The sequence below is a fragment of the Macrotis lagotis genome, chromosome 2 (assembly GCF_037893015.1).
Source record: "Macrotis lagotis isolate mMagLag1 chromosome 2, bilby.v1.9.chrom.fasta, whole genome shotgun sequence".
Taxonomy (NCBI): Eukaryota; Metazoa; Chordata; class Mammalia; order Peramelemorphia; family Peramelidae; genus Macrotis; species Macrotis lagotis.
This window is the reverse complement of record NC_133659.1, coordinates 30,540,215-30,601,162: the sequence shown is the minus strand read 5'-3', so window position 1 is coordinate 30,601,162 and position 60,948 is coordinate 30,540,215. Positions and strand designations below refer to the sequence as shown.

Sequence of the window (60,948 nt, the reverse complement as noted above, 5' to 3'; positions counted from 1 at the left end):
GGCAGGTCTGGGGGGTCGGCGAGGCTGGGCCCCGAGAGGCAGGAAGCGGAGCCCCCAGGGCTGGGGGGCAGGAGGCTGGCCCTGCCCGGGTGGCACTCCGTCACGTGACGGCCGGATCCCGCCGGTGACACGGTGCCCGCGGAGGGGGGGGCTGTGTCAGGAGGATGAGGCTGGCAGCTGGGGGGGGCCTGGAGTGGGGGCCCCCCAGGGAGGGGGTGCAGGGGTCCGGCCAGGAGGGGAGGGGCTGACAGGTGAGGGGGCGTGGGGGGGCGCCCGGGACCCCGCCGAGGCCCGAGGGCGCAGTGGCCCCCGGGCTCCGCGCCCCGCCCCGCCCCGGCCCCGCCCCTCGCCGAGGCCCCGCCCCGCCCCGCCCCGCCTCTCCTGGGCGGCCGGAGGCTCAGTCCTCGGCAGCGGCGGCGCGGCGCATGCTGAGCGGCTGCCTCCGCCTCCGCCTCTCCGCGCCGGGCCTCGCGCTCCCGCCGCCCTTCCTGCCGCTGCCTCCCCCGGCCCGGGGCCCGAGCGTCCGCCGCCCGCTCCGCGCGACCTTCGGCCGCCGCCCGCCTCGCCTCATGAAGCCGCTCGTGGTGTTTGTGCTGGGCGGGCCCGGCGCCGGCAAGGGCACGCAGTGCTCCCGGATCGTGCAGGTGAGCGCCGGGCCTGCGGCCTCGGGGACCCGCGGACTACGGCTCCCGGCGAGCCCCGCGGCGCCGCCCCGTGGCCCGCGCCCCCGGGAGCTCGCGGGGCATGCCGGGATGTGTGGTCCGCCGAGGGCGGGAGAGGGGAGGCCGGGGTCCCTGCGAGCCAAGCCGCCCCCGGGGCATGCCGGGACTCGTAGTCCTAGGGCGGAAGCGGGGAGCCCGGGACCCCTCCGAGGGTGCGCGGGGGCGACCGCGGGGCCCCGGCCCGGCCTCTCCGGCCTCCCTTTCCCCTCGGCTCCGACGGGCCCCGGGCGCCTCCCGCCCCCTCCTCTCCCAGGAGCCCCCCGAGGTGTGCCTGCCGCGGTGGGGGCGGGGCGGGCGAGCCCCGGGGCTGCCCCCTCTGCCTCCCGAAGGGCCCCGCAGCCGCCTCCTCTCTTTGTGGCTGAACCCCCTCCCAGTCACCGTTTTAACTTGAATTTTTCAAATTATTTGTTTTTCTAATTCACGCGCAGAGAGTTTTCAGGGGTCATTTGGGGTGAGATTTTGCCTTTCACGCGCTTCTCCCCTTCCCCCCCCACTCCCCGAACCGCTCCAACGTGGGTCCCACAGGTGCAGCCCGGGTGCGGGGCCGGGGCCCCCGGGGTCTGGCCCCAAATACGCCGAGGCCCAGAGGCCCGGTTGGGTGGAAATCTGAGCCCATCGGGGCCTCGGGGGCCACGCCGGGACCCCCGTGAGACGGGTCTGAGGGGGCGGGGAGGGGCTCTCATCCTCAGCCGAAATCTACCTGGGCCACTGAGGACGGGACAGGAATGAATGGGGTGGGCGAATACCTGTGGGCACGCGGCCTTCGGGGGGGCATCCGAAAGAGGGGACCCCCGATGGGGAGCCGCAGCTTCTCAAGATCATCCTCACCTGCTTTGAGGCTTCTACTTGGCAATGCCACGGGCCTGAGTTTCCTCTCAGATTGGTTTGGGACCGGGGAACAGCCTTGCTTTATTGTGTGTGTGTGTGTGTGTGTGTGTGTGTGTGTCTCTCTCTGTGTCTCTGTCAGTGTGTCTGTGTCTGTGTGTGTGTTTTGCACAGATGTGCCCCTTGGGGTCAGGATCAGACAGCTTGGGAGCTCCCCAGCTGGGTTTTGTAGCCACAGCCTCTCCTTTTTTCCTCCTTCACTTCTTTCATTTTCTTCATTTTTTCTTCCTGTGTTGACAAGGGAAATAATATATGCATGTCATTTTCTAGTTTTTCAATTATTTTTGTCTTTCTTTTTCTCTCGACTTTTTTAAAAGGCAGTTGATAAAGGGGAGGATTGGAAAAACCATGTCAAAGAATTTTAAATGACTATTAGCTCACCAACATGTAGATTTTAAATGATTTCCATGGTTCTTTAAGGCTGGAGGCAGTATTTTCCCGAGGAAGGACTCCAAGTTCATATCAGATGACCGAAGTTCCAATTCCAGATCTGTTATTCAGGCCCTTTGCCAAGTATCACGGATGTGAGTTTCAGTTTCTTTTTCTGAAAAAAAAAATTAACCCAAAACCAAAACCAGAGGGTTGGACTAGATGAGGAATTCTTAGCCTAGGGCTCACAGACCACCCCGATTTCAGGGGGGTCTGTGATTGGATGGAAAAAAAAATGACATCTTTATTTTCACTAACTTCTAACTGAAATTGAGCATTTCCTTCGATATGAATTAAAACCAAACCCAAAGCATGATTGCGGCCAGGGACCCCCTGCTCAGGCTGCCCCAGCTGGTGTGCCAGCATGCACTCAGAGGTGCAGAGCTCTTGGTCTTAGGTATCCCAAAGGGCCTTTTAAGTGGTCAAAATCCTTCAAGTTCATTAGTCAGTCACCCCCATTAACTCCCCTTTTTTGCAGATAATTTGAAATTGAGACTAAGGGAGAGGAGATCCTTGCCCAGAGTCTCTGAGCTGATAAAGGTCATTAACTTTGAATTCTCTCTCTCTCTTTCTCTCTCTCTGTCCTAGTAAACCCAGTCCCCTTGCCTGCCATCCCTTATTTATTTACTTTTATTTTATTTTATTTTATTTTATTTTTAGGTTTTTGCAAGGCAAATGGGGTTAAGCAACTTGGCCAAGGCCACACAGCTAGATAATTATTAAGTGTCTGAGGTCACATTTGAACTCAGGTATTCCTGACTCTAGGGCTGGTGTGCTATCCACTGTGCCACCTAGCTGCCCCCATCCCTTTAAAAAAAATTTTTTTTTAAATTTTAATGATGTTTTATTTTAACATAAACAAGCAAGGGTGCTCCCAAAGTTGGGATTGAGTTGTCCAGGACAGGAGCATTTGCTACAGTAAAATCCCTTTTCGTTGGTGGGCTTGAGCTGTCTTGGTTGAAGCCTATGGATTATTGTGAGCAATGCTCAGTGAATTAGGGTTGAGGCCTGTGATTCTGAGACAGGAATCACACATCTTTACCCTTCTACTTTACCAAATTAAAAATAGCCTCTGGAGTTGGGGCTTTTCTCATTGCCCAGCAGGTCACACCAGTAGCTTGTTAACATCATCAGCCTTTGAGTGTTCCTGATTTCCTGAGATCCCTTCCAAGGATTCAGAGCTCCTGCTGTGTCTGCTGCCTGCCTGCCTGCCTTGGGTCACTTCTGCCCTCCCTCTGCCCCTGCAGTTTCTCTCGATCAGAAGTATCAAACACTCAGGGTCACTTGCAGCCCAGGACCCACCTCTGATCTTCGAGAGTCCTGCCTCAATCAGATTAAAATATAGAACAGAACAAATCAAAATACAGTAAACCATAGGTAATATCAACATGAGGTTTTCTAAGTAAGCCCCAGGGATCCTTACTTTTGGGGTAGTTAGCCTGTTTTCTGTTTGAGTTGGATACCTCTGATCTAGATTCCTTCCACTTTTGTCTGTCTGTCATCCTCCAGGGTCGCTTCCACTTTCCTCACTGACTTTCTCCCCAGCAGTGTGCCCTCTAACCCCCGTTTGTCATCCTTAGATTTAGACTGCTGTTTCATAGTGGGGAAAGTATTATCTCTAAAGCAACATAGAAATGAATTTTTATTATAGAATGGTCAGGAAAAGGGTGAAGAGTCACTTTATTGAAAAAAAACCCAACCTAATTCTCCCTCTTTAAATTGTAGAATTGTTTTTTACATAGGACAGTTACACCAGACCGAATTCTATTCCCCCACAGGGATATCCTTGCCAGGCTATTACTGCATGTTTCTTAAAATACCAAGAAAGCTTCTCTCTTCCTGTGGCCCTTAGGCCAGTCCACCTTCTCCTGGAGTGCCTCCTTGCAGGTAGATTCCTTGGAAGGCAGGGCCCGAGGCATTTCTCCTTTGCCACATTTGGTGACCTGACCCCAGGCTGGAGCTGGACCGCCCAGTTGTGGAGTTATACGGCTCTCAGGGCATGTCCAGGTTGTGATCATCTTGGGAACCCGTTGGAGTGCTCAGCGATCAGAGCCGGGAGACAGTAGGAAAAAGGAAAAACTGGGATTGAGGAAGATGGAGGGGGAGAGAACCAGAGAGGGGGCTGGAGATGAGGGGCTGAGGGCCTGAGTTGGGAGATGTGAGTGGAGGGAGAACAGAGGATGTGGTAGTGGAGGAGAGGCAGGGGTCCAAGAGGGCTCCGGTGTTTCCAGCTTGGGGGAATGGAGAATGTGGTTCATCCAGAAGAACTAGGGATGTTTGGAGGAGACCTGGGTTGAGAGAGGGGAATAACTAACAGCAACAACAGTAATAGCATTTCTGTAACAGTTTAAGGATTGCAAAGGACTTGGCTTTATGTATGATATCACATTTCATCGTGGTATGTGCCATTCTTTTCCATTTTACAGATGAGGAAATTGGGGGGAAAAAAAGGTGAAGTAACTTGTCTAGGTCTCTTGCCTAGTATCCCAAGCAGAATTTGAACTCAGGCCTTTGAGTCCCAAGTCTCACAGTTTAGCCATTCTGCCACCTAGTTGCCCCACAAATAAGAAACTAAAAAAAAAAGACCTTGCTGGGAACACCCCCAAATAGAGGTGTGGCTAGAGAGTAGCACTTGGATCCAATAGTTAGAGGGCTAGGGAGTAGAGGGGAGGACAGAGACATGTCCTATTCAGAAATAAGGGCAGACTTTATTTGTTAGGAGTTCTAGAAAATGGGGGACTGGTGGAGGGAAAGGGAAGGCCCGGGGGGGGGCATTTGGTAGTTTGAGGGGTGTTTCTTGTACCTCTTTAAGTAGGAGCCGAAAAGAAACCAGGGAGGGCAACAAAGTGTGGTGACTGAGTCCACTCTGGAGTTGTGCTTCAGGAAGGGGACCCATACTGAAATTGAGGTGAGGCAAAGTGAAGCCGGGAGCCACAGGAGTTCAGCAAAAACAGCAGGCCTTGATTTGGGCTGACCACATGGGTCGTGCTTCAGACCAGCCCCAGTACTAGTGGGCAGGAGGAAGAGGTGGAGGATCCCAGTGGCCATCAGCATTATGACAGAGGCACTCACCTTGCAGGTGGATGGCGAAGGAGAAGCACTCTGTGGACCCCAGGGGTGCCTTTGTCATAGGAGGGAGCTGGGTCTTAAAATGTGATTACCAGTCTCAGGTTATTTTTAAGCCACATTGTGTACAGGAAGTGAAGTGGGGAGTGGAATTGACTTAGAGCAACATTTTTGTTACCAGAAAAAGGGGTTCAGAGTGATTCTTGTCTCTCCCCAAATCACTGCAAAGTGCTGTGCAAGCGCTCCCTTGTGGTCCAGGTGGGGGGGATGCCGAGGGGCCCACACCCTACTATGCTGAACCTTGGGCAGGCTGCTTATCTCTGGCCTTCCCTGCCTCTTGGTAAAAGTGTGTCCAGTCCTGATGCCTCCAGCTCAGTTGTAGGACTTGGATGATCTCCTCTTCAACTCCCTTCCCAAAGTGGAAACCTGGCCTTCAGGATTTACTGGTTTCTGTCCCCTCCCCCAGTTCTGCCTGGTGATTGATTGGAGCCATGTATGCAGATCAGTCTAATGCCAATAATCATTTCCATGAAATAATTGCAAAATGCTATGACATCAGTTGAGGCAGAGCTGGCTTCTGCAGGAGGGGGCAGCTTCCAGAGAGGGGGGAGGGCCTCAGTCCTTGGAGAGTAGTGGTGGCCAACATTTGTGAATGGAAAGCTTTCAGGGTTCACCTGCCCTGGTCCATTTCATCTCCATAGCCTCCATTGGAGGAGCAGAGGGGCCAGGAAGGCCATGATTGGGGGTGGGCAGTTCTCTGTAGCCCCATTGTGGAATCATCCTTGAAGAGGGAGCTGAGAGCAAAGGTTGGAGGAGGCTGGGTCCTTGGGGGACCCTCCAGGAGTCTTTGGAGGACCAGGCCTCTGGCAGCCTGCCCTAAAGCAGTGGTTCCCCAGGCTGAGAGCTCTTGCTGATGGCGATATACTGAATCTCCCCACTAGAATGTAAGGTCCTAGAGAGTGCTTTCTTTTGTCTTTTTCTTCCTAGCTATTCACAATATCTGTAGAATCTATTTGGACCTGGAACAGATAATAAGGGCCAGGGGAGGGGGTTTGTAGAGGCAATGCTGAGGGAAAAAGACTGAGTTAAAACTTGCCTAGGTCTGATGAGCTTGTGGGGCTCCCTCTCTTTTGTATGTTTGCTGTCTCTCCCTTTAGGCCCCTCTCCTGAACTGTCCCTAGCTAATCTGATAAACCAAACTGGGCTAATGAGTGAAAATGAGAGGTCCCAGGCCCCCTAGGGCACACATGGCTGTTTTAAGGGTTGGCCACCTAACCAGAATTCTTGACTAGGGGCTGGGAGGAGGGAAGATGTGCTGGAAATTTTAGTCCAGGTGGTAATAGAAGCAAAGGGGGATGGGGGGGGGGGGTGACCAGGTGGGGAGGGATGAAGGAACAGCTTTGGCCTCTCTTATACTCACCTGATAGAGGGTTAACTTCTCCCTCATCATATCCATTCTGGGGAGGGTGGGTTAATTGGACTGTAAGCTGTACTTCTAGTGTAATTACCATATGAAAACATATTTGCCCTAACATTCCAGCAGCTTTAACCTGACAGATTTGGAACATTTTCCTAGACTAAACATTTGATAAGACCATTTAGAACTTAATAGGGAGCAGGTGTGATTGACATCATGCTAGCAAGACTGTCTTAAGCTCAGGGATCAGATTCTAGTTAATCCAACTTCACTGGAGGAAAGTATCAATTGTTCCCGCCTGCTCTGAGAGCCTCCCCTCTGGGGTTGGAATCTTGGTGGTCCGGGGCTGCAACAGCTAGGAGAGATGGAGAGGCCTGGAGAGACAAGCAGGGCTCTGGCCTTGGCTCCCGCTTCTTCTAAAGGGAGAGAACAACATTGGGTTTATTTAAAATTAATTTAAAATCACCTCTTGGTCTCTCTTATTTTTGCATCACCTTAATTTCCCAAACTATCTTTTTTTTTTTTTTTTGGAAGGCGATGGGGTTGCCCAAGGCCACACAGCTAGGTAATTTTTAAGTGTCTGAGGCCAGATTTGAACTCAGGTACTCCTGACTCCAGGGCTGGTGCTCTGTCCACTGAGCCACCTAGCCACCCCCCAAACTATCTTTTTCCCTTTCCTACTTTTAGAGGCAACCCTTAGAACAAAGAATAAAAAAAATATAGAAAAAACCCTTTGATCATTCTGGGTTGTTGTGAGGCTTCAATGAAACGGTGGCTCTTTTGGGATCCAGAAAGTGATATAGCAGTATCCCCTCCCTCCACCCTGACTTGGGGGGGGTGGCATTTTGATGAGAAATAACATGATAACCATGATATTCAGGAATATATGAGAAGAATGTTAGAAAGATAGAAAATCAGTGCTTTGCAAGGTCCAGCCAAGACTTCCTGGAGGGAGGTGGCTTTTGAATTGGACTTTGAGGTGCTCTGGGTGAGGGGAATTCTAGGGTAGGGGCCAAGAGGCTACCTCCCTGGCCATGTCACCTTTAGGATAGCATTTGACTGGACAAATCACAAAACTTGTGGGTCTTTTGGTCCTTTGGCACCTCTGACTCACTCCCTGCTGGACCAGGCTGGAGATCCATTTGCGCAGATTTCTGATATGACTCCTTTACCTCTTGTTCTCTCCATGTCATTACTCAAAGCTGTCTCCTGCTTAAAACATAGATCTCCCTCCTCTCTCCCCTCATCATGGTGCTGAGTCTGTCCTGCCTTGTGGCCCCTCAATTCCATTTCCTACCAGACTAAAGCCTTGGCTATCCCCTGAGTTGTTCCATTTCTTAACTTCTATCTATCTTGAATCATTTTGTGAAAAATAAGTGTCCTTTTATATCACATACATTTCCCCATGGATTCCTTTCCTCTCCTGGCTTCTAGAGTTACCCCTCACAACAAAGAATAAAAAAAAGTTTTTCAGCAAAACTAACCTCCTTATTGAAAGCTCTGACCTTATCAATGCAGTAACATAGCTCTGGGCCCCCCAGCTCTGCAGAGAAGGCAGGGAGGCACCATCTTCCACTTTTCCTTTGAAGTCATGTTCTTTTCATTTCCATTCACAATGTGGTTTCTGGGTGGTTCTGCTTATTTCCCATTGCATCAATTCATATCTGTCTGTTCTTCATTTTCTTTGTTCCTTAGCGCTCCATTGTATCTGTGTACCACAACTTGTTGAGCCTCATTGCTGGATACTTACTTTTGTTTCAGTTCTTGGCTATCTTCAAATATGCTGAATCCTCTTCAAGGCCCAGTTCAAATACTGTCTCCATGAAGTCTTCCTTGATTCCTTTCCCCATTCCCCTCCTTCAGATCAGGGGGTTTCATACTCTGTCCTCGCTTCCTTTCCTGATACCTCACCCTAGGACCTCCCTAAGCTTCACTTCCATATGTAAAACAAAAGGAAAATGGATTAGAGCAGGGTGTCTTCACCATTTTTGTGAACCCCTTTAGAAGGTAGATTGGTGATTCCTCAGGTTGGACCCCTTCTTAGGATGATGTTCTTTTTTTTTTTAGTTTTTTTTGCAAGGCAAATGGGGTTAAGTGGCTTGCCCAAGGCCACACAGCTAGGTAATTATTAAGTGTCTGAGACCGGATTTGAACCCAGGTACTCCTGACTCCAGGGCTGGTGCTTTATCCACTACGCCACCTAGCTACCCTTAGGATGATGTTCTTAATTGCATAAAATATAATATATAGAATTACAGATAATTACCCAAATATGGAAAATAAAACCAAACATAACTTCCTGTTTCCTTGGTCATGAAAAAGAAACCCTGACTTGGATATTCTCCAAAGGGAGGCAGCCTAGAACAGAAAGAGATGGGATTAGGAATCAGGGGAGCTGGTTCAAGTCCCTTCTCCCTGGGCCTCAGTTTCCGATTTTGAAGATGAGGGGATTGGAGTAGATATATGGTGTCACACTCAAATGGAAATGGGGACCCAACTCATCCATACAAAGGGGTTCCTTCAGGCTGCATATTGATTTAGACTTAAAATATAACTTTATTTTTTAATGATGTTCAATATTTTCCAATCTAATCTAAGCTCAGGAATGTTGTGGGCCACACGAGTGCCTTCTATCTGATACCTCTGCATTGGATCATCTCTAATGTATCTCTCGTCCTATGCACTACTAATCACTCTGGTAATATAGTCTTCCCTTTGGTCAAAACTTCAAATGCTATCTTCTTTCCAATTTTCCTATATTGTGAATTCATTTTTCTGATTGTTACTTTGGTAGCTGCAGTCCCCTTGTCCCCACTGACCCATTGGCCAAGGTCAAGACTGTCTCTGGGATTCAAGAGCATTAAAAAAATGAAGTTTTCTGTCTGTATCTTAAGAGCCATAGAGGGGCTGCATGCCCCCAAGCCAGCGTATTCATTACTCTTTTACCTAAAGAGTTAGATGCCATTTCTAGTCCCATAAGTTTTTTACAACAGCAAGTCCATTTTTTTCCATGTATAGGATTTTATTTTTCTAATTGAACCTCTTGGACTTCTCATACTGAGATCATCTATCATATTTAAAAGTCTCTGGGATCAGATTCCAAGCCAGTGTGGTTATTATCCCCCCCACCAAACTAAATAAGAGCCTCTCTGGACTGATCTGGTTAAGCATTTTCAGGGCTGTATTAGAAAACAGGGATAGTAAATAGTTCTCTACCCTCTGTTTTCACCCAGTCTGACTTTTTTTTTAATTTATTTTTATTAAAGATGTTATTTGAGTTTTACAATTTTCCCCCAATCTTGCTTCTCCCCCCGCCAGATAGCACTCTGTCCCAGTCTGACTTTTTTTTTTTTTTTTTTTTTTGCAAGGCGCAAACGGGGTTAAGTGGCTTGCCCAAGACCACACAGTTAGGTAATTACTAAGTGTCTGAGACCGGATTTGAACCCAGGTACTCCTGACTCCAGGGCCGGTGCTTTATCCACTATGCCACCTAGCTGCCCCCCAGTCTGACTTTTAACCTCTTTTCATTGCCTGTGACATAAGAGAGGTGGCCCCCATAGGCTGGCCAACATTCTGCTCCTGAAACCAGAGGTTCTAGAGCCCAAGACTGCCTGGAAATCTCAGAAGATGAGTCCTTTTAGGACCTCCTCATCTCTTTACCTGGAAAGGAAAGCACTGCCCAGAAACCAGAGACAAGGAAAGGCTGAATCAATCCCATCTTTGTTCCAGCTATAGGTAGGAGGAAAAGTAAATAGGAATTTCCTGATTGGGGGCCGGTGGAAGCCTTCCTCTTCCACTGAAATTAGGTAATTTGTTCCTCCCACATCCCTTCACCTTCTCCTATTGGTCTGTACCTCACCCTGTGGCTAACCTGATAGCTCAGATTCCTGCCTCTGAAGACTGAGATGCCGATTTGCATCTCAGAGATTGCCTGAAATAATTCAATCCCGTAATTCTCTACTAAGCACCTACCATGAGCAAAGATCTGGGAGCGGGGGGATGGAGGATGAAAACAAGCCATGTCTCTGCCTTCCAGAAGCCCTTCAGGCTTCTGGGACAAGATCAACTGCAGATAATAAGGTTTTAAATGTGCCCAGGGGAAGCTGAGGAAAAGTTGCTTCAGAAATAAAGCTAGAAGGGCTCATTTCTAGCTGGAAGGTTGAATTGCATTGTTTATCTTGGATCCCAGACTCTGACCTATCCTACATCATGTCTCTAGAAATACCCATTGGGCAGTGTGATTGTATTGCTAAAAGAATAGCAATAATAATGATGAAAGTGAACAAAGCAAAATCGGGAAGTTATAATATAAACAAACTTCAAATGCTTCTTAACTTCCTCCAGAGCCAAACTGGGAATGATTGGACATCAGTCTTCCTTTCCATAATTGAGAATTGACCAAGGGGGAGGATTAATCATTCTCCAGCTTGTTTGAAAAATTCATCTCCTCAGATGTCAGGGAACAGCATTTTTGGCATTCCAGGGTGTTTTGAGTTTTCTAAAAATGCCCGAGGGATTCACATGACAGTCTTGAAATAGGGAGCCCTCTGTTGTCAGTAGTATTTCTTTTATTTTTATTTTTTTGTTTTTGCAAGGCAATGGGGTTAAGTGACTTGCCCAAGGTTACACAGCTAAGTAAGTGTTAAGTATCTGAGTCTGGATTTGAACTCAGGACCTCCTGACTCATGGGCCGGTGCTCTATCCACTGCACCACCTAGCTACCCTAGCAATAATATTTCTAGGCTGACATCATCCTCATCATTTTTAACCTTTGGTAGCAGATGTCAGAGCATGTAGTTGCTACAATGGTTAGAGCACCGGCCCTATAGTCAGGAGGACCTGTGTTCAAATATGGCCTCAGATACTTAACTAGCTGTGTGATCTTGGGCAAGTCACTTAACCCCAGTTTCCTCAATAAAGAAATAGGAGATATTTTCCCTTTCAGGGTTAACTCTTGACCTTCTGGCCTTCTGCTGCCCCTCACAGGTGATGTGCATGGATGGCCATGTCCTCATCAGCTTCTAGACTGTAGTCCTGCCCTGTTTGTTTCAGTCACTCAAAGAGTTTCTGGACTGGCATATTATTCTCTTATTTCTCTTTGTTTGGATGGAGAACTGGTCAGAAAAATTTTTCTACAAATTTAGAAAGTTAATCGGGGTTTTAGAAAGTCATTTGGGGTTTTAGAGCAACCCACCAAAGCCTGCTTCCAAGCCACATGATCTCAAGTAGATTTTGATTTCTATCTCTTTTTATTTTTATGGGGTTGATACCTTTGTTTTTCACATAGCTTTATCTCATTTTAGTACTTTTGACTTAATTGTATTCATATGACTTTAGGCTTTGCAGAGTGCTTTGAATGTGGTGACTTATTTGGTCCTTAAAACAATCCTAGGAATTATTATCCCCAATTTTCAGTTGAGGAAATGGAGGGGGACAAAGGAGAAGGGACTTGCTCATGGTCACACAACTAGTAAGTATCTGAAGCAGTTTCCAAATTCAAGTTTTCTGATTCCTGAATCCCATACTCTATCCCCTTTACTCATCTCAAAGTTAGTTTTTGCTTTGCTGCCATGATCCACTGTTGATAAAAGGCTGAGTGAGGCTGATCTGCTTTCTGTCATTTTCAGAAATATGGGTCTGGATATACATGGATTTTTCTGGTTCTTTAAAAAGATATATGTGGGGCAGCTAGGTGGTTCAGTGGTTAGAGCACCAGCCCTGGAGTCAGGAGGACCTCAGACACTTAATAATTGCCTAGCTGGGTGGCCTTGGGCAAGCCACTTAATCCCATTGCCTTGCAAAAACAAAAACAAAAAATGTATGTTCCCTGTGGTAGCATTCCCTGGAACTAATATGAAACTGAAGAAACTTTGAGGGTTCCCATCTTTACTGTTGGTCACCTGTAGACAAGACTTCTTCTACCTTCTACCCTTTAGAACCTTCTCCAGTAGACAAGGTTTCTCTGTTTCTGCTCAGGGTCCTAGATCTGTTTCAGTACCTGCTCATTATAAGATCTGTTTCCCGAGGCCTCAAAGGACATTGGCATCTGCCATTAAGGGAGGACCTCAAAGTTTAATCATGTTCCTCTCTCACACAGACTGTCTCCCCCTGATTCTCTTTTTGAATTCACTTCTCAGTGGTTCACATAATCTCATCTCCTTATACTCATCCCATCTCAGGGAATCTGAATCCTCAGCTATTGATATATGGACCTCATTCTCCATTGCCAACTGATCAACATTTATTCCTAACCACCTCAACCTTACTCATAAAACATCCTAGCTATACCTGATGAACCTACCAACTATAGCTTCTAAAAGGCTTACTCTGGAATGAAGAAGGGTCTTTTCATCTTAAACCCATAATCCTTCTCCTTCCATCCTGCTGCAGTCATTGAGACAAGACTCTTTCCTGATAACATGGCCTCCCTGGCCAACCTTTTCCATAACAGGTGATGCTTTTTCTCACTTTGTTCCATTCACTGGTTGTAGTGTGGGGGTGGGTGAGAATACTTCTTGCTTCCTGTTGATGCTTCCAGACTTCTCTTTTATCACTGTTACTCAACAGTCTCTCTTCCTCAATCTACTCAACTCCTTCGCTCTATCTGTCCAGTGGTCATACCCTTGACTTTGCCATCATCCACATATGTTCTCCTGTGTTCAAGAACTCTGAAATTTCAAAGTATAATAATGTTTTATCATTCTACTTTTTCCTGTTACATGCAACCCCTTACCCTATTCTTTGTTCTTATTGTGATCTCCATCATCATCTTATTGTGCTCTCCATCATACCAGCTAAAATCTCCTCCCTTAATAATGATAACTGTCATTATATATTAGTTTTCTTCCCTACCTCATTCCCTTGGTGAACCAACTCAACTCTCCATATGAATCTTTTGCTAATTACAATTTGCCAAGCTCCAGCCTTGAATTACTGTCACCATCCATTGCCTTTGTTCCTATCCAAGATAAAGAAAACTCGCAAAATTTAGTTAACTAGACCCACTGCAGATTTGTTACATGGTCTTGGGTTCTCAGAGCAGCAAGGCAATTCTTTTTTTATACTTCCCTAATTGATTCACTATTCCACTTTCTACTTTCTGAACCCTCTCATCCCTCAAACTTTCCATACTTTCCTCCCCCTTTATCTTCTCAGCTGAGAACCTTGCCTCATATTTCATTGAAAAAATTGAGTATGTTTACCAGGAGCTTCCTTTTCTTTCTTCCCTTTTCATATCATTCAGATGATTACTTCTACTTTCTCTTCTTTCATCCCTATCTCACTTGAAGATAGATCCTTCTCCTGACCAAGGCAAACCCTTCTACATTACAAATGATCCCATTCCATCCTTGCTCCTTCAGCAGATTGCCCCCCTTCTACCATCCCTTCACTGTCACTTATATTCAGTCTCTCTCTGCCTATTGACTTCTTCCCTTTTACCTATAAACACACTCATTTCCCTCACTTGATCCAGCCACCCTGGTTAGCACTGTTAGCTCTTCTCCCTTTTGTGGTTAAATTCCTAAAAAAAGTTATTTATGTTTATTTCTTCTACTCTGTCCCTTCTAAGCCCTCTGATTTCCAAATTCATCTTTCAGCTGAACCAGCTCTCTCCAATGTTATCAATGATCTCTAAAATATCAGATTGAATGGCCTTTCTCCAGCCTTGTTAGCTCTGGCCTTCTCTCCTCTCGATGTTTGTGATATTATGTTCTTCCTGGTTGTCTTCTTCCCTGACCCACTATTCTTCAGTCTCTTTTGTTGGATTTTTGTCCAGGTCATTCACGCTACAAGTGTCTCATTCCTTTCTAGTTTGTTAGTTCACTCAAACTTGGGGATTCTTTTAGCTATATTTCTGTGATTCCCAGATGACCTTTGTCTTTCTCCTGAATAAACCATATCTTCAACTGCCTTCTGGTCATCTTGAACTGGGTATCTTATATCTCAAATACAACATTCAACTTACTCTCTTTCTCCAACAAACCTACCCTTCTTCCCAGCTTCCCTTTGATTGTCAGAGGCCTCCCTATCCACCCAGTCCCCCACAATCACAATCTTGTCTTTTTTTTTTTTTTTTTTTTTAGATTTTTCAAGGCATTGGGGTTAAGTGGCTTGCCCAAGGCCACACGGCTAGGTAATTATTAAGTGTCTGAGGTCGGATTTGAACCCAGGTCCTCCTGACTCCAAGGCCAGTGCTCTATTCACTGCACCACCTAGCCGTCCTCTTGTTGTCATTCTTGATCCCTCACCTGCATTCACCCTATACACCCAGTCTTGCCAGATCTGGCAAGATTGCCTTTGCAGTGTCTGCGCTGTACGTCCCCATCTCTCTACTCACCTCACAGAGTAGGCAATGCATCGATGGTAGCCATCATTTCCCACGGGCTGCTTCCTAGTCACTCAGTGCTCTGCCTCCTCACCTCCATCTCCTAATATTCTTGACTCCCTTGAAGATGCTGCTGAAATCCACCATCTGCAGGAGACAGTCCCTCCTGTGGGCATATAGTCCCTGCTTATTTCCCAGTTGTCTCCCTTGTTAGTGTGGGAGCTTTTTTTTTTGAGGGAAGGGACTGTTTCTGCCCTTTTTGTCTCCCCAGTAAAGTTGGCACAGTCTATACTCCTGAATCTGCTTGCTCTGGGATTAGAATTTTTGAATATGAGCCCTCTTGTTGCTATCTTTCCCTCTCTTCAACTCATAAGCAGATGCAGGAAGTATCCATGGTAGTTCTGTTTGTTATTAATTTGCAGTTTGTGGTTATGTGTGTGAGGTTGTGCTTTTGTCCCTCTCATTTCAGACCTAGCTGTCTATGTACATGCTTGCATGGAATGCCTTGAGTAGAATTTGTTTGACCTTCTAGTTCTCCAGGCTCTTGTGGGCATCAGGGATAGTGCCACTGGAACCCGGGGTTGGGAGGTCTAGGCTTCCGGAACACGTGGTCCCTGCTTAATTGTGGTTGGCACGTCCTTTCTGGTTGTGTGTGGTCTGATATTAGTGACACACCAAAGGGTGTGGGCACCTCTGCATACTTTCCTATAGTACATCAGCCAATCTGCTTCCAGAATGGCTCATGGCTGCATTTCCCAGATGAATTTGGCCACAGAGCTCTTTTTTTGAGTGGAAATATATTGATAGAACCAATCAGGGTGTTTGGCTGTGTGGAATATCCTGAGATGAAATAGAGTTTAGTACATTTGGGAGCAAAAGAGAAAAAGAATTAGACTGATTTTCCTATTGAAATGTTGACTCATGTAACATTCACATTTTATATTTTAGAATAAAAATATTGTTGACATTGGGATTTTCTCATGAATCCACATTTATGTTAGGTGGAACTAAACATATAAAACAAACAGAATTTGGGAAACACTGGTATATGCCCATCCCTTCCCGGTTTTACAGGTATTCAGATAGCCTTTGGTTTAATCTGAGCCAGGAGCTGCTGAATGATCTCTGCTCAAGAAGCATCCATATAGCCCCATTTCCTCTGTGATAAAATACAAACTCCTCCAGACCTCAGAGCTCCTCTGAGCATTAAGATTCACATCATGTTACCTCTTCTCCCCCATCCTTTTCCTACCCTTCCCTCCTGGGCATATTTCAGCCAAACTGCTGCTCCACAATATCCCATCTCCAGCCTCCATACCTTTATACAGTTTCCTATGCCTAAATCTTCCAGGCTTGGCTCTAGAATCACTCCCTCCTGAGATCTTTCCCAATCTGCCCAATTGCTAGTCGTCTTCCCCACCCCACTCAAGTTGCTTTTTATTTGCTTCCCATTTTTGCATTCCTATTAATGAAGGCCTTAGGAATGCTGGTTGATGACTTGACCATCTGGCTAAGATTCCAGTATTAGAGGGAAATACATTGGGTCCCAACTCTGTCACTAACCAGGGCAAAGGTATCCAAAGACCAACATAGGCTTGATGCCAGCAAATCTTTCCTCCAGTTATAACACAAGTGACCTGGCTTGCCTGGAAAGGAGCCAGGCTCCTTCTCCTGGGAGGTGCAAGGCTAGATGAACCTTGGCCAGTAGGTCCAGGTGATTGATTCTGGGTCTGTTTCTGAAGAAGTGGCCTTCTTTTCCTGTAAGCAGACTCTCCATAGTTTTAGGCAAAAAGTGCTCTATAAATGGAGAGCATTGAAGTGGTCTCCTTAGCAGGGGCTCGTCAGCTGATCTTCCCCTGACCCTGCCACAAACTTGATCTAATACTTTATAAATTTCAACTTTTCTCAAAAGACATTTTTTTCCCTTCCTCTTCAGAGACTCAACCACTTCCGTTTTACCTTGTAAGGAAAATTTTAAGGATTGCAGGAATTCAACATTTTTCTTGCATGAAGAACAAAACATTGCAGGGAAATAAACTGTAATCCCTCCAAGCTGGAGGGAGGGGGGGAAACTGAAATGTCCCCTTTCCCCTCTTTCGTAGGATGTGAGTTTTAAAAGTCCTCTTTCATCCTTTAATTGGAGTGGAAGCTCCTTGTTGATCTGGAAATGACTTGTACAAGCTTCCTTATGAAAAGGGCAAGTGGCTTTACAGCTTCTAAGGTTTATAGTTCTATGTAACTTTCCAATTAAACTGGCCTGGCCCAGCACATTTGCAAGCTCTGGGCGGGAAGGGTGGAGGTAAACCTTCAGTTCTCCCATTTGGAGGCTGCCAGTTTTGAAACAATAACTTTCCTTAAATGGTTGGTATGGGGGAAGGGGGTGACTTTTTCCAACTCTCTGTGGGTGGAATTGGAAAGAAACCTGAAAAGTTGGCCAGTTTGAAGCATCTGGGAATTGTGAAGTAGTCATACTCAGCCTCAAAGAGAAGTTCTCTGTTGTTATTTAGTCATTTCAGTTGTGTCAGACTCTTTGGATCCCCTTTGGGGTTTTCTTGAAGAGCCTGGAGTAGTTTTTTATTTCCTTCTCCAACTCATTTTACACATAAGGAAACTTAGGCAATCAGGGTAAAGTGACTTGTCTAGGTCACATAGCTAGTAAGGGTCTAAGGCCAGGTTTGAACTCAGCTTGGTGCTCTATCTACTGCACACCCAACTGCCTCCCTGATATTGGGGGAGAGGGAGGTTGGAGGTATCATTAATCAGCCATTTTGATCAATATACCTTGGGAAAAGCTCTACAGGAAAATTGAAAGGAAGATGAAATGAATGGATGGGTTGTTATAAGGTGTGCTGGCCCTTATGAGTTCAGATCCCACACTCAGCTCTGTTTTGGAAGAAGGGATGGATCATAACATCATCTTCAAACTAGAAAGATAGTCTCAGAATGGTGCTCATGAGTAGATTTTAGTGATAACCGAGATGCAGTGTACATTTATCTGGATGTCTCTGTAAGATCTCTGAGCTGTGAGTTGAACTCAGCAGAGCTGGCAGGTTTTCCACACCAGGTATTTTTGAGGTATGTGTGCATCTGACAACCTCCTCTGTTTTCCCACTGTGCCTTCGCTGCTGCCTGCCCAACATCCAGGGTGAGCGTGGGGCCTAGAACACCAGTCACTCATAGTCTACATGAGTGAAAGGCTCAAGGTGGCACCTGCCACCCAGAGACTAGAGCAAGGAAGTGGGAAAAGAGAAGAGACCCAGGGAAAGTGCCCAAGAAAGAAACAGATCCAGACTCTCTGAGGCAGCTGTTGTCATGACATCATCAACATGGGAACTGCTTGTAATAATAGTCATGAAATAAAAAGCATCTTGTGCTTTTTTTTAAACCTCAGATGATGAGAGCAATATATAAAACAATTATTAAGTTGTGTTGTAATTTAATGGCAAGGTATCAGAAAGTGAAGATTGAGGAAACCTTTTGAGTTGATACCTTTCCCACTGGAGGTTGAAGAGAAAGGTTAGAATTTTCATTCCTGTAGTTTATAACCTGTTGTGGTTTTGTATCCTTATACTGAGGCTGCAATTAGGCCTCATTTTCAATTGCTAGGAGCTTTTGGGGAATGGGTAAATGTTGGGTTAAGGCTCCATAATTTCCTTCCTTGCTTTTCTCAAAATTTGCTTTGGCTATCCCTTGATTATGATGGAAAGCTTTTGAAAGCATTAAATGCCGTTTATTATGATAAAATACTCTAATCACTACTGTACCAGTGATTGATTGAAAAACAAACAACCCACAACTTTGGAATGGGGAGAGTTCAGCAAAGACTTCAGTCCCTGGAGAGGTAAGACATGAAAAATAAATTGCAAAATGTAATTGCTAGTGGGTAACTCTAGAATTGGAATTCAGAAAGAAATTTTCATTGGGTAGAAAGCCCATTGTGTGGGTTTGACCCATGTGCAATAAATATTGTAGGTCATCCTCATGTTGAGTGAAATTCTAGGCTTTGTCGAAGAAGCTTATTTTTGCTTCCTAAATGATGCTACTATTTTTAGAAACCATTTTGTACCTCATAACTCATTGCTCTTTTTTTCCCTAAAGAAAATCCCAATCAAACCAGAATGTAATTACTAAAACCCACTTTCATGCAGGCCTCGTTTTGGCAATCTCAACTCTCCGATGTCAGGAAGCACACCACAGATGGACTAATTTCTAAATTACTAACTGGGATTCATAATGCCTCTGTGGCAGGCAGAGCCTTATGGAGTGGGTCTTCTGGGGGCGGGGGAGGGCGCCATGCAAGCATGCACTCTGATGCCTGCTTGCTAATGTGTGTGTCTTCACTTGGGCACTACTTATCCCAGACTGGCATCACCAGGCCCAGCAGCAGGCCAGCAGGGACCCAGCAAAGACAAACAATGGAGCTCCTGGGAAATTGTGTGGACACTAGATGCTTATGGTTGTAAAATGTGTCCTGAGAGGGAAAGCAGATGAGCCTCAACCTGGGGAGAAGCTTCCAGGGGATCTGGGACCCAAGAGACCAGAAAGCCTTTTCCAAAGGCCGAGTGGGCAGGGCTGCAAAGATGCTGCCAGAGTTCAGGACCTCCTGGCCTAGAAGCAGGAAGGAACTGGAGTGGGAAGAGGCCTGCTCAGAGGAGGTGCCTAAACAAGGCTTCCTGACTGACCCTTAAGGTTTGGAAAGCCCTTACTTGAGCTCATTGCTTTTGATCTTCCCAATAGCACCTCTAGGGAAATACTATAGGGATTGCTATCCTCCTTTTACAAATGAGAAAACAGAGTTCTATTGTCACAAAGAACATGGGGTGTCAGCTGAAAAAAACTGCTTTGAAGTCCAGGTCTAGTCCAATCCTCTCATTTTATAGAAGGAGAAACTGCCACACAGGCCTAACCTGTCCAAGGTCACACAGTTTCTATTCTACCAAAGCTATTCCTGAGTTCTAGTCTGACCTTTGGTCCTTTCCTGCATCTCACTTATTTGCAGAAGCGGTTAGGCATTGAAGTGAGTCACTGAAGGATCCTTAGAAACCATCCAGGCAGGCCACATGCTTCCTTTTAGAGACCAGAGTATCGAATTTGGGATTGTGGAGGCCTAGGGGTGAATTCTGGTCCCAGGACTTCCCTGGCTGGAAGACCCTTTGGAAATCACTGGCTCTTGCTGATACTCTCTCCCTAGCAATAGAGTCCAGGCATTTCAGGGGCATTGTGTTGTGATGGCTAAGCCCTGGAGCCCCCACTGTCCTGAGCTAATAGTTGTATGACCTGGAGCGAGGTTTCTGTTTCCTCTTCATCCATGGAGTGTTTGAAAGGGGTCTGCAAACCTTGGAGAGAGACTTCAGTACCAGCTATCATAATATACTGGCACTGCCTGCTTCATAAGGGGTTTGGAGGGAGGACGTATGCGTGTGCGTGTGTGTGTGTGTGTGCGTGCATGCAAACGGAAACCCATAAACAATAAGAAAAGAGCCAGGACTCCCAGATAATCCTTTTTTCCTTGGAATCCAGAAGTTCTGTCTCTTGGAGAAGGAGTGACTGAATATTTGCAGTCCGTAAGAATGAAAGGTCCGTGCTCTTTAGAGATGGCTAGTTGTGGATCACTGGAGCCCTGAGGAAACTTAATGGAGGACTGTTCTGTTAGAAGAACCTCCCTCAGCCATCCCTCTCTTCTCCAGCCTGTGAGCCACACAGCTGCCAGGACGATATGCCCAAAGCACATGACTGACCAGGTCAGGCTCTTGGTCAAGACACGTCAGTGGTTCACTGTTAGCTCCAACCGTGTGCAAACTCTTCTGGGGCACTTAAAACCCCTGACCATCTAAGCAGTCTCCTTGTGGATATTTCACAGTCCCAGCGTACATGCTGCATTTCAGCCCAGCTGGCCTACTTTCTATTTCTTGTCTGAAATATAAACTACTTTGTTTGGTATTTAAAGCCCTTCACAGCCAGGCCCCTTCCCACTCTTCCAGTCTTTATTTTTTTTTAAGGTTTTTGCAAGGCAATGGGGCTAAGTGGCTTGCCCAAGGCCACACAGCCAGGTCATTATTGTCTGAGACCAAATTTGAACTCGGGTACTCGTGACTCCAGGGCCGGTGCTCTATTTACTGCATCACTTAGCTGCCCCGCTTCCACTCTTCTTAAAGTCTACCCTTGCAGTTCACTCTGTCCCAGTGGACCTGACTTTTGTTCATTTTTGCACACAGCACTCCATCTCAAATCTGTGCCTTTCTAAAAAAAAAATTCAGTTTTATTGTATTTTCAATTCCATATTCTCTCCTGCCCTCAACATTAGAAAGGCAGGAGTTACAATTATGTAGAGTCAAGCAAAAAAAAAAAAATTCTTGTACTAGTCATATCCCCCAAAAAGAAAACAGGCTTTGGTTTGCCCTATGAGCCCATAGCTAGCTGTCTTGGAGGTGGGAAACCTGTTTCATCTGGGAAAGGTCACTGAGCTGATTGAGTTTGGAAATCTTTGGCAGAGGAATGAGAGAGGTGGGTCTTGAGAGAAGAGAGGATCATGGAGGAGAAAGTGACCAACAGTGTCAAAGGCCACTGGATTTGGTGTCAAAGAGAATCATTGGTAACTTTGGAGGGAGCAGCTTCAGTGGAAGCTTGAGTCCAGTCCTGGCTTAGTCTTAAACAACAGTTGGTTGTTAAATAAATACTCAAGTTGGCTTATTACATGTTTGATTGAAGTGGTGACAGTTACCTGGTGGCTGAGAGGCCCTCATTCTGTTAGGGCATGACTTGTTTCTGTTTGCAAAGGCTGTTTCCTTGTTCTGCTCAGTGTGGGGCCAAGGGGCTGAGAGTAGGTGTTTGTGTGTCTGTGTAGGGGGTGTTTTGGGAGTCTTCAGTGGGGGATTGGAGGAAGATGTTTGTGAGCTGCTAGATTAGGTTGTTCCTCCTTCTTCCTATGGCAGATTTATTTATTTATTTATTAATAGGCATTAAAGTCTTGTTGGAAAGCTTTGTTCTTGGTGCTGAAGATGCAGAGTACAAGGGCAGGGTCCTCACTCCTAGGGAGGTCACGTTGAATTAGGAAGATAGAATTCCCCATCTGCAGCCCTTTACACAAGGTAATGAATGGGAGGGGTACCCAACAGGGGCATATTAAGGTTAGAAAACGGAAAGAAGCTAGGGGACAGGACTAAAAAGGAAGGACTCACCCTGGACTGGAGGGGGAGGAGTGAGCAGAACTTCAGAAAGGAAACCCCGAGGCAGAACTCAGCTACTGTGACTTCTTCAAATGGAAAGGGCACTAGTACTACTCTTCCAGGCTAGGCTAGCCTCCTCATTGTACAGTCTCTCTCAAGAACTAACTTTCTCTTTCTTCCTCTCCTTCTGTCTTCCCGCTCTCTTCCTTTCCTCCCTCTTCCCATAGATAATGTACATGTTAATAATTTTAGCTCTGTAATAATGTATATTATTATTATCATTACCATTATTTAGGTTTTTGCAAGGCAAATGGGGTTAAGTGACTTGCCCAAGGCCATATAGCTAGGTAACTATTAAGTGTCTGAGGCCATATTTGAACCCAGGTACTCCTGACTTTATCCACTGTGCCACCTAGCCACCCCAATAATGTGTATTAATCCTAACATTTTTACCCTTTAGAGTATGGTATATGACCATAGCATCTCTATATAAAGTAAAGACCCTGCTTAAGACTGGATTTTTTTTCCTCCCCAGAAATTTGGCTATAAACACCTTTCTGCCGGAGATCTTCTTCGTGATGAGAGGAAGAAGCCAGATTCTCAGTACGGTGAACTCATTGAGAAGTACATAAAAGAAGGAGAGATTGTGCCAGTTGAGATAACCATCAGCTTGCTAAAAAGGGTAAGGAGTGTGAATGATGACTAATTCATTCCAACAAACAAGCAAGAAATTAAATCCATCTTCCACTTGAACAACCTAAAAGAAAACATCAGGGTATTGTATTTCTGTCATATGGGCAGTGACCACACTGTGAAAGAGCTTGTGGCAGTAGAGAATGAAAGAGGAAGGAATATTCTATTAAATTAAGGATTGATTACATTAGGTCCTTACATGTGACCAGTTCTCTCTCTCTCTCTCTCTCTCTCTCTCTCTCTCTCTTCTCTCTCTCTCTCTCTCTCTGTGTATGTGTGTGTGTGTGTGTGTGTGTGTGTGTGTGTGTGTGTGTGTGTGTAGGAAATAAAAGTAATAAAAATATAGGAAAGAAGGAAAAAATTACCTAAGGAAAGGCAAGAGTACAAGAAAGAAGAGAATATATGAGGGGAATGAATGGTAAGATAGGGACAATTGTTCCAACTATTGCTCAGCAAGAGGCCCCTTAGTTACAGAAAAGTCAGAAACCCTGGTTACTGTGTAGTGACAGATACATTCAGGCTTTACTAATACATATATAAGGTATATCACAATAATATGTATATAATGTATCATAGAGATGTAGCCACTAATCTGTACATAAGAATCCTTGTGGCTACATTTTTATTTTGTTTTAAAATATAATATTATCTATGATTTATTATATTTATTTTGTTAAATATTCCCAGTTAGAGTTTAATCTCCTTTTGGCTTATTTGGGAACTTTGTGGCCAAGTGTTTGATACTTTTAGCAGAAACCTTTTGGACAGAATCTAATAAGATGAAAATTAGTAGCTATAAATGGAAAGTCTTTCCTTTGAGTTCAAAAAATTAACTTCAAATCCAGACTGGAGGAGGGCAGTGTTTGGTAGCAGAGTGCCTAAAGGGAGGGTCTGTGAGCAGTCAACAATGCTGTGGCTGTCAGAAAAGCTAATTGATATCGAGATACATTAATAGCATTGAGTTTCCAAAATAAGGAGCTATGCTGAGATCACATCCACCAGAGTATTGTGTTGGCTTTTGGGAGCTACCATTTAAGAAGAAGCTTGATAAGACAGTTCCAAAGGACCTATGATGACAATTGCTATCCATCTCCAGAGAGATAGCTGATGAATTCAGACTCCAGATTGAAGCAGACTTCTTGTTTTCTTGTTTTGGTTTTTTTTTTTAAGTTTTTGCAAGGCAAATGGGGTTACGTGGCTTGCCCAAGGCCACACAGCTAGGTAATTATTAAGTGTCTGAGACTGGATTTGAACCCAGGTACTCCTGACTCCAGGGCCAGTGCTTTATCCACTACGCCATCTAGCCGCCCCTCAGACTTCTTTACTTTCTTTATTTTTCTTGTTTTTTTTTTTTTTGTTCTGTATTTTCTTTCGCAACATGATGAATATGAAATTATATTGTATAATCATTATCAAATTGCTTGCCTTCAAGTTTTGAGTTCCAAATTCTATCCTTCTCACTTCTCTGTGCTCCTCGAGATAAGTGATTTGATATAGATTATACATGTGAAATCATGTAAAACATTTCTAAATTAGTCATTTTGTACAAGGAACTCCAACATAACAAAAAGGAAGAAAGTAAGAAGGAAGTGAAAAAGAGTATACTTCAGTCTGTATTTAGATAGAATTTCTTTTTCTGGAGGCAGATGGCATTTTTCATCCTGAGCCTTTTGGGATTGTCTTGAATCATTGTATTGCTGAGAATAACTAGGTCATTCACGGTTCTTCATCATACAATATTGCTATTACATCATATAATATTAGTATTCATATATGCATGATTCTGCTCACTTCACTCAGCATTAGTATGTCCATCCACCTGCTCATGGTTTCTTACAGAATAATAATATTCCATCACAATCGTCTATCACAGCATGTTCAACCATTCCTTGATTGATGGGCATCCCCCTCAGTTAGCAATTCTTAACCACCACAAAAAGAGCTGCTATAAATATTATTGTGTTTTCCCTTTTTTCCCCTCTTCTTAAAAATCCCTTTGGGATGTACATCTAGGAGTGGTATTGCTGGATCCAAGGATAAACAGTTTTCTGGCCTTTTGGACATGGTTTCAGATTGCTCTCCAGAATAGTTGGGTCAGTTCACAACTCCACCAACAACAGTGCTTTATGGACTAGAGATCTTTAATGTCTCTTTCAGCTCTCAAATCCTGTAATTCTGTGTTAATGCCATAATAGACTGGAGTTCTACCTTGGGAATCCATAAAGAGAACAGGCAGATAGATCTACCTGAGAAGAAAGAACCTGAGCTGAGTTGGAGACCCTTCTGAGGATCCTGTAAAAGCTCCTGGAGTCTTCACATCCCAGGATGATGAGGTTGCTGCAGCTTGGATCCTAGACTATCTCAGAGAGAAAGGAATGACCCTTGGGCCTCTAATGGCTAGGGGACTTCACCTGAAACACTCAGGGCTCCAGGCCAGTTGACATCAGTGAAGGGAATTTTGTTCATCAGGAATTCCCTCTACCAATGAAGTTCTAGGTCTGGCTCCCAAAAAGACAGGGAGTTCAAGAGAGACAAAGAATTCCTAGACTATACTAAGACTTGAATCAGACTCCTGGAGAGGGCTCCAGTAGCTGGAGGTCCATTGAGGGACAGTCACAGGTTGAGGAACAGCTTGGACCATTTTCCTCCAATGCTAGTGGGAGCTGTTTGGACTGGGCAGGTCAGTGCTTAAGCTCCCTCACGAGTACTCCAGTTAACAGTATCCATCAGATACAGGACAATCTTTATATTCAGAAAGAATTAAAAAAAATAAAGCACAGGGCCACAGAGGACTCAACTCAAAGGACTCCACATCACCATTCAAAACTGTTCTCCCTCTACCCATCTTCTAGACAGACCTGCACAGTCCTCCAGGCTAGTAGTGCCACCTTGTGGTGGAGACTCCTGTTATGGAAACACTTGGGGCCAGTCCATCCCCTTCTATTAAAAAGAGTCCTTTGGCAGTCAGGCCATGTATCTCTCTGAGTTTAACGAATCTTGTCCTTGGGCAGCAGACAAGCCTGGTGGGACCTGCCAGAGCTGGGACTCTGCCTCAGAAGTGACCAGCCCCCCCCCAGGATCTGGCCTCCAGATGAGGCTTCAGAAGAGGGTATTAGTGGAAGGTTAAAGGACCGGGTGAAGGGTTAGTCATTGTAATCCTTTACTTTTATTTGTGCCTTTTAGAAAACTCCAAGGGACCAAACAGAAATGATTTTGTCTACCTTCTTTGTTTTTCTATTTGAAGGGCCCAGGACCCCAAGGGGAAATTGATGTGGTCGTGAGCAGACTTGTGCTAAGTGGCAGAGTTAGGGCTGGAACCAGAGTATTCTGACTCAAGATTCAGTGTCTTTCCACTCTACTCCCTTCTTTCTGAGGGGTTTTGCATACATTATAGATAGTTATATTGCCTGGTCCCCTCTGGGTGGGGTTTATACCAAAGGAGGAGAAAAATAAAGCATAAATTTTAATTTGGCAAAAGTGAGAAACAGATCTTGGAGTGATGATGGCCTCAGGACTTGTCTTAATTTGGGGAGAAAAGGAGTGGGTTTCCTGTAGGGTTTCCCTTGGATTCAGGGAAAATGTTGGTGGATACTCCCTTTTCCTAAACAGTTCTTTTGCCTTTCTCCTTGCTGTCACTTTTTTTAAATGAACTCTGGAACTCACAATTTTCTTTTTGACCCCTAGGAAATGGATCAAACAATGGCAGTCAATGCTCAGAAGAATAAATTCCTGATTGATGGATTTCCACGCAATCAGGACAACCTTCAGGGCTGGAACAAGACCATGGATGGGAAAGCAGATGTAGCATTCATTCTGTTTTTTGACTGTGATAATGAGGTAATGATCATCTTAACCCTCTCATATTTAACTTCCCTTGGCCATCAGCAGCAGAAGCCCACAAATGACTTTCCCTCAGGCTTTCAATAGGGCCTGCCAAAAGCAGTGAATTCAGCCTGAAAGGACAGTATCCCATGAAACACTTGGCCATTGGTAATGGGGCTGTTGGCCTTGCAGAACTAGAGTTCCCTTTCTTTAATTGGGGCCTACTTATTTTTTAATGGGAATTGACCCAGACTGCTAGCTGGATCACCCCTATCTTAGAGCCACTTTATGTGAGAAAGGGGAGAAATGGACATTCCTGGGACACCAGAGGGCCTTTCCTAACTCGCCAGAGCATCCAGGATGTTTTGATGCTGTTCTCCAAAGGTGATGCCATCTGTAGAGATGGGAGACAAACAGCTTATTTCTCCCTTCCCAAGTGTTTTGGAAACATACATGTGGGGGGGTGGGGGGTGTGTGTGTGTCTGTGTTTTTAATTTGGAATTGAAATGCTTGAATTTCCAGGAATCATTTAACTAAGATACTAAGTTTCCTTTGATAATTGCTCTAATATGAAATTTGTAAAGCTCATATCAATAGCTGGACAAGTTAAGGATTGGAAATGGTCCCTTGAAGACTCTGAGATGTGTGCTTGGGCACAAGGACAAGTGTGCCCTTGTTTGTGGTAACAGAGGATCTCTGGAGACTTTGCATTATTTGAAAATGCACCCCCTTCTTCTAACCCCAAACCAATCTGTTTTCACTTATTCTTCAAAGTCAGCACTTAGAATGTGATCACAGCTTCATGATGAAAGAATGTTCATTTGTCATTAACAAGAGATGCTGTATTTAAGGGCAGACGTGTTGGTGATTAAATATTGGGGTATATCTGGTATTGACAAGGAAGCCAACGTGGAACCCAAACGGAGGCAGAGAATTCATACCTAATAGGTTGATGTCCTGAAGGAGCCACATTCTTACAGATCTCCTTTTATTGCGGTTTGTAAAAGAATATCCAGGAAAAACTGAGTCATGAATGGATTCTTAGGGTGCTCTGGACTTGTTTAACCTCATTTATATAAATTAAACCACATGCTTCAACGTCAAAGGCTTTGCTTGTTGATTAATGAATCAGACACTTGGAGCTCTGTGCAGGGAATCTTGTGTGTTTTGTATTTTTTTTTTCTTTTTTCCCCTCTGCTTCCTTTAAGCTATTCAAATTAGAGAATGACAGGTTTGGGCTCAGCATCTCCATCTTGTAATTGTCCCCACCTTCTTTTTGAACAGATCTGCATTGAACGATGTCTTGAGAGGGGCAAGAGCAGCGGCAGGAGCGATGACAACCGGGAAAGCCTAGGAAAGAGGTATAGTTTGTCTAACCCTTACCCTTGACCCCCTCAACGGGATGCCTTCAGCCATCATCCCAAGGATACTCTTGACCACTGGGGCCCAGGGAGAGGACTTGCCTGACCAAGAAATCTTGGATGCCTTGCCGGAGAATCCTTGAATCCAGTGGCAGAATTATTAGCCCACTGAGCCTCACTTGAAGCATTTCTGGTGAAAGGGGAGATGGCTTTTCAGCATCAAATCTGGTCATGTTTTCTCTGTTACAGAATTCAGACCTATTTGCAGTGCACAAAGCCTATTATTGACCTCTATGAGGAAATGGGGAAAGTCAGGAAGGTGGATGCCTCTAAATCTGTTGATGAGGTAGGTATCCCACACCACTCCCACTCCCCTTGGAAGATCTGCAGTGTGGTCCATGTGGGCAGGAGAGGAAGGATTGGAAAGATTAGTATGTTTTAAATCATTGGCAATTGGGTAAAAATAGAACTCTCTGTCTAGAATGGGTTTTATAACTGCAGACTTGCTGTTTATGAGAAGTATGTGATTTATTATTCATTTTAACCTTTTTTTCCTAAGCTTAGAAAAATGAATATTTTAGAAACTGTGAGTTTTCATGGGCTCATGAAAAGACTTGTAGCTTGGTTGGGTTAGCCAAAAAGATCAGATGCTCGAAGCCAGTCCTCTCTCTTCCCTGGCCCCACTTACTCCAGAGGTACCATATTTTCATGATTCTTCACTTCCCTCCTTCTCCTCTTACTCTTTTTTCTTAAATCTCCTGACTAGTTGGAGGCCCTTAGAGCCCCAAAAGAGGCTTTTGTTGATGCTTGCTGTGCCTACTTCCCTGCCCTTAGACCCCCTCCAAACTCTTCTCTTCTTTGGGGCTGTCTGCTTACTTTGGAGAGAGGCCAGGTCAGCAAGACAAGGCCAAAGGGGAGGAGCAGAGAAGATGAGAATCAAGAAAAGACCATAACCTAATTGCAAAGTTTCAAGAGATTTCTAGTCCTTCATCTTTGTAGAGAGATATAAATTGTTTACGGTACAACAGAGTAAATCACAGGCAAATCTATTGGTAGCTTCTCTAATTCACAGCAACCTTCACCATAAACATTTAATAAACAGGCCTGGGAAAAGCTCAATTGCCCATATTGCTACTATCACTAACTGTGGAATTCTTAGGGGAAAGTTAGACTGGTTCACTGTATCCCTGCACAGGCCAACCTCTAAATAATAAGGCTGCTGATTTTTATGACCTTGAGCCATATGGCAACCCCCTTTGGCAGCTAATATACATATTAGCATCCTGATACACACATGAGGAAACTGAGGCAAGGCTACAGCTAATAAATAAAAAAAAGAAAAAGACTCAGAATTAGATCTCTGACACCCCCTCCAGCCCTCCATTCTCCCCATGGTGCCATAATTACCTCTATCATAAAGCATTTGTGGGGTTTGGCTCTCAGCTCAGCCTCTGACTTAATGTGAAAGTTTCTTCCTGTCTTAAGCCTCTTGTCTTCAGGATGGGGATAATAATATTGACTCTCTAAACCTAAGGGCACATTGGTGTCTGTCAGAGAGTGCCCCATTAAGACAGAAATAAGGGTCCTGCAAGTGCTGGAAACATGTCTAGGGTTACTGTTGTCCCTCCTATAGTTTTGAGCTAACCTAGGTGCCCTAGTGATATTGCAGGTCCTGTTTTATAAATGAGGACAATGTGCTTATTTACTCCATTGTTTAACTCTATTGTTTAATGTTCTTCTATTTGATCTAGTTTTTACTGTCCTTATTTTACCCTAAGCACAGGCCTAAGATGAAACAGTGGTGCTCCGGTGGATCCCCATCTGTGGCTGGTGTGACCTGCCACACAGCACTTTCATCCTCCCATAAAATACACATAGAAATATTCGCTTCAACTTGGGTTTTGTCATCATCACAATAGGCTATTAGACCAATAGAAGAGGCTGATAAAGTCCTCTAGGAAACCAAAGCAAAAATATGCTCTTGGAGTCTGAAGGGGTCCCAGGATCCCAGATTCTGAGAGCTGGGTGGGGAGCTCTGAGTGTAATGCACCCCAAGTACTCCCAGCTGGGCCCTCCAGCTCTGAGGCTGAGAAACTGCCCCAGTCTGCCTGTACACTGCTTCCCCTCTGCCTTCAGAGCCGGCAGGATGGGCCTTGTTGATCTTGTTCTAGTCTTAAAAGATGACAGACTGAAAGAACCACAGGTAATTATGTAGGCCCTCCTCTGCTTACAAATCCTCCAGGGACATGGGCTCTTTTTCTCTTCCTTCTTTCAGGTGTTTGAAGACGTCTTGAAGATTTTTGACAAAGAAGGCTAATTTCGCTCCATAAATCATGCTTGACCCTTGCTTCAATAGCTGCTACCTATGTTTAAAGTTTTAATCTTTGTCATTTGTCTTGCTGGATGACTGGAAAATAGATAGTAATTAAGTGAAAAAAATTTTTTTTACATAACTAGTAGACAGGAAGTCCAGGGCCTTGCTTAGTATTAGTCAAGCTGTCCATCCGGCAAAGTCAGAGCCGATCCCTCCCCCCTCCTCTCCTGCTCGTGCCTTTGGGAGCCATGCTTGCCCACTCTGTAGCCACAGGACGGTCCCTACTTGCTTTTTCAAGCAACGAGTTCGAAAGCATTTGCCACCTGCTATGTGGATCGCGGACCAAATGTCAGGAATCTTTTCATGAAGTCACTGCTCAATTTTTTTTTTTTTTTGGATAAATGAAGTGAGAAAACAAGGACCAGAGCTGTTTTCATGTTTGTTACTTAACTGACCATAAGAAATCTGGACCTGATTTGAACCTCCTTGACTCTTGGCAGTGAATAGTGGGAGAGAGGGGCATGCCTGGCGTTCCTGAACTTCTCGCCATCTTGATTCAGTCGTGACCTGAGGCCACGGCAGGTGGAGGGAGGAGAGAATAGGCCTCTTCAGACTGACTGGACCTACCTCCTCCTGGTTTAAAGGAACCTAAGCAAAATTCTTTGCCAGTGACAAACCTGAAAACATGTGCTTGGGGGTAAGGGAAAAGGAGATTTTCAACAGTTTGATCTTTGGAACACTTTAAGAGATTTTAAGAGTGTTCAGGATAATAATCGGCTGGGGGGGAAATTCTCTTGAAAGATAAATTTGTAATTTGTTATGTTTTCTTGGTGAATTAATTTTTTTTAATAGTTATTTGTTTTAAAGGATTTTTTCCAAAAATAATTGCACTTTGGTTTGCTCAAGAAAACAATAAATAAATAAATACATCTTCTAAGTGTTTGATCTGTCTACAGATGTTTTTATTTGCTAAATCCTGTTGATAGATGGCAGCATTTTGACTTAGTGAGCTTTTATTTGATCAGGATGTAGCCTGCCTTTCCTCCAGAAGGCGCCGCCTCTTCCAGGTTCATTCTTTCCCTTTCAGCTGCTGCTTGCCCACAGTGAACTGGACTCAAAAGACTCAAAATAAGTTTTCTTAAAACTGGTTTTTTCCATTCCCTAGTGTTTCTGACTCTGCTCCAGATGTCATGGGAAGAGGCATTTGGCTGGGAACAGTTGAGACATTATTACAAGTCTATTTTGTGTAGATAGAAATGTTCTTAGGCATGGGAAGGGAAGTTGCTGCTTTCAAATTAATTTTCCAACTGATAGAGAGCCCAATCCACCTCTCCCGCCTTCCTTTAATGTTTTGAAGTATTTCACCCCACCAAAGCTGAGGGAGGATTAATTCACTTGGCTTCTTAGGAGAGAGGTGGCTGCAGAAGCTCTTCTCTGCTGAAATAGTCCAGCTAATAAGGAAGGAACTTCTTGGGGTCCCAGTTTGAGCAGCTACTTAAGTGAAGACAAAGCCCCTGGGTGGGGGAAAGAGAGACAGACTGGGTGGGGGGAGAGAGAGAGAGAGAGAGAGAGAGAGAGAGAGAGAGAGAGAGAGAGAGAGAGAGAGAGAGAGAGAGAGAGGTCTGTGCTTAAGCCTCAAGTATTCTTATTCTACTTGGGCTGCTGAGAAGAGGTGACTTGTTTCTTTTCATCAAATAATCTTTCAGTTTTCAAACTGAAACCTAGAAACGGCATAATTGGGTGATCTTTTGTTTGTGAGTAGAAAAACATGTTGGAGCTTCATCTGACTTTCTAGTTTGGTCATTCTATTTGTTAAAGATACAGTCACTGGGAAAGTTCTCATAGGTATGAAAATTTTCTCATTTGGAACTTTTTTTTTTAAATGCCTCTTAGTACATTGCCTGGTCAGTGGTAGGTGCTTAATAAATTAAATGTTTCTTGGCAGAGTAGCTTATGATGGTTATTTCTATTTAGTGATGGTAAAAAAATGTAGTCTTTAAACATGGATATCAATAAATGGGCCCTGTTGCCTTTGCTGATTCCTATTTTGAGGTTGAAGTTCAAGTAGCCAAGACAAGCCTTGGGCTTGGGGAGGCAGGATTAGGAGATAAGGGGTTCAGGTTTGAGTCCTGGCCCTTGCTAATTAGTAACTCTGGAATCTTGGACCTTGTCAGTGTTTGTCAGTTTTCCTGTCTTTAAAGTGAGAAGTATAGACAGACCAGATAATTTCGTTTTTTCTTTTGTTTTGGTTAAGGGCACTAGGATGAAGTGACTTGCCCAAGGTCATACAGCTAGGTAATTATTAAGTATCTGAGGTGGGATTTGAACTCAGGTCCTCCTGACTCCAGGGCCAGTACCATAGCCATTTCACCACCTAGCTGCCCCTGACCAAATGATTTCTACTATCCTTTCTGTTCTGACTTTCTGGGACTTTAACTCTGATTCATCCTAGTACCCTGGAGGAAAAGGCAGGGCTACTGCTCCAAGAGTCTGCTCTGGGACTTGCCCTACCATCCTCGGCTTGTCTCCTGTTAGCCAGGGGAAACTGGTGACAGGTCATTTTAGTGGACTGTGGCCCTCCTCCTTAGATCCTGTGGAGGTTACCTCATCTTCCTGTGGTCCAATGATGCAAATACTCAGACCACTGTTCTCCAGGCAGATTAGACCTACAAGACTCATCCCCTCAGGAATGCCACCTATTACCTTCCATCCTTTTCTCGCTGACCCCTTCCCTCTCTGCCTTCCTTTCCCCCATCTTCTCTCTTAGTGCCTAGGCCCATGCCTACTTATGCTACTCTTGCATCCTTTAGGAGGTCTTTTTTTTTCTTTTATCACAGTCTTCCCTGGCCTTCATCAATAGATAGGTTTTTCTTAGGTCACTTTGGCTGCACAGTGGCCTCCAGGATAAGAGTGCCAAACTTAGGGTGGCTTAACCCTCAGACACTGGCTGGTGATCCATCTACCATGAACCTTGTACTCCAAGCCCCTATGACCTTGTAGCCCCTCTTGGAACTTGGACTTGGGCTTGGAGAGCCAAGGGCATGTCCCCCTAGGAGGAATTGTCCAAGGATGATGATGGAGAAAGAGCATCTTGAAGTATTTATGAAACTGCACGTGAGGTTGTGGCAGGCATTCCATAGAGTCCTACAGACACAGTCAAGCCCTCCAGGGATGTTCAGCCTCCACACTGATGTGGCCAGACACGTAGAGCAGTCGACTAACAGAAAGCTTAAGTGCTATTTGCTGCAGAGGCTAAAATGTGTGTGGAAGATAACTGCCAAAAGGACATCCCCCCAGTTAGACAGGAAGGGGGAGTCCCTCCCCCCCTCAGTCATGTAAAAAGTCTTTGAAGAGTAATAACATGGCTCAAACAACTATCTTTCCCTTTCAACCCTCCCACCACTCCTAACCACGCCCCCCTCCACGTCAGCCCTCCCAGGGAACCATCCTTGTCTCTTCTCTATCACTGATTTTCCCTCCCCTCCCCCTCTCCCTTTCAACAGGTTTGTGTTGGCTAACATGATCTAGTTTGACTTCCACCTAGGCTGAAATAATGTTTTTTTGTTTGGCTTTTTTTTAGGTTTTTGCAAGGCAAATGGGGTTAAGTGGCTTGCCCAAGGCCACACAGCTAGGTAATTAGTAAGTGTCTTGAAATCGGATTTGAACCCAGGTTCTCCTGACTCCAGGGCCGGTGCTTTATCCACTGCGCCACCTAGCCACCTAGCCACCCCTTGAAATAATGTTAATAAGAGAACAGCATAAACATAATGCTTTAAAGTTTGCAAAGCCTTTAATATTATCTCTTGAAGTGACAACAACTCCATTTTATAAACAGTTGAGGAAAGACAAGACAGGTAGAAGTTGAGTGACTTGTCCAAAGACCCATATAGTTAAGTGTGTGGCTCTAGCCATTATACCACCTAGCTGTCAGGTTGGAATAAAACAAGACTTGATAGAATTTTTCAGTTCACTTTTTTCCTTTCTCATCTTACTGCAGTAACTTATAATTATACTTCTATGGGCTTGCACATCAAAATTTACAAAGGGCTTTTCTCACAACAATCCTAGAGAATTGGTCATAGAGTTATTGTGATCTTCATTTTACAGAGCTAGTAACCACTGGATCTGGTCCTAAGACTGATTTCCTCTGACCCCAGATCAGCCCATTTCACCAGTTACCTGTGTCCCAATAATAGTACCAGTTGGCACCTGAGAAATAATTGACATCTGGCTGCAGGGGGTAGGGGGAGGCTGAGTAGGGGAGACAATGCCATTATGCTTTTGATCAATTTATTCAGGCCTTCCCATCACACTTTAAGCACACTCTTCCTGTAATGATTCTGCCTTAAAATGGACATTTTGGGGAGGGTTGTTTTAGATCATTTTCAATTACAGAAGATTTATTTTTTTCCCCCATTTAAAAAAAAGAAAAATACTTGTAATTAATGAATAACTGATGTATATGGAAAAACTCTTTCTCTAAACAAATTTTTGTTGTCGTCTTTTTCCCCCCCACGTCATTTCTCTGTATCCATCCCCATCCAATATATCAAAATAATATTTTTATAAAAACAAAAAGAAAAGAAAAAATCAACACAACCAATTGATGGATTGAAAAGGTCTGAGAACATTTGTGAACCTTCCATCTCCACAAAAGGGTGGATTGGGGCAGTCCCCTTTGTTCTCTTCATTTGGGTCCTGCTGAGATAAACATTTCTAAAAAGCACTATGTTCCCTGGTACGGCTCCCTCCTTGGAACTAGAAGTCATCTCTAGTTCCTTTTCTACCTTCTTTGTAACCCCTTCTCTGTACAGAATCATGTCTTAATTCTTACTTTGGAAGTTTATACCCACTCTCCTGGTTTAGATTTTGAAGCACTGGCTTTTTTTGTCCCTCTTCACACTCTGGTTTGGAAGGGAATTTAGAAGACCTCTTGTCTAGACTGTGGCTAAGCTGTCGTGACCTACTCTTGATGAAGTCCATACTTGCTACTTCTGATCTCTGTAGCTCTTTTAAAATACTCATATAAGGGAATGCCCATTTGGACTTCAGCAAAGCCAAAGATTGGAAGGAATAAAAGAGATGTTGAAAGATCAAGGGGAAGAAGCCTTTGAGTTTCAGTCATATGTCTTAAGACCAATAGAAACTTTGCAGTTCCCTTTCCACTATGCCCGACTGTTTTTTAAATTGATTTTTGCTAGGCAATGGGTTAAGTGACTCACCCAATGTCACATAACTAGGTAGTCATTAAGTGTCTGAGTTCAGATTTGAACTCGGGTCCTCCTGACTCCAGGGCTGGTGCTCTATCCACTGTGCCACCTAGCTGCCCCATTATTTTGTTTTTTTAAAAGACAGTTGAGACACTTAATGACTACCTAGCTGTGTGACCTTGGATGAGTCACTTAACCCTATTGCCTTGCAAAAACAACAAAAAAAGATAAAATAATGACAAGATGTTGGGTAGGGGTGGGGAAGGGACTCAGCAACAAGGGAGGGGATCTGGAAATTCTCCTTTTAGGCTATGGCTCTAGAGCTCAGCATTGAAGGGAACTAGGGATTTCAAGAGGTAGGGGTGAGACGAAGGAACATTCTGGGTACAGGAAATAGCTTGTGCAAAATCATTTTCCAAGCATGCTATTTTAGAATTTTGCAAAGAATTAAAGATCAAAGTCACCAGTCTTTTGTTTTTGAAAATTATCTGCCCCAAATCCTGCCACCTTTCTCCTGTTCTCCACTGATGGGGGCTCTTTTCAGTGCCTTTGGATATGGTTTGAAGAGGAGTTGAACTCAATGAAGACAACCAGGCCCTCTCTTCCCATTTCTTAGCTGGTCTCAGGTCCCAGGTCCCTGATAATCCTGAGAAGTCTAGAGTAAGGAGATTATTCTCCATGGTAGAGGAAACAAGCCAAAAAATAGAATTTCCTGGTTTACCCTTCATCACCTTTCTTCCTTTTGTTGCCAAGTAAGCTGAAAAACCACTTTTCATTGTCCTTCCCCTTCAACCAATGGCAATCTGGGATTGTTTTAGGCTTCAGGATTCTGACACTTTTTTAAAAAAATAATATTTTGTTTTTAAATTATGTACAATGGTAGTTTCTACCCAGCATTTTCTGTAAGGTTTTGAATTTTATAATCTTTCCTCCCCCCTTCCTTCCCTCCCCATCCCCCCACAGAAGACAGTCTGCTAATCTTTACATTGTTTCCGTGCTATATACTGTTTGAAATTGAATGTGTTGGGAGAGAAATCATATCCTTGAGGAGTAAATAAAATATTAGAGATGGCAAAATTATGTAGTACATAAGATACTTTTTTATAAAAAAAATTGAAGGTAATAGACTTTGGTCTTTGTTTAAACTTCACAGTTCTTTCTCTGGGTACAGATGGTATTCTCCATCAAAGGTACTCTAGAATTGTCCCTGATTGTTGCACTGATGGAATGAGCAAGTCCATCAAGGTTGATCATCACCCCCATGTTGCTGTTAGGGTGTACAGTGTTCTTCTGGTTTTGTTCATCTCAGCATCAGTTCATGCAAATCCCTCCAGGCTTCTCTGAATCCCCATCCCTCCTGGTTTCTGATAGAACAATAGTGCTCCTTCACATACATAGACCATGATTTGTTCAGCCATTCCCCAATAGGATGGGCATCCCCCCCATTTCCAATTCTTTGCCATAACAAAAAAAAACTACTGTGAATATTCTTGAACATGTAGGTCTTTTACCCTTTCTTGTGATCTCTTTGGGACACAGACACCAGGTACTGTTCTAAGATCATGGGAATCCATAGAAAATCGAGGTTATCCCAGCTCACAAGGGGGTCCCTTTCTAATAGGGAGACACTACCCATAGGTGGCTTTTTTACAGGGCAATTGGAAAGGTCTGGGGGCTCATTAGTGGAGTGGGAGTTGGAATAGTAGCCTCAGAACAGGTGCTATGAATGGAAATGACTCAACAAACATTCACGGCCATCAGATAGGAACCAGTTAGGTGGGAATTGGAGTCAGGGACCTGAATTCAAATCCAGCCTCAGACACCAGCTAGATGTATAACCCTGGACAAGTCGCTTGTTTGCCACAGTTTCCTCAACTGTAAGGTGGGGATAATAATAGAACGTGCCTCACAGGGTTGTAAGGAAATCATTTGTGAAAGTACTTCCTTCTTTTCTTCCTTGCCCTCTCCCTAACTTCTGGTTCCTGCCTTGTTATCTGAAAACTTGCTCTGACCTCTCAGTGCTTAAAAAAATCACTAACCCTTCCTTCCCCCCACTATTGTGATAGATCCTTGTAAAGTCAGAAAGCATTTCTTAGTTGCCTTCTATGAACCAGGAATGTGTTGGGCCCTGGGAAATCAAAGACAAAAGGCTGTTGCTGCCTTCAAGAAGACATGCAAATGATAATGTACAGATTGTGCACTAGATCAATTGGAGATAATCAGCAGAGGGATTGCATTAGAATTAGAGATAGGGAAAATCTCCAATTGTCTATGTGGGGTGGGGGGGGTGAGGAGGGGGACACTCTAGGCTGGGCAGGTGGGGAATGGCCAGGAGGCTCACATCCAGAGGGGAAGTAAGGTGTCAAGCCTGGAAAGGTGAGGAGGGGGAGAACATCAGGAGGGACTTTCAAAGCCAAACAGATTTTAGATTTGATGCCGGGGGTGATAGGGGAGCCTCTGGAGTTGTTTGAGTAGAAGGGTGAGATAGACCTGTTTTTTAGGAAAATCCTCTCTTTTCCTCCACTTTCTCTTCCTTTCTCCACCATGCCCTTCTCTTTATTTTCTTCCTCCCTTCTCCACCATCCCCTCCTCCTCCTTCTCCTCTGCCTTTTCTTCATCATTTTCACATCTCCTTCTCCTCTTCCTCTCTTTCTCCTCTCCTCCATTTCCTCTTCTACCATTGTTTCTTTCTCTCCTTCACCATTTCCACATCTCCTTCTCCTCTTCCTCCCCCTCCACCATTGTCTTCCTTTTTCTACCCTCCTTCACCATTTCCACATTTCTTCCTCCTCCCTCCTCCATCCCCTTCTCCTCTTCCTCCTTCCTCCTTCTTCCATTTCTCCCCGTCTTCTCCCACTATCTTCCTCTTCCTCCTCCTCCCTCATCACCTCTTCTTGCTCCTCCTCCCTCCCTCCCTCCCCTCCTCCTTTTCCAATGTGGCATTTCCTTTCTGGTGAGTCTGCATCCGGATGCTATTTGGAAAACCCTGATGCCTTTTTCCATCTCACTGGGGATCGCTTGCAAACAAAGCCCTCCCTGGGGTGGGTTTGGCTGGCTTGGCCCGGCCAGGAGAGGGGTGGCTCCCAGCGATCAACAGCCCACAGAATTGTGTTTGTTATTTAAGAAAAGTCTCTGGATTTTCGGCTAATTGCAAAAATACATAATGGCTGCTCCGCGCATCTGCTCTTTATTTCTGGCCCCGGCCCTTGTCCAAAAGCAAACTTTAAACAAACAATACCATTATGGGGCCTTAACTGCTTCAATGTGTGACCCAAAACAAAGATCCGGGCTCACACACGTTTACTCGCACAAACACAGACTCACACATGCATGCATGCAAGGGTGCTCACAGAGATCGCACATGCCTCAACACAGCAAGGAATCATGGTCACACAGGTGCTCAGGGAGGCACAGGATTTACACACATGTAGAACATGGGCACATGCAAAGGCGGATGCATGTAGCGTGTTGTGGGCACAGGCTCACGGACATCCCCCCTGCTGGGGACACGGAGACAAGCATGAAGCATGGACACATACACACGCATGTCCAACCACACGAACACCCATGACGTCATCCTGTTTGGACACAGTCGGTTCGTCTCATCCCCAGGCAGGGCTGCACCAGGCGAGGGGGGTGTTGGGGGTGTTTGGGGGTGGGGAGGGCGAGATGAAGGAAGGGACCGTTTTGGGGTGACCTAGCTGCAGTGGTCAGATTTTCCTGGGCCGGGTGACACGGATTCAGCCATTCCCAGGTCCGGCCGCCAGGGGGCAGATGGAGTCCACCAGGCCAGGCCCGGGTCTGGGTCTTCTCCAAAGAGCAGCCGAGAAGGGGAAGGATGGAGAGAAGCCGGCGGGGCTGGCTGTGCCCCATCCCAGCCCCTCCTGGACTTCTCCCCACGGGACCCAGAGTGACAGACCTCAGAGCCCACAGAATCCAGCCCCCCGGTGTTGGGGAAGGGTCTCGGCCAGGGGCTCCGAAGAACTTCTGGATTCACAACCTTTCTTGGGAAAGTGCTCTACGGACTCTAGCCCACTATGGAAAGGCAAATTCTTTTTTCCTTGCTTGTGATCCTCTGTTGGTGCCTCCATAGGACAGGGGGCACCCGGCTCCCAAGGGCTCTGCCAGTGGGCAAATGAGCTGCCAAGCTGGGCAGACTTTCCCAATGAACTTAGTGGCAGATGGCATGTGTCCCTCCCAAGATTGGCAGATGGCATGTGTCCCTCCAAGATCAGATCAGATCATTGAAATAAACTCAGGACTGGAAAGCTGACCTCACCCCTGCCCCCAGGAGAGGGGCCGATGGGGTCAATGTCCATCGTGGGAGTCCCTGTCCCAATGGCAGCTTTTCCAAGTCTTAAAATTATTATTTTATTATTATTAGTTCCAGCACTGTGGGGAAGGCAAATTCAGGCAGGAGGGAGAAGGCCCTCCCAGCTGAGCCTGCCATCCCTCTCCTCCACATCTAGCCAAGCTAAATGATTCTCTGTTTCCAGAAAAACCCTATGCTCTTAAACTTCCAGAAATGGAACTAGGGTGGGGTGATTGGAGCTGTGCTCGGGGTGCCAGAATTAGAAGACACTGGTAGCATAGTCTTTCTGCAGTTTAGTGCCTAGCTAGCAAGATTAAAATAGGAAACTACTATATATATATATATATATGTATATATATATATATATATTTATATCTATCTCTCTATCTCTGTCTCTATCTCTATCCCTATAGCTATCTTCATCTCTCTCTATCTTTATATCTCTATCTCTATCCCTATATCTATCTTTATCTCTCTATCTTATCTCTCTCTATCCCTATCTCTATCTCTATCACTATGAGACAAATTATGTGTTCAACTGTGACTGACCAGACCAATATGAGCTCAGAATGCTCTGCTATAGGTCAGGCACAAATAGTTCATTTGGGGCATTTAGAATAAACTTACGAATGTCACATTTCCTTTGAGCTGCTTCAATTCTGCCTTCCCCATAAAGCGCAGCCCCCTCACTGATGAGGGCAGGCCATGTTGGGCTGTCCTGTGCCAGTGTCTCCCATACTGTTCAATCGGGTCTAAAGTTCTTTAATGAGACCTTCAGGGGGTCTCTGTATAGCTTCTTCTGACCCCCTTGTGAACACTGCCCCGTGGGAGTTGTTCATAAAAATAGTCTTTCTGGCATGCGTATGTCTGGCATTCTAACAATGTGCCCAGTCCATCGTAGTTTTACTCTCTGTAGTAAAGATGGGTAGTTTAGCTCAAGAAAGGACCTCAGTGTCTGGTACCTTCTTCTGCTAGGAGGTCTTCAGAATCTTCCTAAGACAATTTAAATAGAAGCCATTCAGCCACTAGTAGTCTGTCCAGGTTTCACAGGCATATAGCAATGAAGTCAGTACAATGGCTCTGTAGACCTTCAGTTTGGTAGCTAGTCTAATATCTCTTCTCTCCCAAACTTTCTTTTGTTTTTTTGTTTGCTTTTGTTTTTGCAAGGCAATGGGGCTAAGTGACTTGCCCAAGGTCACACAGCTAAGTAAGTATTAAGTGTCTGAGGCCAAATTTGAATTTAGGTCCTCCAGACTCCAGGGTCAGTGCTCTATTCACTGCTGCCCCTATTTCCCATACTTTCTTTCAGAGCCTCCTAAGTACTGAACTAGCTCTGGCCTTATGAGTGTCTACCTCATTGTCAATGGGGACCTCCTTGGAAAGGACATTGCCAAGGTAAGTGAACTTGTCCACAGATCTCAAAACTTCTCCATTTGCTGTAATCGATGGCTCCAAATGTGGATGGTGTGGTGGAGCACCTGGATTTTCTTGGTGTTATTTGTTAGACCAAATGAGCAGAAGCAGCAGAGAATCTATCCATACTTTGCTGCACTCAGTTTCAGAGACTGCTTTGAGGGCACAATGATCTGCAAACAGAAGATGATGCACTAACACTCCCTTGTAGCTAACCCTGAGGCCATGTTCATCCTCATTGAAGGCATTGATAACAGGGCTGAAAACATACCAAAAACATGGGAGCAAGGACACATCCTTATTTCCCTCCACTGGTGACTGGGAAATCTTGAGAGCATTATACACTATCCAGAACCCAGGTAAGCACGCTGACATGAGACTGATGTACAAAAATGATGAACTTCTTACTTCTATCTCTATTTCTTTATCTATGACTACATCAATATTGATAGATATCAATAGCTCTCTCTCTCTCTCTCTCTCCATATATATATATATATATATATACTGCTTTCTCCACCTTGGTCTTTACCCTCCTGCTTCCCCCCCCACCAAAAAAAACATATTGGATTGAGAGAATATTTTCTCTCTTTGGGTGCAGAGATGGTTGGTTCTGTCCATGCCTTCAATGGGAACTTTGTTCCTTCAGTTCTCTCTGCCTTGAATGACCTCCCTTCCTCACTCAGCCTGCTCAATTTCTATCTAGATTTAAAAACCCAACCCAATGTTCCCTCTTCCAAGAAGGCTTTCCTGACCTCTGGTTAATAATGAACATTTTTACCCAGCATGCATCCCAGCCCCTCCCATATGTCATCATTATGATGACACAGGCCCTCCTAGGCTGTGAAAGAGAGAATCTCAGTTCCTCTTAGGGTCTGCTAAAATGAATGGCCATTCTCTGGAAGACTTTCTTTTTGCCTAAGGGAGAGGAGTTGTCTGAAGGTACTATTCATCTTCCAGAATTTCTCCACATATCCAGATAACTGGAATCTGAACTCCAAATTATTTGAATCTCACAATAGTCACAATGAAGAAAAGAGAACAAATGTTAGCACTCCCATTTTACAGAAGAGAAAACTAAGACCCAAGGAAAGAAAGGGACATAGTAAACCAGGGTTAAACTGGGACTTGAACCCAGAAATCCTGACTCTGAGGAAATTCAAGATCCTTGAGCTTATTTTCACTACTCTTTGGGTGCAACAAGTCTCCAAGTCCAAGAAGGTTGCTGTGTGAATACTATCAGACTGCTGCCCCCAAAGGTCTCCTAGGCAGGCTCTAGCAAGTCCTGATGTCCAGGACCACCTGGGCTCAGCAAGCTCTCAGAAGGGAGCCCTTCTGAGTCCTGAAGGTTTAAGAGCATGCCAGCCCCCTTCCTCTCCCAGCCCCCCCAAGTCCCATTCTCCTGAGGCTGCTCTGGATTGGAGGAAACATGTGGACAAAGGGCAGTCCAGAGCTGTGGATCTGAAGAGAGGTCAACAGACAAATTTGATCCCTTTGTGGGACTGAGAAGCCAGTACCAGACAGAGACTTTGGACCATGGACAAACCCATGAGTGGGAGAAGTAAACCTATAGATCTTTCTGTGAACCATCTATTACTAGGAAGCAGTCCAGGCATACCCCTCCTTGATATTGTGACTCAAATGGATTATAGGACTCCAAGTTAAAGATGGGACCCATGACAAGGTGGGGCTGCTTGATGCTCCTCAGAAAGGGAACAGTTTGGACAATGGTCCACTTTGTATGTCCTTTGTAATTGAAGAAGACCATGACATCAGGTGGATGATGACATGATGTGCACATTCTGTTGATTAAAGTGAAGGGAGTGTTGTACAAAGTCATCCTCTTCCAGATCCATTTTTTTTAGATTTTTGTAAGGCAAATGGGGTTAAGTGGCTTGCCCAAGGCCACACAGCTAGGTAATTATTAAGTGTCTGGGACTGGATTTGAACCCAGGTACTCCTGACTCCAGGGCTGGTGCTTTATTCACTGTGCCACCTAGCCGCCCCTCCAGATCCATTTTAACCCAGTGACCTGACTTCTGGTGTTGGTCTGGATGCATTGGGAAACCTTGGCTCCTTAGCTATAGGTCCTTCCCATGTCATCAAGGCAAAAATGTGTCCTGAGGTCACAGGATTAGAGGTTAAGAGCTGGAAAATGTACAAGGCTGTCCACTGCCTATAACTATGAGATCATTGAATCTTCTTTCAGACCTCCAAGCAGGGCTGTCTCTTTTCCAACCCAGTCAGATCAGGAAACTTGAATTCTAACATGAACTCACTATAGACTCACTTTATAATCTTGAAGAAATCACAATCCTCTCTTAGTTACATTTCCCAGAATCACAGAATTGAATAGTTCAAAGATATCTTGTAGACAGTCAATGCTCTCTCAGAATTACATCATTTGAGAACTGGAAGGCAACTTCACAAAAAGCATGACCATTGTTTCACTCCCCACAAGTGGTCATCCTTGAGTTTTCTCTTTTTAAAAATTTTTTTTATTTATTTAAGGCAATGGGCTTAAGTGACTTACCCAAGACCACACAGCTAGATAATTATTAAGTGTCTGAGGCTGGATTTGAATTCAAGTACTCCTGACTCCAGGGATGGTGCTCTATCCACTGCACCACCTAGCTGCCTGAGTCTTCTCTTTTCCAGCTGCCAAACATTCCCAGTTCCTTCAACCAGTTCTCACAACTCCAGGCTCTTCACTAACGTGGTTGACTCCTCTGGTCTTTGTTAAGCTATGGTGCCCAGGGCTGACACAATCCTCCACCTAGGGTCTGACAAGGAGGAAAGACTGTGACTTGTTATCTTTATTCCTGGAAGCTTGCCTTCTCTTAGTGCAGACCCTGATTGAATTCACTTTGTTGGCTTTCAAATCATAACTGACCCTTATTGAGCTTGTGGTCCCCTAAAACCCCTTGATCTCTTTTAGACACACTGTCATCTATTTATTCCTCTTTCATCTTATGCTGGTGAAGCAGAGACAGCACTGTGGTTAGGAGTGCTGGGCCAAGAGTCAGGAAGATCTGAGTTCAAATGTGATCTCAGATTCTTACACACTTGGCTGTGTAACTTTGGACAACTAATTTACCCTCTGCCTTCCTCAATTTCCTCAATGGGGATAATCATAGCACTCCCCCCCAGGGTTGTTATGAGTCTCAAATGTGATAATATTTGTAAAGTGCTTAGCATTTAGCTCAGTATATAGTAGGTGCTTAATTAATGCTTATTTCCTTGTGAAAGTGACTTTTTATATCCAAGTGCAAGATTTTACATTTATACTTTTATTAGGACCAAGGCTATGGTCTTTGAGTCTTGACTGCTATCTACTGTATCCACTCTCTCTGCCAGTTTTGGAATATCTGCAAATCTGATATCATTATTTATTGGTATCTTTATCCAAGTATCTATAAACATGTCCAACAGCTCCTAGGGTATTCCCAGGAATTCAAAGATCTTTCCTAGGTCTGACATTCTCTGTCCAAAAGGTCTAACTCAACTCTAACATTCCATGTTCCAAGGGCTCCTAGTTCTAATATTCTCTACTCTAAGACCTTTTTCAGTCACTATTTTATGGTTCTTTCTGAAATTCTAATATTCCATCTCTCAGTGCTAACCGTCTCTGTTCTAGGTTCTACAAACCTTCCCAACTTGAACATTCTGTGGTCCCTCTCAGGTTTGTCATTCCACACTCTATGTCATATAATCCTTTCCAATTCTCTGTGTTCTATGTTCCTAAGTCCCCCCCCCCCCCAACTCTGAGAGTCTCTTTTCTAAGACCCCTTCCACCTCTGACATTCTCTAATCTGTATTATGAGTTCTTGTTTCACTTATACTCTTTTAGTCTAAGCTCTGAGAACTCCCCCAGCTTTGACAGTCTCTCTTCTAGGTTCTAAGATAATTATCAGTTCAAAATGAGTATCTGGGAAATTTTATCACCATCTTTTCTGTTTTCAGGATCCCCAACTTGAAAAGTTGGGTATGTTCTAAGCTCTATGGAGAGATATTGCAGAAGAAGCCTTGTTGATTCACTGGCTAGTTGTGGGGTGAGGGAGAAGGAAGAGTTCAAGGCTGTTCCAAATTGGGAACTTGGGTAATTGGAAAACTAGTGGTATCCTTGATGAAATAAGAGTGTTAAGAGGGGGAGGTTTGAAGAACAGATAATGTTTTAGGCAGGTTGAGTTTAAGATTCTCATATGACAAGAGAGTTAGATGTTTCTACCAGGCAGATGTCCTGTCATCTCAGGAGAAGAACTAGGATTGGATAGGAATATATAAGCCTCCCAGTTCAGTGGTGCAAGAGTGATCCAGACCTGCATAGACTTGGGAGATGTGAGGGTTTTGCCCATCTCCTGAGGCAAGGAAATATTGCATGGTTTGAAACTAAAAAGTTGAATTGAAACTAAAAAGAAGAGATCACCAAAGAAGAGAGAAGGCACGTAGAGATGAGGAAAGTAGTGGAACTTTGTTGAAAAATCTCAGGAGAAAACAATTCAGGTTGTCCAAAGGGTCAAATGTCACAGAGAAGTCAGGAAGGAAGAAGATGAAGAAAGTCTTTTGGATTGAATAAATCAAAGGCTGTTGGTAACCTTGAATTGAATAGTTTCAGTGGGAAAGATGATGGCTGGATAGACAGATAGATGGATATATGTATTGATAGATGGATAGCTATCTGAATGGATGAATAAACAGATGGACAAATGGATGGATATACACATGAAAAAATATAGATTAATGGATATATATATATATATATACAAATAGATAAAATATATGGATAGATAGATGTATAGATGGAGGACTACATGAAAAAATGGATGGATAAACATATAATAGGTAGATAGATTCTTAGATGGCTAGTTAGATAAGTAGATGAATGGATAGATAGACGATAGGTGATCGGATAGATAGAAACAGATGAGTTGGTAGATAGATGGAAGGATGAATGGGACATAAAAAGGGTTAAAGGAGAAGAGAGGCACACATCTGGCCCTAGAAGCAATAGTGAGGGCTGGGAGTATGAGGAGAATGCTGGAGAAGAAACAGCATTCCTTGGTTGTGTGATCTTTTTTTTTTTGAGGTCAGAATTGCTTTATTATTTTAACAGCAGGTTTTCTGCTACAACTGAGAAAATACAAGGCCTTCCCTTCCCCCACAGGACCTCTGCCACCCCAGTAGAGCACCTGGTCTGAAGAGCACCAAAATCTGAATAAAAGATGGAGGGGGACCTCATAGTGTATTAGTAAAAATTAAGACTTTCAAATGGATTTTCATAGGGAAACAGACTGAAAGAGAACAAATGGGATGGTGGAACTTGCTGGAGCCTAGAGTCCCTCAGCCTCTGGGACTCAAGACCCGAGTTCACATCCCAACTCCAACTTTAGTGTCTAAGAACAAATCACTTCTCAGTTTTTTCACTTATAAAGGGAAGGGGACTGAACTTTTGACTTTAGCGATGAAAGGGGACACCCCAATGAAGAACTTTCCTGTACCAATGCAGATCTGCAGCTTAATCTGAAGAAGATTCTCTGAGGAACCAGGCTCTGTGACTTGCCCAGAGTCACACCAGTGCACACCAGAAGTGAGACAAGAATCTGGGTCTTCTCTAGTAGATCCAATGCCTCTCTACCATCTATAACATGGGGCTACTCTTTGCTCCGCCCATCTCAAAGGAAAGGGGTTAACTGGCCACACAAGAAAGTATTAAGCATTAAGTATCAGGCACTGTGCTACACTCTGAGGCTACAAAGAAAGAAAAACATTTTCCCTGATCCCAAGGGGTGCTATGGAGACCCCAGAAGCCACCCAATCTAATTCAGCTATCATCTCAACAGGAATCCCATCCCCAACAAGTAGATGTTGACTCTTTAAAGCCCTCCAATGAGGGGAAACCTCATAATAGGAGCATTTGACCCCTAGACTCACTATTGAATTAGCAATACTCTGTCTAAAATGGGGTATAAACCCCTCAAAGCTAAGGGGCCAAGCTCTAGACTTCTCTGGACTTCTCCAGCACCATTTTGAGCATTTGATAAGCCCTACATAAAAGGGGAAGACTATTTCCTTAAAACAATTCCTCAGAGAGACTTTTGGTGAAGAACATTCCATATAGGTAGCCTAATTATTAACTTTTCTGTCAAGCAGGTACATGTACCTTTTCTACAAATGAAACAAATTAAGGCCCTGAGTGGCTTTCAAGGACTAAGATGGTAGACAAATCAAAAGAGAAAAATCCTAAACCTTAACATCTAGCATTGGGCTCAGCCCAGAGCTTAATATGCTTTTGTTGGATTAAAACAGAAGCCTCTTTACTACCCTTGGGGCCTTGAGTCAGGAGACAGGCCTAGAGAGTCCCTCGATCCCCTGCTTACTCTCTGCCTCTCTTCTTGTGTCAAGTTCCTCTGTCAAGTGCTGTTAATATGTTGTCTGGGATCTACCTAGCAGGCTAGAGTCCCTGGTGCCCCCAGTCCAGGGTCAGCCTGGTAGGAAGATAGAACTGGCATCTTCAGTGTTTGATGACTGTTGGGGTGATCATCTCGGGGAAGGAGTAGTAGCAGGGCACTAGGTCCATCACAGTAGTGCTGATATTCTCTTTCTTGAAACCTGCCTCCACCAGGGCTGCAATCTGGGTCTCCTCAAACATCTTTTTGATATCCATGTACTTGGTCTTCAGCAGTTCTCCCCAGGACGTGAGATTGCAATAAGTGAGGACACCCCCAGGCTTCAGCAGGTGGAAAGCATGAGCCTTGATGAAGTTGAATTGATGGGTATGCCAGGTCTCCTCAGAGAGGGGATAGGTGTCATATGGAATTCCATCAAAATGTCTATCAGGCAGATTGGGCACCACCTCTTCCCACAAGCCTTTCAAGGGGACAACCTTATGGGGCTGATGCTGGGCCCACTCCTGAAGCCGCTGGAAGACGCCATCATTGCACTCAACGATCCAATGCTCCTGGATTTTGGCTTCTTGCACTTTGCTGGCCGAAATGGCCATTTCAAAGCCGACCTCCAGGACCCTTCCCCCTTGGGCGGAGGCAGCGGCCAGCAAGTGCATGTAGGGGGTCTCCCAGTGCTCCATCACCAGCTTGCCCAGGATCTGTAGGTGCATGTTGGACCCGTCATAGCCGGCCGGTGCCTCGGCCCAGGAGGGCTGGCGGTCCTCGCCCACCTGGAAGATGGGCGCCAGGGCAGCCTGGCCGGCCATGGTCCGCTCTGGTTGTATGATCTTGAGTGAGTCATTGAACTTGTCTGGATCTTGTTTTGATGAGATGTGGAGAGGTGATCATGCCACCCTGATCTGCTCTTTCCTTTCTTTCTCCCTGTCTCCTACCCCTGGAATTTGGGAGACTTGAATAAAATGTAACAGTACGATGGTTGTGGCATCATTGGCACATTTGTGCTGGTGGTTCTCACTTCCCTGGTCTTGTGGGTGCTATGAAGAATTGTGTCTGCAGCTGCTGGGAGGAGCTGCCCCAAACCATCCCAAACCATGGGTCAGGGGTCAGTTTGGGAACAGTGTGAGGGTCCACTGAATCACTGAGTTAGAGAAACCCCAGAGCACCCAAACAAGGAGCCACCCAGTGCTGGGAAACCTCCCAGTTCCCACGGCAGGGCCTTCCATTCTGGGCTTCCATCTAATTGTTAACAAGGTTGTCCTGACACCAAGTTTAGATCTGTCTCTTTGCAGCTTCCCTGATTGTTCCTGGTTCTGCCCTCTCAGGCCAAGCAGAATGAATGGAATGCCTCTTCTGCATGACGGCCCTTCATATACTTGAATGAATCCAACATGTGTTTTCTGAACTTTCTCTTCCCAGGCAGAATCAATTGATCAATCAGTCAACAAACATTTTTTTTTAAAAGGCTTACCATGTCCCAGGCCCTGTGCTAAAGTCAGAGGATACAAAGAAAGACAAACAATCCAACCTAGACCCTTGCTAGCTATGTGACCCTGGGCAAGTCACTTTACCTCTGTTTACCTCAGTTTATTCATCTCTAAAATGGGCACAATAAAAGAATATACCTCCCAGATTACTGGAAGGTTCAAATGAGATAATAATTGTAAAGCATTTAATAAATATTAGCTATTATCATTGTGAAGGCTACTTGATGCAAAGAGATGCATGTATGGAGTCAGGAAGACCTGAGTTCAAATCCAACCTCAGACACTTGCTAGCTGTGTGACCCTGGCAAGTCACAACCCCATTTGCCTCAGTTTCCTCATCTGTAAAATGAGTTGTAAAGGGAAATGGCATGCTGCTTCTGTATCTTTGGCAAGAAAACTCCAAATGGGGTCAGGAAGAGTTAGAACAGAACAACAACATGGTCTCCAGTCTCTCACTGTCTTCATCACTATCTTCCAGATGTTTTCTAATATTCCCAAGTGAGATGTTTGGAAATCAAGCTTTCATCTCTCATTTTCATCTCATTTTATGACTTTTATTTTACATCCAGCTCTAAAAAAGTTCATCATATTAGTTTCCTCAAAGTTTTAGGCTGGATTTAATCCGGATTGTTTTGGCTCTTGAGTCTGACCTCCTTGTTATCCATCCTTCCATGTACATAGTTTCCGAAATTTTAGTAGCAGCAGCAGCAGCAGCAGCAGCAGCAGCAGCAATGAGGAGAGAAAGAAGCAGGAGGGGAAGTTGAAGGAGAAATAAGAGCAGTACGTAATATTTCTTTTTTTTCTTTTTTTTTTCTTTTGTTTTAGGTTTTTGCAAGTCAATGGGGATAAGTGACTTGCCCAAGGCCACACAGCTAGGTCATTATTAAGTGTCTGAGGTTGGATTTGAACTCAGGTACTTCTGACTCCAGGGCAGGTGCTCTTATCCACTGAGCCACCTAGCCGCCCCTGTAATATTTGTATAACAAAGCACTTTACATATTTATTAATGATAAAATTTAGGATTATAACAAATCTCAATGGTCCATCTTATGTGACTCTCTTTTCCATGGTAACAATGGCAGTGTATGGGGGGGGGGGAAGGGGACAGAAAAGGTTAAAAATCAGCCTGTTTTTAGACCATCTATAAACTTGAATTTGACTGCTTAGATCCTTGGAAGATTCTCATCCAAGGACCATTGAGTAGACATGTTGGTGGAGCTAAATCCCATCCTTTTTCTTGGCAATTTTGCTCTAGCGTAAGAAGGAAGGGGTAACTCAGTGGAAGGATGGTTCACAGTTCCTTCTCCTTTTCCTCCTGGCTCTCAGATACCTCCCCTTAGAGAGGCAAAGGTTGGAGTTGGCAAAGTAGGATTTTTCAGAATCCAAAAGTGGCGAGAAGCATTATTTCCTGGGATATCCACTTACCTTTTAGTATAATACTAATGAATGAATAAATGAATGAATGGAAAAGAATTTAACATTCTATGACACACACTAGTGAACTAAGCTCTGAGGACAGAAATACAAGCTAGAAAGACCATCTATGCTGTAATAGAAATTATATCCTAAGTGGGACAAAACAACAGATGTAAAGAGAAGCTAACATGAAGGCTAAGAGATAACCATAAAGATAATTGTAGATGATGACACATTGCTTGCTAAAGATGAAGACGTAAAGACATTCTGTGAAGAATCTGATAAAAACCCTCCATATTTAAATCAATATAGCCAAGATGGCAAATATATATTAAGCACTTACTGTATGTTAGACAGTATAATAAGCAATGGAAGAGTCGGAACTCTCAGTCTAAGGAGAGAGACAACATACAAACAGCAATGTACAAACAAGTTCTGTTCTTGTTCATTCATTTTAGTCATGTCAGATTTTTTTGTGACCCCATCTCTTGGCAGAGAAACTGGAGTGTTTTGCCATTTCCTTCTTCAGTTTATTTTACACAAGAGGAAACTGAGGCAATCAGGGTTAAGTGACTAGTCCAGGGTGCTGGATCTCCCTGTATCCAGACCCATCTCCTATAAATCAGAGATAATCATCAGAAATGAAATGGGCTATCTTGATGGGTGGTGAGTCTCTCTTCTTGGAAGTCTTGCAGAAAAGTCCAGACCCATTTTAGAAGTGATTCTTTCTAGATAGTGATTGGACTATATGGCTAATAATTTAGAATTTATAATATAATTATGTAATACTATATAATTTTTATAATTATAATTCATAATAATTTATAATTTCTGTGATTCTGCAGATCTAGCCACTACCATCCAAGCTATTTAAACAACTTTCTGGAATGAAATCTTCTCTTCTCTCACTTTGCCCTCTTTATCTGAATCTAGTCTTTCTCCTCTTTAACCTGTAGCATTTACATTCTAGCCTCTTCTCCCATAGCCAGTTCAGCTGTGGTTCCTTTCCGGGTTCCAGGGGCTAACGCTGAGATGTTGAAGTGACTCTTCTCTGCCCTCATCAGCTATATTTGCTCAATTATTATGGCCCTGAGACTAACATCGCAGTTCCATTTAACCACTTAACATCGATTAGTTTTGGCAAAGAGATATTTACTTCAAAGACATAGCAAGAACAAATGTTCAGGCATTTCATACATTTTCTGGGACATATTCTCCTATACCACCTTGATCTCTGGGGACAGGAGACCCCAAACTCAACTCAGTTTCTACATAGTAGTGATCCTTCCAAGTTCATGTCTTGATATGGCATGAATTCTGGTTGAAACTTGCCATTGGGCTGGGGTCCTCGGTGGCATTTCTGAAGATTACATCTTGTTCCGCATCTTGTTAATACTTTGGTGATTGTAAAACCCAACCCAGACTCTGACTTCCAAATGTCTGTGGCTTCTTTTCTTGATTTTTTAAAATCCACAGTGTTAGGAATTATGCTCCCTTCACCTAAGAGGAAAAAGAACAAGTGAAAAGGCCAAATAACAACTCCTATTTACTGGGAAAGTAGGAGGTCCCAAGGCCTTGCTTTACTTGTCTCTCACCAGACACCATCAGTGGAGGCATAAACAAATGCCTTCTGATGGGAATGAAGCAAAGAGAGGCCATGAAAAAGTAGATGAAGGTGGCAGACTTTTTTGTATGTCTCTGAGGCCATTCAAAGAGCCCACCCTTCACCAGAGAAATATTCTGGACAATCTACAAATACTCCCTGTTCTCTTTCCTTTCATGTTTTCATAATTCTAGAATGGCATCTTCCCCATAGAGAGAATGTATCAGCCAAGGAAGGTCTATATATGCATTGGACCCCTATTATAAACCCAACTTTCTTATTTGTTTTTCTTTGTTTGTTTGTTTGTTTTTTAGGTTTTTTGCAAGGCAAAGGGGTTAAGTGGCTTGCCCAAGGCCACACAGCTAGGTAATTATTAAGTGTCTGAGGTCGGCTTTGAATGCAGGTCCTCCTGACTCCCGGGCCAGTGATCTATCCACTGCACCATCTAACTGCCCCTCAAATAGCCTAGTTAATAAATATGATAGATCAATAAACATTGACAAAGGCACATCTGTGTACCTGGACCAAGGAAATATTTTTCTTGTTTTTTTTTACATGTACATTTGTGTTTAATATGTTTACATATTAGTCATTTTCTATATGAGTAATTAGGACTAAGGGAAAAGAAAGAAAACATGAGATAGAAAAGATAAACATAAGAGAAATTTTTTAAAAGTGAAGATAGTGTTCATTTGGATTCTATAATTTGTTTTCTTTGTTTTGTTTTTTGTTTTGTTTCATTTTCTTTTTTCCTTTGTCTGAATGTGCATGGCAATATCCATAACAGGTCTCCCAGGGCTGTCTTAGCTCTCTGAACTGCTAAGAGGAGCTGCATCTACCAAGGTTGATTAATTCATATTTTTGTTAATGTGTACAATATTCTCTTGGTTCTGCTGCATTCTCTCAGCATCAGTTGATGTAGTTCTTTCCATGCTTCTCTACAGTATGACCATTCATGGTTTCTTATAGAATAATAGCACTTCATAACTTTCATGTACCATAACTTGTTCAGTCATTTCCCAGTTGAGGGGCATCCCCTCAATTTCCAATTATTTGGCACTACAAAAAGAGCTGCTATGAATGTTTTGGAACATGTTGAACTTTTCCCATTTTTTATGATTTCTTCTGGATATATACCTAGTATTCATATTGTTGGGTCAAAGTGGGTCAAAAATGAACAGTTTTATTGCTCTTTGGGCACAGTTCCATATTACTCTCCAGAATGGATGGATTAGTTTACAACTCCATCCACAGTTCATTAATATCCCAATCTTCCCACAACCTCTCCAACAATGATCATTTTCCCTTTTTGTCATCTTAGCCAATCTGATAGATATAAGGTGGTACCTCATAGTTGTTTTAATTTGCAATTCTCTAATCAATAATGATTTAATTTCTTCATTTGAAAACTGCCTGTTTCTTTGACTATTTATCAACTGAGAAATGACTTGCAATTGTATAAATTTGGTTCAATTCTCAATATATTTTAGGAATGAGACCTTTATCAGAACCTGTAGTTATGAAAATTGTTTTCCATCTTTCTGTTTTCCTTCTAATGTTGGCAGCATTGGTTTTATTAATGCAAAAACTTTTTAATTTAACATAGCCAAAATCATCCATTTTGCGATTTATAATGTCCTCTATTTTTATATTTGATCCTAAATTTCTCTCCTTTCCATGAATCTGACAGATAATGTATTTTTGTTTTTAGGGTTTTTTGCAAGGCAGATAGGGTTAAGTGGCTTGCCCAAGGTCACACAGCTAGGTAATTATTAAGTGTCTGAGACTGGATTTGAACCCAGGTACTCCTGACTCCAAGGCCGGTGCTTTATCTATTATGCCACCTAGGCCAGATAATATATTTCTTGATCTGTTAATTGGTCTATGCTGTCACACTCTATGTCTAAATTCTATTCCAATTTTGGCCTTATTTTGGTATAGGGTATGAAATGTGGGTTTATGTCTAGTTCTTGCCATACTATTCTAAAGCATTACTGCCTGACTGATTCAAGAAACATCAGTGTCTTCCTATTGTCTCTAGGAAAAAATGCAAACTTTTGCAATTGTCATTTTAAAATCTTCACAATCAATTTTCAAACCAGATTTGCAGGATTATTTCACATTATGTCTCATCATATACTATATATTCAAATGAAACTGTCTTACTTGATGTTCATTACATGATATCCTTACATCCTAACATGATATTCCTCATCCCCATGCTTTTGTCTATGTCTGTAATTCTTTCCCTCATTGCTGATGACTCTTGGGATCCCTGCATCGAGTCATAGCTCTAAGTCTGTAATATTCATTGAGTACCACTGAAACACTTGAATTTTCCATTGATTAAACTGCCTTCTTGCTAGATAATTAACTTATCTTATTTTCTAGATGACTGGATGGATGCAAAGTCATTAAATGGTTCTATGTCAACTTGGAAGGAGGTCTCCAGTGAAGTACCCTAGGAATCTGTCTTTCACACCATGTTATTTTGACCTGTTGATCAGTAACTTAGATAAAGGTATGAGGAGATGGCATGCTTATCAAATCTGAAGATCGAAGAATCTGAAAGAGATAACTAACCAATGGAATGGCAGGGCACATTGGGATGAATCTAAGCCTATGAAATTAACAGGGATAAATGTAAAATATTGTACTTGGACTCAAAAAAAATCAACTTTACAAATACAAAATGGGGGCATATGAAAAAGATCTGAGGGTCTTAGTGGATTGTCCATCCAATTGAAGCCAATAGTATGATACAGCAATCAAAAAACATCTAACCTAACTGTTAAAATAGGCATTGCTTCTACACCTGGGGGTGGTCCCTCTGTCCTCCACCTTCCACCAATACCCAGTTAGAGGATTAGGCACCACAATCTGAAAAGGACATTGACAAATTGGCGGATATCCAGAGGAGGGCAATACAATCTGGGGAAGGATCACAAGTTTACCTTATATTAAGGTCAGATGAAAGAACTAGGCAAGGTTAGCCCAATGAAGATTCAGGGGAACATCATGTAAACAAGGGTTTGGCTTTGTTCAGCTTTGCCACAGAGAGAAGAAGTAAGAGAAGTGGATAGAAGTTGTGAAAGGCAGATTTAGATGTGCTGTAAGGAGAGATTTCTTAAAAAAAGTGGGATAGACTAGAGAGGGAGAGAGACAACCCCTCTATACTAGAAGTCTTGGGCAGAAAGACCACTGAGTGGGGATATAGATGGAGTAAGTGATGAATGTGTAACAATCAGCTCACTGGATTTGGCACATTTTTAAGTTTAATCTGCATTTTTATCAATTTCCCCATCACTTTATTAAGTCTAGACTCAATCAATAATATCTAATAGGGGTGTGTGTGTGTGTGTGTGTGTGTGTGTGTGTGTGTGTGTGTATCTATCTGATTGTGTAATTTCTAAGGAATAAATATTTACAATGAAAATTTTATGATTGGCTCTCCTGATTGTCCTTCCCAGTGTCTCTTGTAACCCCCTCCACCCCACTTCTGAATCTGTGACAAAGATCATTTTCACAAGAGACTGCTTTCTGGGACCCTGAAAATGCTTTTCATCCCCCCCCCCATGGGGCCTAATGTGATCAATGGAAGGAGATTTCATAGGATGATTGCTTTGAAATCAGTTCTCAGGGAGGAGGAAGGGCTGAGGGACAATGGAACTGGAAACTGGACAGAACATGGGTTCTGTGTTCAAATGTTGCCTCTATCATCTACTACTGGGTGATCTTGGGCAGATCACTTCCTTCAAGGAAACTTTCCTCTTTGGGAAAGTAAGGACCTCAAAAATCTCTCTCAGTACTAAATTCATGATCGTGTGAACACTTACTAAATGATTATTGGCTGAGTAATTAACTCTGAGAAGTGGAGAATTGAGTTTGTAGCTTTCAGGTTTGGTGAGCATGGAGACAAGAGGATGGGTGAGAGGACTTCTGGAGGTATCCTGGTCTTTCTGGAGCCTGTTATTAAAAATATCTGCCTTCCCTTCTCCAAGGATATGTGACTGTCTTTTTCAAGGCTCCAGGAGAAAACAGTGCTTAACTCCAAGAACTGATTCTTTAATGGAAGGATGAGAATCAGCTAGGGAGAGAACAGCAGCAGGGATGCCATCCTGGAACCCTTCTCACTTCACTAAAGGTCAGCAGGGATTCCATTCCTCTGTCCCTTAGGAGGTACAGGAATAGTCTTGTTTGACTCTTGTTTTTCCTGGGGAAGGTCTGAAGTGTGGGAGTTGAGAGGGGAGGTGTCCCACCAAAGAGGGGTCTTGGGCCCACAGTGTTCCCTCCAGTCTGCGTGCTCCTGCCCCTGGTCCCTGGATCCTGTGTCTGAAATGTCTGATGTTGGAGGTTTGGTTGGGGGCCAGGCCCACTCTCTAGTTTTTACTCAGAGAGCTATGAGGCCAATCAGGCAGGCTCCCCCTGGGCTCCAACAGGCAGGGGCAGGGGGCAGGGGACTAATCCTCCTTTTCAGCCTGGCTGGGTCCCTCTTTTCACAAGCCCTGGGCCGAACGTGATTCGGCTAAGCAGCCCATGCCACAAGGACCCGCCGGCCCCTTTCTCATGGGGCCCAAATGGCTTCCAAGTGACCGCTCTGGGGGGAGAGGTTAGGTGGGGAGGGCATCCCTTTGTCTGACTGCCGGGACCCATGGGCGATGACCCATGTGCATGGAGATCCAGGCTGGCAGGAGGGATTAAGGGCCAGCTCCATTTCCCTGGGGGCCTGTCCTTCCCTCCTGAAATGGCGCTGGGCAGTGGGGCCTACTTGGAAGGCTGACCAGCCAAGAGCAGGACTCCCTCTAGCAGGAGATCACTCCCCAGATAGGAGGGTGGGAACACCCACTCCTGTCCAAAGCTGTTAGTGTCTGTCTCCAAGGCTCCCCTCTCTAGCTCACCAGTCTTAGTCATCACCCTCCTGGGCTCCTGCTTAGTCAATGGCCTTGGGGCAGGGGGCCTCTCTGGCATTGTTTGGCAGGAGATGTCAAAGCTGGGCTTCCAACCAAGCCTCTGATTCATGGAGGGGGCCTCAGGGTGTGAGGAAGGGGCTGGAGAGGAAGGGAAAGGGGGTTGGGGCACCCTGGCCAGAGCCTGCCCAAAGGCAGCCAGGCAGGAGGCTCAGGCCAATAGGAGGAGCAAGCTATCTTCTGTCCCTTTCTCTTCCCCCTAGAATCAATATTTTGGCTGATAGACATCTCCAGAAAGAAACAGCCCTGTATAAGAATGCTGGAAGAGAATTTGGATTCTAATCCTGGTTCTGTTACATACTTGTGACCTCAGACAAGTTAATTCAACTTTTTTGGGCCTCAGTTTTCCCATCTGTAAAATGAGGGACTCAGAATAATTGGTTGCTAGGGCCTTATCCAGATTGAAACCCTATGAAGGGCAGTCAGCCAACCCAGGAGGACATGTTGCCCCCATCCTCATTGTTTTCATCCTCTTCTTCCCTCTCCCAATGAAACGTGGCCTCCATGACATAAGTAGTCCTTGAGCCATCCTGAGGAGTGGGCTCTCCCCTTAGCTTGCCTGGCACCAGGCCTCCAGGGCCCTTAGGACTATTTCCAACCATGTCACCACACACATGCTCCCTGGTTCCCCTATAAGCTCCCTGAGGGCTTGGTTTGTATCTACTGCAGTCTGGCACAGTGCTTGGTCCATATGAGGCACTTCCCAAAAGCTTTGTCATTCATTCATTCATTCATTCATTCATTCATTCATTCACTAACAAATTAAGTTCAGAAGGTTTAAATAGCTTCACCAAAGTCACACGGTTATTTGGGCAATGAGAACCCAGGTCTCTTAACTTGGTACCAAGGGCCTCCTCCCCAACTCCCCAACCCAGGGATCATAGGCAGAATTATTTCCTGAATCCAGTTCCAGACCAAGCCTTGCCATGGGTCCCAGGCTGAACTCTGACCTCAGCCTTCATTTTACAAATCCATTTTCTTTGTAACAAGAGAGCACCTATGGGTGACCCAGGGGATAGATCTGAGTTATCCTGCTGTAGTAGAATCAGAAGTATTTTCATCACATACAAAAACAGTCTTTAAAAACCAACCAAGCAACCAAGAGGAGATTCTTGGAGAACCATTTAGACCTGGAAGGGCCTTCACAGACCACCCACTCCAAATTCCTATTGTAGGCAGAGATGTCTCCCAGAGCCTGCTTCTTGTCCAGCTTGGAAGCAGTCCTTTGCATTATAGATCTTTTTCCTTTTCCTTTTTTTTGGGGTGGGGGCTTGCAAGGCAATGAGGTTAAGTGACTTACTCAAGGTGCTCTATCCACTGTGTCACCCTAGCTGCCCCTGCATTATTAAACTTTTAAGGAAATAATTGACATTTGTCTTTTTTCAACTCCTCCTCTTCCCCTCTGGGGCCAAACTGGACAAAGCTGATCCCTACTCCTTCTGATAGTCTCTCACATTCTTGTGGATGACTATTGCATCTTTCTCCATATCAAATATGTCCTCTCTTCATATTTCAAATATGTTCAGTTCTTTGGACTGCCCTATGAATGGTTTGTACCTGGAGAAAGGGAAGGGAGCTGAAGCAGCTGGGCCAAGTCCAGAAATCCTTCCGGAAAGAAGGAACAAGGGCTGGATTAACAATTTTCTTCCAGTTGCCTGAGCAAGCTACCATCTGAATGTCAGAATCCTTGTAAGCTTTGGGAGTTGAGAGCTGGGGAGCTCAGGGGAGAACCTGGGAGGAGAAAGGTAGGGAGGCTTCCTGATTGGTACTCAATTGCTGCAGGACAGGAAGGAAGTCACACAAATTTATCCTTCTCAGTTTACCTGCCTCCTGCCCTGAGCACCTGTAAGAGAGGTCATTGGCTTGACACCGGTTTAGAGAGTCTGAGAGGGCTGACTAAAGATGGGGGAAGGGGAAGAGCCCTTGATTTGGTCTCAGAGAATCTGGTTTGAATCCTGGCTAGGACCCTTACTAGTTACATCATCATCCTAGCCATATCACCCTTCTCACCTGTGCCTCAGTTTCCTCATTTGTTAAATGGAAAGAATAATATCTATAATACTTCATTCACAGGCCTGTTGTAAGAAAATGTAAATCCATTCATTTATATATTCATTCAAAAAATATTTATTATTTTAGAGTGTTACATAAATGATAATATTGGGAAAGAAGGCTGCACTCAGAGGAGGGCTTTTTTCACTTTTTTATGTCATGGTTCTCTTGGGCAATTCATCTGGTGAAACTGAAAACAATGATTCTTAAAATTCTACCTTTAAATATAAAAGATAAAATTCAGAGGATTATAGAAGGAACCACGAAAAAAGTTATCAAAATAAAAGAACTCATGTTAAGAACCCCTGACCTCAGGAAATCTCAGGGTTTGAATTCCATCTTCTGGAGCTTCCAGCTGTGAGACCACAGGCAAATTATTTAAACTTTTGGTGTCTCAATTTACTATTTTCACACCAACTCACAGGGTTTTCTGTGATGAGAAACAGTAAAGACTACATTAGCCCTCCTGTGCCCACAATCTGCTAAACAAAGAAGCCTCTGAATGCTCAAAAACCTATCACCTTTGTCAGAATAAGAGCAGTATCATCCCGTGAAAGTCCATTTTTCCATCATTCCCAACCTCAGGGGAGTTTGGCTATCAACAACTCAATTCCTCTGGCACTCTCCACCAACATCATCCAGTCTTACTATGGAACCTTGTCGTTGACCCCCAGATCCCTACCCCACATGCCTGCTTCTGTTTGATCCAAATCAGAAACCCACATTGCTTTCTTGTTTTGAGCACCTAAATCCATCTAGGACTTCAGAGGATCGCCCTGTGTCTATCCTCCCTTCCTTCTATGAGAATCCCCACCACTTTAAAGTGTGATTACTTCTGTCCCCGCCTCTCTGGAAACCGCAATCCTATGTGTTCTCACTTCTGAAGGAGGAGCTATTATTATTTAGGACTGTGACTAGTCTTTAGCAGCTGCACCTACAACCCAGATCTTGAAATTCCCAAGGGAATGTGGAACACAAGGATGGATTCAGGAACCATATACCCCACTGGCAAGACCCACTCCCTTTTTCACCCCTACATTGTGACTAGAGACCTTGTCCTGAGCCACATGTCCCTAAGTGACAAATTGCTGTTTTTATCTTGAACCTTGTTATTCTAAACTTTCTGAAGTCTGCATTAAGCTACGATTCAACTGGCAAAATATATGTAGAACCCAAAGTGCTTCAGAAATGTCATCCATATCGTTCTAACTCTCGTTTCTCTCTCCATACAGCCCAGTCTTTTGTTGCAACTTCAAGGACCTCATTCAACAGTGGGGAAAAGAGGGTGGGGTCAGATGAGTCTGCCCAAGACTTAGGGGCTCTAATGGAGATGTGTTATATAGAGGGCACCAGTGGAGGACTGAGAATTCACCAATTTTATGGGAAGGCATATCTCACTCAATCAATTGACCATTCAACAAGTATATGTTACCTCAATATATTACTAGAGAGGGCATCTCCCTGTGTTATTTGGGGCACTACTTCACCTCTCTGAACCTCTGTTCAGCTATACAAGAGAGGACTGGACTAGATGACATAACAGAATTGCAGAGATAGAAGGAACCTCAAAAGTCATCTTTCCCAGTTCTAACATGATTAAGAATCTCCAGATGGTCGTCATTTAACCTGGCTTAAAACCTACCAGCAAGAGGGAACCCCTATCCCAAGGAACCCCACCAGACTCTTAGATTATGGAAATCTTGTTGTTTGCATCAGACTGACACCTGTCTCCCCTTTTTTTTAGCTTTTGCTAGGCAAGTGGGGTTAAGTGATTTGCCCAAGGCCACACAGCTACATAATTATTAAGTGTCTGAGACCGGATTTGAACCCAGGTACTCCTCACTCCAGGGCCAGTGCTTTATCCACTGCGCCACCTAGCGGCCCCA

The 60,948-nt window shown here is 44.2% G+C and overlaps 1 protein-coding gene and 1 pseudogene across 1 annotated transcript; one reads left to right on the top strand and one right to left on the bottom strand.

Moving 5' to 3' along the window:
- Window positions 1-518: 518 nt before the first annotated feature.
- On the top strand, window positions 519-31,143 carry CMPK1 (cytidine/uridine monophosphate kinase 1). The gene is made up of 6 exons (XM_074221496.1): window positions 519-644; window positions 22,547-22,693; window positions 26,389-26,541; window positions 27,811-27,887; window positions 28,137-28,233; window positions 30,163-31,143. The coding sequence occupies exons 1-6, from the start codon at window positions 570-572 to the stop codon at window positions 30,202-30,204; spliced, it is 591 nt and encodes a 196-aa protein (XP_074077597.1). The 5' UTR covers window positions 519-569; the 3' UTR covers window positions 30,205-31,143.
- Window positions 31,144-47,647: 16,504 nt separating this feature from the next.
- LOC141510954 (guanidinoacetate N-methyltransferase pseudogene) lies at window positions 47,648-48,346 on the bottom strand (annotated as a pseudogene).
- Window positions 48,347-60,948: the final 12,602 nt, after the last annotated feature.

Coding starts and splice junctions, on each gene's coding strand:
- CMPK1 (XM_074221496.1), top strand. CDS start 570: ATGAAGCCGCTCGTGGTGTTTGTGCTGGGCGGGCCCGGCGCCGGCAAG. Junction 26,542..27,810: donor TTTTTGACTGTGATAATGAG/GTAATGATCATC, acceptor CTTTTTGAACAG/ATCTGCATTGAACGATGTCT. Junction 27,888..28,136: donor CGGGAAAGCCTAGGAAAGAG/GTATAGTTTGTC, acceptor TCTCTGTTACAG/AATTCAGACCTATTTGCAGT.